Source organism: Oryza brachyantha, chromosome 12, assembly GCF_000231095.2.
Source record: "Oryza brachyantha chromosome 12, ObraRS2, whole genome shotgun sequence".
Classification (NCBI taxonomy): domain Eukaryota; kingdom Viridiplantae; phylum Streptophyta; class Magnoliopsida; order Poales; family Poaceae; genus Oryza; species Oryza brachyantha.
Window position 1 is genome coordinate 9,341,818 of NC_023174.2, and position 72,089 is coordinate 9,413,906.

Consider the following 72,089-nt stretch of genomic DNA (forward strand, 5'->3'; position numbering starts at 1 on the left):
TCCTTCCTGTTCGCCCAAGTTTCCCACAAATGGCCTCCTCAACCGATTCTGGGAAGGCACTGCCACTGCACGCCTCGCAAGCCTCCATCATCTCTGACGACAACCTTTCGACGCTGTCGAGAGTGGGGCTGATCCAGAGAAAAGAGCTGGCGGGGTACCGCGGCGCTAAAGGTGAGGCCTTTCCAACCCCTGACTCGTGGGAGATAGTAGTTTTTGAGCCCTTTTTTGAATGTTGGTTTGGTCTGCCTGTTTCCTCCTTTTTCCGCGGCTTGTTGGATTACTATGAAATTGATCTCCATCACCTGAACCCTAATTCCATTATTCAAATCACGGTGTTTGTGTACATTTGCGAAACTTTCCATGGAATTCCCCGTCACTTCAACCTCTTCCGCCACCTCTTCGCCGTCAAGCCCCAGCCCAACCGGAATCATCCATCTGTGGTAGGCGGGGCAGGCGTGCAACTTCGTGAGGGAAGCAAGAAGGCTTAGTTCACCTTGTCGATGAGAACCTCTCTCAAAGGTTGGCACGCAGCCTGGTTTTACTATTCCAACCTGGCCGACTCCCTTCCTCCCTTTGTCGGCCACGCCCCCATAGCTCGGGAATCGTGGTCACTGTTGCCGATGACTGAAGAAATGTCTCGATTCAATTTGCTGCTCAACTTGATCGAGAATTTGAAGACTGCCGGCCTAACCAGCGTTTGGGCGACAAGGCATTTCATTCAACGCCGGATCCAGCCTCTAAAGGATCGGGTCCGATTCGCCCTTAACTACACCGGGAGAGACGACCCGACTCGAGAGGCTGCGGAGACACTACGGTCAGAAGACATCCGGTCACGAGCCTGCAAGCTATTTGCTCCAAACACTGTGATCCCAGCTAGTGCCTCCGGTTTTCTGTGGCTGTTTCACGCTGGAATTGCTCTCCTACCGCGGTGTGTCAAATCATGCCCTTGAAAACTTGTGTCCTGTTTTGGGAGATGTCTACCCCTGTTCTTGTCCTACCCTCCTAGTTGGGTTTCGCCTGTACTAAAGAGGGGGTCGTAAGCCTCGGCCAATGAGCCTGCTGCCAAGAGGGTGGCTTTTGACCCCGACGCCGAGCTAGCCGAAGCGCTAGAGGACAACGACACCCCAACCCCGACTCGCTCTCCAAGCCTGCCTGCCCTGAGGTGCTTGATGAAGTCGTTTTCAAGACTAGATCAAGGTAATGCGGCCTCGCCCGAAAATCTGCTTGGGGTTTTATCCTTGCTGAATCGCAATGCTTTCCAGGAAGTTGAGTAACATCGACCCCGCTGCTCCGATGCCAACTAGTCCTGGGGGGATTCTGCCCCCAGGCCCACTGATAGCCATTGCGTCGGTTGCCCCAAGCACGGCCCCCATGCCACTGACTAACCCCGTTGTGGGGCCAGTCAGCAAGCGACCCTTGCGATCGTCCTGGCCATCGCCTCAGCGCCGACCATGGGGCTGGGAACCGGCGTAGCGCTCCTGACCACAAGTAACGCAGGGCCGGATGCTGAGGCATCCACTCCATCGACCGTAGCGACGACCCTGAGGGCAGCCCCACTCAGGGCCCAAGAAAGCCGTGCCAAGCAAGTCAAGGTCCACCTGTCTGACGACTCTAATGACATTGCCAAGATCGAGTGATACATCGAGAAGTGAGTCAGGCTTATGAAGGTACGTTTTCTAGCTGTTACCCTATGCGCGTGACTTCCTTAGCTCACGTCATAGTGCTCAGGGAATCGAGGCGCGATCTAAGGCAAAGTCGGAAGCCCTTCGCTCGCTGGACCCGCAACTCGAGAACATGGGTGTTTTGCGTCGGGATCGCGACGAGATCTTGGAGCGTGCCAAAGCTATGGAGAGCCGCCTGCAAGGTGAGATTGATGACCTTCACGTGTAGCAAGTGTCAAGTACCGCCCGGATCAAAGGTGCGACGATTTGATTTTGGTTGTCACTTTCACTTCGTAACAAACCGTTGTCTTCTTTTGCTAGATCAAGACATAGCCTTGGGGGAGCTGAAGAAAGCAAACATTGGGCTGCAAGTCAAGCGTGCCAAGCTGTTGGTAGTGAAGGCCGAGCTTGAAGCCGAGCGCTCCCAGCTATCGGCCTCGAAGGCTGTGCTAGAAGCCGAATGCACTCGGCTCAAGAAGGCTAAGGATACCGCCGTCGCCGAGCTCGTGGGTATGTTCTTTTTTACCCATCCTTCGTTCCTCCTCGCCAGATGTTTGTTGACTCGTTTGCTACTAGCAGAGGCATAGTCCTGGGCTAAATCTGTGGTGGAGGCTACTGAGGCCAGAGCCCAGGAAGCTGAGGTGGCTCTAGACCAGCTCGTTACGGTTTCCCTCAACATGCTCGGGGTGACACCGCTGTTTGCACAGGGCTCCTCGTCGATCAGCATAGACGGCGTAGTCCAGCAGCTCGAGAAGATGCTAGTGGCTCGTAGCACCGAGTTGCGGGAGAAGGCGAAGTCGGTGTCTGGGCCTGCCCTCGCCAGTGTGAAATCGCTTTATTCTCAGGTGGATTTGGATGCCATCTGTGACGGGTTTGCCACCGACTGCGACGAGAAGACGGCGATGAAGTATGTCGACAAAGCGTAGAAGGCCGCCGAGTCGGTTGCAGATAACCTTGGCCTGTAAAGAAGTACGAGAACTTTGCAGTAGTTAACCGTGTTCGAGCCGAACAACTGTAATACGTTTTAGTTAATCTATTTGTTTTAGAGTCTTTTGCTGTGGTGTGTCTCATATCATGTGAAGAGTTATCCTCTCGGCATGTGCCTGTCCCAGCAGCCCCCGGGCAGACCTAGCAAGCACGGGGCTTAGCGTAGTATTACCCAGTTTAGTGGAGAGCTAGGTGTAGCCGAGCGAATGTACAACCGCATCCAGACTTCGATTTAACCAACAATTAAAGAGCTCGTTGGCAGCAAATTTTATTAAAAAGAACTCGGTGGTAGAGTACATTGTAGCCCCCGACTGGTCTTCCGAGTGGGGACCACTCAGCGAGGGCAGTCGAACGTTTAAAAGGAGAAAATTACAAAAAATTGACTGTGTGGAAGGGACATAGCTGTTCGATGTTGCGTGAGTTCTCTAGCAGCCTCCCGTCTTCCATCCGTAGTCGGTATGAGCCGGGCCGAGTGACCTCGGTTATGATGTAGGGCCCTTCCAAGATTGGAGAGAGCTTGTGTCGATCCTTTGTGGTCTGTACTTTGCGTAAGACCAGGTCACCGACTAGGAACACCCGACCCCGAACGTTCCTGTTGTGGTATCATCGCAGTCCTTGTAGGTAGTGTGCTGACTAGATAGTCGCGATATCCCTAGCTTCTTCCAACCTGTTGAGGTCGTCTTCCGTGGACTCGTTGTAGTTGAGTATGCGAAGAATTAGTGGTCGATTTCGGTGGGTAGGACTGCTTCTGCTCCATACACGAGGAAGAAGGGCGATTGTCCCGTAGTGCGATTGACGGATGTACGGAGTGCCTAGAGTACTGGTGGTAGCTCTTGTACCCATCGTCCGGCATAGGGATGTAATCGATCGAAGAATTTGGTTTTGATTCCATGCAGGATCATGCCGTTAGCTGTCTCGACTTACCCATTGCTCTTTGGGTGTGCTATGGACGCGTAGCTAATCTTGATCCCACGCTCCTCGCAAAAATCCTAAGAAAGTCAAGAGATGAACTGCCTACCATTGTCCGAAATGATACGGTTCAGAATGCCAAAGCGGTAGATAATGTTCTGTATGAAGTCTCTCGCAAGCACCGAGTCGATTGTGGCGACTGGTTTTGCGTCCATCCACTTGGTGAATTTGTCGATGGCGACAAACAGGTGGGTAAAGCCCCCTGGTGCCCGCTTGAAGTTCCTGTGCCAGCACATGTGTTTGCCTTGCGAAGAATGGACACTCTTCGCACTTTCTAACCAATTCCTGTGCGTCCGTGATGGCGGTTGGCCAGAAAAACCCTTGCATGCATGCCTTTTCGACTAGCATCTTGGCTAAGGCGTGGTTGCCGCAGACACCCGAGTCGATCGACTGGAGGATTTGTTTGCCCTCGTCAGGGAGCACGCAGCGGATAAGGACACCGGATGCACTCCGTCGAAGTAGCTCTCTGTCTGACATGATGTAGCAGTAGCTTCGTCGGCTGACGCACTTGGCTTCTGCTTTATCGGTCGGGAGGACTTCCTCCGTGAGGAACATGATGAACGGGGTTCTCCAGTCGTCATTGATGACTGCGATCGTACGGTCGTCAGGGTTGGTGATTCGCCATTGGTCCCTTCATCTGCTTTGTCGCTCGAGGTTGGCTTGAGGTTGGCCTTAATTTCGACTGTTGGCTTTGTGCGGTGTTCGACGAATATGTCGGTTGGCACCTGCAGTCACTTTGAACCGAGGTTGGCTAATTCATCGGCGGCTTCATTGTTGTGCCGCAGAACATGGACTAGCTCAAGTCCTTCGAACTTGTTTTCGAAGCATACGCCGTTGGATTCAGGATTCAGTTTTATCATGTATCGTTGGGGTCAGAGTGTCGTTGTCCTCTGGCGCCCCGGCAAGCTCGGCATCTGGATCGAACATATTCTCTTGGCGGCCGGCTCGTCGGCCGAAGCTTCAGCCCCCCTTTTGAGCACAGGCAAAGCCTGACTTAGGGGGTAGGACAAGAATTGATGGCGGTCCTGCAAATATTACATAAGTCAAATTATGACGAATCAGGGTAAACACCCGAGAAGCAGGAAGTAAACCTTCCGGAAGAAGCATTCCCAGCATGGGATGGTGATGGGAAGCCGGAAGGGATAGCCGGAATAGTGGTGTTTGGGGTGAACTGCCGCCGGGCTCTAGCCTAGATGGCCTCCCACTGCAGCACCTCCGCCGACTCCCGAGTCGGGTCGTTGCTCCCGGTATAATCAAAGGCGAATCGGACCCAGTCCTTGAGAGGTTGGATTCAGTGCCGAATGAAGTTCTCAATCTGATTGAGCAACGAGTTCACCCGCGGCATCTCTTCGGTCGTCGGGAGTGACGACCAAGCCTCCCGAGCTACAGGAGCATGGCCAACGAAGGGAGGAAGGGAGTTGGCTAGGTTGGAGCAATAAAACCACGCCGCATGCCTGCCCTTAAGGGTGGTCTTCATAGGCAGGGAAAGTAAGCTGTTTTACTCCCCTCACGAAGCTGAATGCCGGCGCCGCCCACCACCGAGGTGATTTTGGTTGGGTTGGGGCTTAACGGCGAAGAGATGGCAGAAGAGGTTGAAGTGAGGGGCGATTCCAAGGAAGGTCTCGCAAGTGTATACAAACACTATGATCTGAAGAATGGAGTTGGGATTCAAGTGATGGAGTTCAGTTCCATAAAAATCGAATAAACCCTGAAAAAAAGAAGACACCGAGAGCCCGAAACCCCGCTCAAAGAATGGCTCAAATACTACTACTTCCCGCGAGTCGGGGGTAGGGAATTCCTCACTGTGAGTGCCGCGGTACCTGACTACTTCCTTACTCTAGATCAAGCCGGCTCTGGACAGGTCGGAGAGGTTTTGGTCGAAGATGATGGAGGACTGCCATGCGTGCAGTGGCAGCGTTTTCCCAGAATCCACCGGGGAAGCTATTGGGGGCTTTCTTCGGTAGGCTGGAGGGGAAGCGTGGGTGCGGTGTGCAGAGGAGAGGCTAGAGCTCTGGGCGCGGAGGCTAGGGTTCGGTGAGCGCGGCATCGCCGGAGCAAATTGGGGCTACAGTTACCAGTGTGGCGATGAAGAAGATGAATGGGTGGAGTAACGGGAGGCTTAAATGGCCTGCTAATGGGCCTAACGGCTATAAAAATTCCGTTACCGGGCTAAGTATCCTTATGTTCCCATACGGGCAGAGCGGGCCGAAACTTTCAACGCTGGCATAACGGATACCATGTTGTTTTTAAGGAACGTTGCAAGTTTTATGGACGTGCGAGACGATGATATGAATTCGTAATTTCCTTCAAATCGGGAATCGACGGTATGCCTATGTTATGGGCCCATAGCCGCACTCGGGCAGGCGTCGGTCATTATCGCCCATGGCACTTAATTGTACTTTTTAGCTTGTGCCTAATCTTTGAGTAAACCCAAATATACTCGGTACTAACTAGTCGGCTCTAACGGTTGAGCCAGTCGGTGCAACCTATCCCATGGGCAGAACATAGCCGAACGCTATATGTTTGGGAAACGCGGTACAAAATCATTTCTAAACCACTCAGGTCCAGAAGCACTAGGAACAGTGCAGCTCGAGTCCGAAAACCTTTTTGGGTAACAGTCCATAAATGACTCAATGTTTAATTGTTACGCATTTAAGCATAGAGTCGAGGGCTAGACCTATTAGGTGGTTCTTCGATGCACCTAAACTTTTCTTCCAATGGGAGCTCTCCATAGCCTCTACAATCATCACAGAGTACTCGGGATCACTTGGGAAGCACTCGGGGAGCGCCTCAAAAGCACTCGGATAGTGTCAAGCATATAGCGCAAGGATACGCCTGATGATCAACAATCTACATGGATGACTTGTGGTGCTATGGACAACTCCGGGGGCTGCTATGGGATACCTATACCGGGGGTATCGAATAGGAAGGAGAATATATCTGTATGGTGGCGGACAGGAATCTGGTACATACCGGATTGCATGCCATGTACTTTGGACCCGAGCCATAACCGAATTGGGATAGATCTTAGTCTCTATCATATCCGAAACCCTTCCCCACTATATAAGAGGTACGAGGTGCCCCCATGAGGGCAACAGAGATTCATCTATGCAATATCATTGCAAAGCAGGAGTAAGGTATTATCTCGTCACGCCGAGAGCCTAAACCTAGGTAAATCATCTCCCTCTTCATCTTAACCATCGAATTCCAAGCTTGATAGCCACCCTATAAGTTTATTGCCGACATCAGTCGTCGACAGTCATCTTTCTTGTTGGCGGGCTTCGTCTTGCTTGGCCCAACGGCCCCGACTGGCCTTTGGCTAGTTGCTCCGCATAGTGACGCATAATGAAGCAGTCTTTGGCCAAGTGGGAGGACTTCAGGTGGTAGGGGCACTTGCTGTTCATGACTTTGTCATAATTAGACATCTTGGGGCGCTAGATCAGCTATCGATTTGCGACAGCGACCAGCTCCTCGGGCTTGCATTTCCGTGAGTCCGAGTCCTTCTTGTGCTCCTTTTCCTTTCCTTTGCCAGACGGCTGTCCTTTCTCATCGTGCTTGTCTCCCCGTGAGGCGGACACCGCATCGGCGGCCGCTGCGTAGGAGTTAGCCATGTTGAAGAGATCTTTGACAGTAGTCGGCTCTTTCCTAGTGAATTTAGCGATGAATGGCTCATCGTGTACTCCTTTCCAGAATGCGGCAATGACCGCGTCATCTTTTATGTCCGGGATGGAGTTGCGGACCTCTGAGAACCGTTTGATATAGGCCTGCAGAGATTTGCTTTTCCTTTGCTAGACTTGGTACAGATCGTACTTCGTCCTTGGCCTTTTGTATGTGCCCGGGAAATTGGCGATGAACCGATCGCGGAGCTTGACCCATGAGTCAATAGAATGTTTGGGGAGCCCCGACAACCAATATCCGGCCGAGTCATCCAAGTCAACTGGCAGATAGTTGGCCATGGCTTTGGTGTCGCCTCCTGCGACCCGAATGGACATGGAGTATACCGTGAGCCATGCTTTCGGGTCGGTGGAGCCGTCGTATTTCTTAATACCAGTGGGCTTGAAATCAGTCGGCCAAGTCAATGGACTTAAGTTCTTGGTGAAGGCTAGGACACCGTTTGTCATGTCAGTATTGAAGCTGTCGGGTGACCGATGCCTAGACGCCTGGCTATGACTTCGGTGGTCCCGGTCGCGGTGACGGTCCAACCGGTGGGTGTGGCATTGGTGTTCGAGCTTGCGGCGGAGGTCGGCGGAGTCCTCTTGATTGAGGTGCCGCTTCTCAGCCCTGAGCTCTTGGTGTTGCCAATCTAGTTAGTGGATCTCATCGTTGATATGACACTATCTCTCGACGGAGTCCCTCCTCCGCGTCTAGTCAGGTGAGTGCCAGCATGATCTGCTTTTGCTATGCAGCCGGGCGGGTTCTAGTCGGTTGTTGGGAGACGTTTGCCTGGGATCTAGGAGATCTGGATGACTGAGCCTCCGAATGAGCGGCTGGGGTACCTATCGTGCGCTGGAGAGAGTGTTGGATCGCAGCAGTAGTTACCACAGCCTTGACCTTGTTTATGGTTTCAACCACAGGTAGATCTGGCTGCGGAAGCTGTTAGATTATATCGCCGAGTAGATTGGTGGCCGCATGGACGTTCTGCTGGGGTGTCTTGAAGACGTCATGCCCGTCGACTTGGGTTTGGAGTAGATCGTGCAACATCTTCCGAGATTGGAGTCGTAGCTCGACGTGAGATTGTGTCGCATGTCATTTCCTTTCCTCCTGCTCCTGGCGTTCTTTTTCCTCCTCAAGTCGGCGCTCTTCTGCTAGTCGGGCCGCCTCCTCCTCTTGTCGATTGGCTGCAGAAGAAGATGACACCAGCTTGCTGGCGGCGAAGACCTCTCGGGGCAGCACGAAGCTTCCGGTGCTGCTACGAGTCTCGAAAGCGTCGGCCAAAGGAGTCGGTGCTGCCTCGAGATTGGTTTCAACCTCCGTCGGAGTCGCGCCTTGGCTTGCCTACCGGTCTGACCCGAGGGAGAGCATCTCAGTGTCGTGTAACCCAGATTGGATCTGGCTTTGACCTGATGCCTTCTCGTCGAGCTCGAAACGACAAACCTCTTCGTCAGAGTCGGAGTAGCTCGAGTCGGTGTACGACAGCGCACCGAACTGGTCGGTTTGAAGCCTGATGCCGCCGAACTTGAAGGTCGAGCCTGACGGAAACTTTCACTTCACGATGTCCGAGTTGAAGTCCATCGAACTTCGCTGAAAAGAGCTTTAGATTGAAAGAAAAACATAGCGCACCCCCTACCTGGCGCGCCAACTGTCGACGATTGGTGTTGGCAATAAACTTACAGGGTGGCTGTCACGCCCTGAGTTTTACCCAAGCCAAGAAATAAGTAAATAATGCATTAAAAATATTTTATTAATTAAAGTTCAGGAGAAAACCCAGTGTAATAAATTAATTTAATTAATTGGAAGCTTTTTGGATATTCTAAAATGTCCCGAAAGCATTTTAAATTATTAACAGGATTTATATTTGAATTGCAGTCAGTAAAATTTGCTCTAATAAACTTAATAAAAATCGGCAAAATTGGAGGCAATTTCTTTTTTTTTCCTCCTTCCTTTTTCTTTTCTTTTTCCCTTCTCCCTTTTTCCCCTTTTTCCTTTTTTCTTTTCTCTTTTCCTTTTTTTTTCTCTCCTGGTCGCACCTCCTCCTCCTCCTCCTCCCTGTACGATCCTCTCCCCCTCCTCTCCAAGCCATGCAGCCTCATCTCTATCTCCACCAAAAAAATCAATTCCAGTTAATTAGAATTCTAAATCTTATCTCTTTGAAACATTATCTATTCCTTGTTAATAGGGGATGGATAACAAGATCTATCTCTAGCTTTCCCCTATAAATACCCCCTACACCCTTGCCTCTTTTCCCATCTCCCTCTCCCGTGCATCTCCAGTCGCCTCTTCCGCCTCCGCTACAGCTGTGTCGCCCCTATCCCAGTAGCTGCGCAGCAAGCCGCTAGCAGCCCTGCTGCATCCTTGTTCGCAGCACGTCGCCGGCTGGTCTCTCTCCACCAAATTTCAGGTTCGCATATATTTTATTCTTGCGAATCAATCTAAATTAATCTACCGGTTAATTGTTCAGGTTTTCTAGCCTAACAGCGAGGAACAACCGCAATCCGTCGCTGATCTCTCCACCAAACCTCAGGTTTGCATACGTTTTACTCGTGCAAATCAGTCTATCGTTAATCTACCGTGTAATTGCTTAGGTTTTCCAATCTATTAGCTAGCATGAGATTGATCTACGGTGCGGAATTCAATTTCGTAAACGTAGATTGGTTTAACGTTAAAGTCGTCTAATTCTAGTTTAGCGAGTCGTTAAATCTCAATTTAACGGGTCGTTAACTCCTGCCGTTGTTCCGCTAACAGTTCACGGGTCCACGTATCAGATCTAATTTGCCGTACGGATCTCTAATTCGTGCATGATTTGGTTCTGTCGTGTGAATGCGTGTACTGTCTGCAATTTCCTGAGTCGTGTCCCAACCGGCGCTCAAAGTCTGCATCGCCTCCCTCGACCCACTCCTCCTCCCTCTCCTCCCGGCCAGCAGGCCACCGGCCCAGCCAGCCGGCCCGCTCAGCTCGCCTCAGCCTCTCTCCCATCCGCCTCTCCTCTCTCCCGTGCATGGGCCGAGCCACAGCCCATAGCCACCACGCGCGCGCCAAGTCCAGGCCGCCTCCCCTCTCCTCCCGGGACGCTGACAGGTGGTCCCCACCAGTCAGCCCCATCTTCCACCTCCAGTCGGCGCCTGCGCCCGCGCGCGTCGCGCCCGCGACTGCATCGCCGCGCCGCCATCTTTGCCGGTCTCCACCTTTGCGCCTTCGCCCGCCGGTCAACGGCCATCGTCGGTCGTCCGCCGCCCCACCGTCGTCGTGGTCCACCCAGTGAACTCTCCCCTTCCTCCTCAATCTCTTCCTCGGCGCCCGCCGTCGCGTCGCTCCGCGCCGCCCGACGTCGTGTCGCCGCGCCTAGCCGCCACACCGTCCGCGTTGCGCCGCTCCACCTGCGCACGCTTCCGCTCTGCCTCGCCGCGACGCGTCCCCGCCGTGCCACGCGGTGCGTGCACCTCGCGCCCGTGCTTGGCCGCTGCTCCGCGTCGCCGTCACCGTTGCTCGGTCGCCGTGACCGCTAGCGTGCCGTTGCCGCTTGGCCGCTGCCGCGTCTCCCCGGCCACCGCCGGTCCCTCTTCGCCTTTGCTCGCCTCTGCACGCGCAGGTCGCCACCGCTGTCGGAGTGCGCCGCCTCTTCCCGAGCCCCTCCCCTTCCTCTCCTTGCCGCCGCCGCCCCGCTCTCGGGCCGGCGTCACCTCGCTGCGCCGTCCGCGTTGCGCCACTCCTCTGTCGCACGCCACCGCTCTCCGTCGTCTCGCCGTGGCTCCCGTCGCGTCCCACCTCGCCTTGTCGTTGCGCCGCCGTCGTGCGCGCACATGCCATCGGTTCTCGCCTCCGCGTCGGTCGTCGTTCGCCACCCTCTGCCGAATGTTGCCGCCGTCGGCCGGCATCACCACCTCCCCTCGCCAGCCGAGTCCGACTCCGCCGGGCCCTTGTTTCGACGCCGCTCTCGCTCACCGCCGGCCGTCACCGCGTGGCACAAGCCTCGCCGACTTGCCGCCGTTGTCACCGTGGTCTCGTCGTCGTCTCTTCTTTGCTCTGGTGTGCTGCCTTGTCGCCCAGTCGCTGCATCAGTCGCGCACCCCGCTCGTTCCTCGTCGTCACCAGCCACGCGCTCGCCCGCCGCGCCCTCACGCTCTGTGCCGCTGCCGCGCTGCGCGTCGGCCTCGCCGTCGTCCTGGCCACACCACCTCTCCCACGCCCGTGCCGCTGCCGCATGCAACCACCGGCCGCATTCCACGCCGCCGCTAACAACCTCCCCGCGCCGAGCTGTCTTGGCTGCTGCCTCGCCCGCGCTGGCTACGCTCACGCCCGAGCTGTGCAGCCGCGCCGCCCGCAATCCGCGCACCTCGCCGTCGCGCTAAGCTGCATTGCCCCTTAACTCGCCGGTTGTGCCTTGCCCGTGCCGCCGCGTCGTCGGTCGATGTCACGCCCAGAAATTTACACCAAATTTCTGAACAATAGCATGTATTAAATCTCGGTCCAGGCATCAGCCCGAGTACACACTGTGACAAATTAATACACAGTTCCACGACTTAAAAACAAATAAAAACAATTATCTATCGAAATGCAGCGGAAAAGGAAAACAAGCTAAACCATCTAATCTTCAGCTTTAGCTGGCGATGACGGCTCCACACCACAGGCACTCTCGACGGCGGACTGAACCTTACTTCAACCTTCGGAACAACCTTCTGACTCAGGTTCTGGCACTTGCTCTGGTGGGGGAAAAAGTAAGCAAGGCTGAGTACAAACCACCGTACTCAACAAGTAACACCCAAGAGAGGAAGAATAATGAATGCAATAGGGTAACAAGGATAGGCTAAGGTTAACTTGCACAAAAGCAGCAGTAATTTAGCAAAACAGTAGCTAAAATAGACTGAAATAAAAGTAAAGTAAACAATTAAAATAATACTCTACTGTCCAACGTTACACCACGTTGCAACAGGCCCAGACCGCTGTCGAACGTTACACCACGTAGCGACAGGGTCAACCCTCTGTCCAATGTTAAACCACGTTGCGACAGACCCAAACCACTGCCAACGTTACACCACATTGCGCAGGGTCAAACCAATTCCAAGATTAATAAAATTATTAAAGAGGTTCAACTAATCCCAGTGAATCTGTCAGTTCGCCCAATAACCGCGGGCACGGCTATTCGAATAGTTTTACTCTGCAGAGGTGTACAACTTTACCCACAAGACATGGCTGCCAAGCATGTTACCATGCCCCAACATATCACCACGATACCTCAGTACGGAAACCATGATAAGACCTTTCACCTAGCCCTCCCTAGACAATCGCACCACACTTCAGGTTTCACCCCCTCCTTTACACCAAGTCGGGCAATCCCCTCTTGTGCCTTGGTAGATCCGGAAGCAGGAGAAGCTTTCGTTACACCACGATTGCCCGTCCATACTCCATCACGCCTACCCTTGCCTGGGTACGTCGAATAGGGACAAGCTAGATTACGAGTCTCACCGTTGCCCATTCTGGCTTGTGGTTAGTACGTGTAAGACCTTCAGGGTTTCCTGAGAACCGGTCCTTATTTGCCATGGGCACGACTCTCAAAACCATGCACCCACAGCCCACCATAAGCAATATTTTAGTTGTCATTAATCCACAACGGGATATTAATAATGATTACACCCATTAAAGGTCTATGAAAGTGTAACAGTAATTAAATAATAATTGGTGAGCTAGTTGAACTAAGCATGGCTAAGCATTGACTACCCCTAATTCTAGTCAAATTAACCCTGGGATGACAATAATAAATGAGAATCAACGGATATATTGGTAAATACCCAATAGATAAATAAAGTAAATACATTTGAATACAATGCATGTTTGAATGTAAAAGCGGGGGATTTTATAAACATAGGTTCAATATGATCAAAGAAGGGTGCCACTTGCCTTGCTTAGACCCACGAGGAACTTCGGCGACGACTTCGAGAACGAACGGCGCTGCGACGGGGTCAAAACCTACGACAAACAAGGCAAAACAAGAAAAACATGCTAAAAAACTACTGAAACAGAGAAAGAAACTATTTTTAATGGATTCTTGACATTTTTCTGGATTTAATGAAACTTGACTGGACCTAAACGGAGACTAGATGAATTACTTATGAATTTTAGAAGTTTTCTGGGTTTTTTAGCTAAACAGAAAAGTCCTAAATCAATTATTGCGCAATTAATGGGGCTGCTGTCGTCAGCGAGGAGAGAGGAAACTGACGGCTGACAAGTGGGGACCACCTGTCGGTGAGAGAAGGGGAAGGGGAGAGACTGACACGCGGGCCCGGGGAGGAGAGAGAGGAAGGGGCTGGCGGGGAACGGCTGACGGGTGGGGCCCACTCGTCAGCGAGAGGGGAACAGAGAGGAGGGGATAGAGCCCGCGGCTCGTGGCTCGCGGCGCGACGGCGCGGCGGGCGGCGACCGGCGGACGGCGGCGCGGACCGGCGGGTATGCGGCGGGCGGCGGCGACCCAGTGGGTGGCCACGCGAGAGCTGGCGACGGTGCTAGGAGCGGCAACGCCGAAGGGAGAACAGCGGCGGCTCGGGGAGGACGACAACGACAGCGCGACCGGAGGGCGACGACGGCGTCGGCGAGCACGGGCGCGAGGCGACGGGGAAGGCGGCGATGGCGAAGGTGGTGACGAGGACGGCGACGACGAGTCAACGCGGAGGAGGCGGAGACAGTGATGGGGTGGCGCGGCTCGGAGCGGCGACGAGCGACGGGAGGGAAAGGGCGGCTGAGCGGCGGCGGAGCAGCAACGACGGCGTCGGCGACGACGTCGGGCGGCGACAAGCGGGCGGCGACGGCGACAACGGCGTGACGACGACGACGGCGCGACGACGACGACCGGCGTCCGACGACAGCGCGTGGCGCGCGACCGAGCGCAGCGCACGGCGACGACGGCAGAGCGGCACGGCGACGGCGGGCGGGCGCGGGAAGCGGCCATGCGGGAAGGCGCGGGTGGCGCGAGGACAGCGTGACGACGGCGGAGCTGGGCGACGGTCTGGCAGGGGCTGCCGGCGACCGGCGGAGTCCGACGACGACGGCGCGGGGGTGAGCTCAGGGGCGATGATGAGGGAAACGGGAGAGGGAGAGGGGAAACGCTCACCGGCGGCGACAAAGAAGGCGGCGCGTCGGCGAGGGCGAGGCGGCGGTGATGACGCAGACGCGCGGCGCCTGGCGACGCGCGGTGACGAGATCGGCCGACGGCGTCGAGACGACGAGCACGGCGGCGGGAGGGACGAAGGGGCGGCGACGACGCTCGGGTGCACACCGGCAGCGACGGAGGCCGGCGGGAGATCAGCGAAGACGAGGCGGCGGTGGTGACGCAGGTGGGCGGCGACGTCCGACGGCCGACAAGAAGATCGGCGACTGACGGCGACGGAGGGGAGCTTCGGGCGGAGAGGGGAAAGTGGCGGCGGGGCGGCGGCGCGAGGATTTTATAGGTGGTGGCGCCGGCTAGGGCGGAGCGGCCGGTGGAGACTGAGTCGACGACGCGGCGAACTCGGGGACGGCGGTTGCGGCGGCGGTTGCGGTGGCGGCGCGAGCGGAGGACTCGGGGCGGCGGCGGACTCGGCCGGTGCGGCGCGGCGCGGAGGCGGGGTGCCTGGTCGCTGACAGGTGGGCCCCACCTGTCAGTGGCACGAGGGGAGGAGGGAGGCGAGACGGACTTCGCCGCGAGCGCGGGCGAGCGAGCGGGCGAGCTGGGCCGGGCGGCGGCCCAGGCGGAGGCGCGCGCGGGCGGAGGAGCGGAAGGCCGGCTCGGCTGGGCCGGCCGGGCGGGGAAAGGTGGGCCGGCTCGGCTGGGCCGGCCCGGGAAGGAGGAGAGGAAAAAGAAAAAGGAAAAAGAAAAGGAAGGGAGGAAAATTGGACTTCGGCCCAATTTGAGAAGGGAAAAAGAAAGGAAAAAGGAGGGAAAAAGGAAAACCCCACTTTTGCCGAGTTTTAAATTAATTTGTTTGATCAAATTTTATTGTTCTGCAATTTGAATTTAAATCCAGTTAATCGATTTGCGAACCTCGATTTAATTGAATTAGGTTCTTTTAGAGGGATTTTTCCTGAGTTAATTAAGCCAATTGTTATTTACGAATTTCTTTTACGATTTTAGGCTTGGGATAAAACTCCGGGCGTGACAGTCGAGCCGCCGCTCCGCCCGCGCCGGCCCAACGGCTGCGCCGCAACTGCCGGGTGCCACCACCAGCCGCAATCCGCGCTGCCGCTAACCACCTCCCGCTTTCACCGCGCCGCGTCCACCCTGGCCGCGCCAACGACCTCCCCGCCCTATGCGCGGTAGCCGCCACCTATAAATCCCCATCTCCTCGAGCCGCCGCCGCCTTTATTCGCACGTCCCCGAGCCGTCGCTGCGCCCCTGCCTCGCCGCCGCCAGTCGAGCTCGCGCCTCATCTCCGGTCGCCGTCGCGGAGCCGCGTCATCACCCATTCCCGTTCGACGCCGACTCGCTGCCGCCCTTCGCGCCGCCGGTGAGCATCCCCTTCCCCTTTCCCCCCTTTTCTTCCCCTTCGGCCGCCGTCGTCGACGGGTGTGTCGCCGTCGCGCGCGCGTGCCATTTGCCGCCGCCGACGCACCCTCTCGGGGCCGTCTCCATCGCCTCGCCATCGCCGCCGCGGGACCGCCGTCCTTCGCCGCCCTCCGCGCCGGATGCCGCCGCCCTCCTCTGCCTGCACCACTCACCGCCACGGCACAAGCCGAGTACCCATGATGTGTCGCCCGTTGCCGCGTCGCCCTCGCGCTCGCGCCGCTGCGCTGCGTCCGTCCAACCTCCTCTGCTTGCCACAGCGCCGGCACCATCGTGCTGCGCCGCTGCCGCGCCTCGCCGTGCACCGCCGCCCCGCTCCATCACACCGGCGCAACCACCACTCTGCTTTCCCCGGTCGCCGCCAAATCCATTGCCCGGAGTAACCACCGCCCCGCTTCTCCCGGCCGCCAGCCGCCGCCTCGCGCCGCCGCGCTCTCCGGATTTCCCGCGCCGAAGCCGCCGCTGACTCCAACTCCCGCGCCCGCAACGGCCGCCGTCCGCCGCGACCGCGTGTGCAACGTGGTCTCTAACCGCCGCCTCCGCCCTAGCCGGCCGCCCCTATAAAATTCGCCTCCCTGCCCACTGCCGCCATTTCTTTCCCCTCTCCGCCCGAGCCGCCGTTGTGCCTAGCCACCTCGCCGCCGCCGCCACGCGTGTGCGTGCCCCAGACGTCACCGTCGCCCCTCCGCCCATCGTTACCCTCGCCTCGCCGTCACCGACACAACCTCGCTGACGCCGGAGCGCCGTCGCCCTCCCATCGCGCCGTCATCGCCGTCGGGCGTCGTTGCCGTCGTCGGCCATGCGCCTCCTCTCTACCTCGGCCGCCGCCTCACCTCGCCGATCCTTAGCGCCGTCGCTCGCCGCGCCGTCGGTCGTCGCCGCCGCCCGCTGCCGTTGCGCCGACGTCGCCGGTCGCCGCTCGCGCCGCCGCCCCACCGCTTGCCCCCTGCCACGCCTGCGCTCTCCCCTCCCTCCTCCGCTCTCTTCCTCTGTCCAGCGGGCCCGGCCAGTCGATCTCTCTCTCCTCGTGGGCCCCCTTGTCAGCCCCTCTTCTCCTCTTGTCTCACTGCCAGTGGGCCCCAGCCGTCAGCCTCCTCTCACTCCTGCGCTGACGTCATGCCTCCGATTAATTGCGCAATAAATCAATAAGGTTTTTCTGTTTAGCTAAAAACCCAGAAAACTTCTAAAATTCATAAGTAATTCATCTAGTCTCCGTTTAGGTCCAGTCAAGTTTCATTAAATTCATAAAATTGCCAAGAATCCATTAAAAATAGTTTCTTTCTCTGTTTCAGTAGTTTTTTAGCCTGTTTTTCTTGTTTTGCCTTGTTTGTCGTAGGTTTTGACCCCGTCGAAGCGCCGTTCGTTCTCGAAGTCGTCGCCGAAGTTCCTCGTGGGTCTAAGCAAGGCAAGTGGCACCCTTCTTTGATCATACTGAACCTATGATTATAAAATCCCCCGCTTTTACATTCAAACATGCATTGCTTTATGCAAATCTATTTATTGTATTTATCTACTGGGCATTTACCAATATATCCGTTGATCCCCATTTATTATTGTCATCCCAGGGTTAATTTGACTAGAATTAGGGTTAGTCAATGCTTAGCCATGCTTAGTTCAACTAGCTCACCAATTATTATTTAATTATTGTTGCACTTTGGTACACCTTCAATGGTTGCTATCATTATTCATTTCCCGAGGTGGATTAATACAACTAAAATATTGCTTATGGTGGGCTGTGGGTGCATGGTTTTGAGAGTCGTGCCCATGGCAATTAAGGACCGATTCTCAGGAAACCCTGAAGGTCTTACACGTACTAACCACAAGCCAGAATGGGCAACGGTGAGACTCGTAATCTAGCTTGTCCCTATTCGACGTACCCAGGCAAGGGTAGGCGTGATGGAGTATGGACGGGCAATCGTGGTGTAACGAAAGCTTCTCCTACTTCCGGATCTACCAAGGCATAAGAGGGGACTGCCCGACTTGGTGTAAAGGAGGGGGTGAAACCTGAAGTGTGGTGCGATTGTCTAGGGAGGGCTGGGTGAAAGGTCTTATCATGGTTTCCGTACTAAGGTATCGTGGTGATACGTTGGGGCATGGTAACATGCTTGGCAGCCATGTCTTGTGGGTAAAGTTGTACACCTCTGCAGAGTAAAACTATTCGAATAGCCGTGCCCGCGGTTATTGGGGGAACTGACAGATTCACTAGGATTAGTTGAACCTCTTTAATAATGTTATTAATCTTGGAACTGGTTTGACCCTGCGCAATGTGGTCTGGGTCTGTCGCAATGTGGTTTAACGTTGGACAGAGGGTTGACCCTGTCGCTACGTGGTGTAACGTTCGACAGCGGTCTGGGCCTGTTGCAACGTGGTGTAACGTTGGACAGTGGATGATTATTTTAAATGTTTACTTTACTTTTATTTCAGTCTATTCTATTTACTGTTTTGCTAAATTACTGCAGCTTTGTGCAATTTAACCTTAGCCTATCCTTGATACCCTATTGCATTCGTTATTCTTCCTCTCTTGGGTGTTACTTGTTGAGTACGGTGGTTTGTACTCAGCCTTGCTTACTTTTTCCCCACCAGAGCAAGTGCCAGAGCCTGTGTCAGAAGAAGGTTGTTCCGAAGGTTGAAGTAAGGTTCAGTCCGCCGTCGAGAGTGCCTGTGGTGTGGAGCCGTCATCGCCAGCTGAAGCTGAAGATTAGATGGTCTAGTCTTGTTTTCCTCTTTCCGCTGCATTTCGATAGATAATTGTTTTTATTTGTTTTTAAGTCGTGGAACTGTGGATTGATTTGTCATAGTGTGTACTCGGGCTGATTCCTGGACCGAGATTTAATACATGCTATTGTTCAGAAATTTGGTGTAAATTTCTGGGCGTGACAGTGGCTATCGGGCTCGGAATTCGATGGTTAAGATGAAGAGGGAGACGGTTTACCCGGGTTCAAGCTCTCGACGTGGCGAGATAATACCTTACTCCTGCTTGGCGATCATAATGAGTAGAGGAATCTGTGTTGCCCTCAAGGGGGCGCCCCATACCCCCTTATATAGGTGGGGAGAGGCTGCAGATATGATAGTGTCCTAATTTAAAAATACTAGTATCTATCCCAATTTGGTTACGGCGAGGGTGCGAAGTACACGAAATGTAATCCGGCACATACCAGACTCCTAGCCGACACCATACAGATATACTCTCCTTCCTATTCGGTACCCTATTGACCGTATGTATTCGTGTAGTCTCCGGATACTCTCGGTATAGGTATCCCACAATATACACTCATCAATTGATGAATCTAGGCAAGACTAAAAAGTCTTATAATATGAAACAGAAGTAGTACAATATAAGACTTTTTAGCCTTGCCTAAATCCATATCGTTGCCAATGAATCTAGACAAATATACAAACCATATACATTAGTCAACTGATGAATCTAGACAAATTAAGAAAATATTAATTATTATGGAGCGTAGGTGTTGACGCTAAAAATAACAATCAACAGTCACACACGTAGGCCTGGAAATCAATCTTAGACTATTCCAGTGCAAGACCTAATTCTTAGAAATATTGGGCGTGCCAGTCGGTTTGATTTTATAACTGACAAGATATGACATAGGAAATAGATAACCCTAAAACCGCTATCGGCTAGATAGCCGATACCGTCCCAGGACCCTAGCCGATGGACCAAACGATCGGCTATACATGAATTTTATAATATCGAATATTAGGACCTGTTACCAGCACCCATTCAAATAGCCCGATGAATTTTATACATTCATGTATCGAATCTTATTCGACTTTGCGTGAATGGTGAAGTTGATGATGGAATGAATCCAGGTGTACCATTCATGGTAGGGAGATTCACAACCGAAGTTATGTTCGAGCACGAAGTGTAAACCAAGTCGATACACAATTTATGTAGTTATCAAGAAGTTGATAGTCGAATCTTATTCGACTTTGTATGAATGGTGAAGTTGATGATGGAATGAGTGAAAGTGTACCCTTCATTCTCGCGAGTTTTACAACCGAAGTTGTGTTCGAGCACGAAGTGTAAACCAAGTGGATACACAATTCGTGTAGTTCTCACGACGTTAATAGTCGAATCTTATTCGACTTTGTATGAATGGTGAAGTTGATAATGGAATGAATCCAAGTGTACCCTTCATGCTCGGGACTTTTACAACCGAAGATGTGTTCGAGCACGAAGTGTAAGCCAAGTGGATACATAATTTGTGTAGTTATCTCGAAGTTAATAGTCTAAGCTTATTCGACTTTGCATGAATGGTGAAGTTGATGATGTAATGAATCCAAGTGCGCCCTTCATGGTCGGGAGTTTCACAACCGAAGTTCTTTTCGAGCACGAAATGTAAGCCAAGTCGATACACAATTTGTGTACTTATCAAGAAGTTAATAGTCGAATCTTATTCGACTTTGTATGAGTGGTGAAGTTGATGATGGAATGAATCAAAGTGTACCCATCATTCTCGCGAGTTTCACAACCGAAGTTGCGTTCGAGCACGAAGTTGTGTAGTTATCTCGAAGTTAATAGTCCAACCTTATTCGACTTTGCACGAATGGTGAAGTTGATGACGGAATGAATCCAAGTGTACGCTTCCAGCTCAGGAGTTTTCAACCGAAGTTGTGTTCGAGCACGAAGTGTAAACCAAGTGGATACACAATTTATGTAGTTATCAAGAAGTTAATAGTCGAATCTTATTCAACTTTGTATGAATGGTGATGGTGATGATGGAATGAATGCAAGTGTACCCTTCATTCTCGCGAGTTTTAGGGTCCATCGTGTTAATATTTTATACATGTATCGAATATTAGGGCTATACATGAATTTTATACATTCAAATCAGGACCTGTTACCAGCACTCAGCCAACAAAAAAAACGATTATTAGGTGAGGTAGCCGGGCTGCTTCTGTGTCTCTTCTACCTTCAGCCAAAGGTTTGGATTTTATGGCCTCTTGGGACGTGGTGCATACACTATTAAGAATTAAATACGGGCCTCTTGATCTCTCTTGGGCCTCTTTTGATTGGTTGTTTGGCTATCTTGACCTAGGTGATGTCTTGGAAGACAAGCTCATGAACACCTTTGTGTTTTATTGAGTTCCCTACAATAAAGTATGAACTGCTTCCACATCTTGTCCATGTAGGATTCGAAAATCACAAATTAATCGGCATCTCGGGTTGGGGCCTTTGAACTTTGAACCAAACACCCAGAGGCCCTAGTGTATGTAATCTCATAGTCTCTCCACAGAACAAGAGATAAAATTTGGATGTTGGATGTGCCATCATAAATGAATAACCGATGAATGATACCTTTAAATATTTCAATGTATTTAAACCAATGTCGGCCCAGCACCAAGGCTTACTGGACTCATTACATCAGCCCAACTGAGTGCAGCGTGCAATAGGCTGGGCTTGCATAAATATCTAATACATGACCCTTCTCTTCTTCCACACTGTGGTGCGGGTGGCAGCAGCAGCCATAGATCTTTCCTTCTTGAGTGCTGCGGCGTGGACTTCAGTAATGGGCACACCACCAAAGCATTGCGAAGTCACCAGGCAGATTGGTACGGATACCAGGCCAATCATGATTGCTGCTCCCGGGGAGGGGTTGGGAGGCGGTGGAGGAGCTTGCTGCCGTCGCTGGCCTTGATGTTGCTGTGAAGACAAAGAGCAGTGTAGAGATCGGGCTCGGTATGATTACAGCAGCGGCCAACACTGCAATTGAGATTCATGAGCTTGATGAGGCAACTGGAAGAATGATGAAGACCCGCGAGGGTTTCTGTTTGGTGCCCGATCTTCCGATGAGAGGATAACTCGATTGAAGTGGGGGTGACGTTGACAGCTCGACTACAACTGTCCAAGAACGTTGCGCCTTAGTAATCGATAGACCACCTCCAATGGTCGTCACGATCTTGCGGTGCGCGACGCCGGCCACGAGGGCACTTTTCCTGCGAGCAATCGAAGAACTAGCAAGAACAATTAATTAGGTAACTTAATTGCGAGATAAATATGAAGCACAAAGATGAATATTATTATGATAGGGTTCTTTGAACCTGCATCCGAGTGGCTGCGCCAACACATATATGTACAAGGAAGTAGCAAAAGCTAACTTGCAGAAGCAAAACCCGTCGTTCTTGACGGCGGCTAGGATATAAATACGGGGATAGAACAAGCACGGGGGCATGCTCTAACCCTAGGACGCGCCCCTAATGGGCCACAACTTGATACACAGCCCATTGGGCCAAAAAGAGGTGACGCAGCACCCATGGACAGAGAATAGTCCGAAGTAAAACAACAATAGCGGCTGCTCCAGAACAGAAAATGACGTGCAGTTAGATCCATTTGAACATAGACTTGATAAGCTTTCCACGAAGTACTTGTACGCCCAAAACCGAGTTCGCATGAAGTTGTGGCGGTTGTCAAAAGTTACCGTTATCCTACCGTCCGAATCCACCTCACGCGAATCCTTGCGGCCCTTTGGATCCTCTCCATCGTTCTTGATAAAAACAATAGGGCACACGTCTCCGGGGTGTAAACAAGAGAAATATGAACTCAAGAAAGAACTCACATGATAGTTGAGTTGACGTGCACGAGCGCGGGTAATAGAACCATGAAGTTGTACTTGTGGGGTTGTGGATGTATCTATGGCGTTGATGTCTTCATCAACTAGGTGTTGCGCCAAAGATGGCAAGGGTGGGCAGGAGAGCTGGACTAGGAGCGGTAACAGGAGTAGGCGCCAAAGGCACTTGGTTCAAGGCTCTCCTCCTCTTGTTGCAATCTGCAGCCTGGGTGGAGCCAACGGTCCTGGCCCTCTCCCACGGAACCCGTCAAAACGCACGGCTGCGGTGGCAGCTGCATCATTGCCTGGTGTAGCGGCAGCGAGTGGTGGCCTTCCGGTGACCACCATTGCAGTAGGCAAAAAACTGCTCAAGATTTAGCAATGGCGCTGCAAATGTCTGCTGTGGCGAAACCGTTACAGATGCAGGTATAAATCGTTATTGACTCTAGCTAAATCATTAATGGTGGCCAAGAATGTGTAATTTTCCATTCTAAATATTTTCTTTTAATATGCTGTCATTCATAGTCACCAAAATGGTTTGCGATATTGAAAAAAAATATTGCCCATGAAGGTGAATATATACTTGCTAAAATCAAATATCTTCGTGTTTTCGAATCATGAACAGGAACGCAAACTTCTGTCTTTATTTTGACATTGATATAGCAATTTTGACTCTAATCATTTCTATTTGACCTGTGTCTAAGTTGAAACTTTTTTATTGGAATATTGTATCCCTAGATACATTTTCTGTTGTTATTTCCACACTTTTAGCAATCCTTCCAAAAAAGTGTGTTCCAAAAAATGTCATACACATTATTTGTGTGCATCTATGTTTAATCTATATATTGGACAACAGAGTTGCATGATTCAAATAAAGCGTCACGGGCGTTGATTATTCAGAATGGCCCTAGGAGAGGGCGGGAGATAATAAAAATAGAAAATTATTGCAATAATTACCTCTCCCCAGCTATTTTAATGTTTGCCAGCATAGAAGCCTTGGGTTTCAACTTTGTTTCCTATTGATGTTCCTAGTACATATATTCCATAATATAAGACATATATACAAAACCATATAATTAGTTAATTGATGAATCTGGACGAATCAAAAAAAGCATTAATAATTTTGGAGCGTAGGGAGTACAAGTTAAGTAGTGATGTACATTTAGTGAACATTTGCTTTCTTAGGGAGCCATGCAGCTAGGCCCTATGAACATTATTATCTCCTATTTTGGGGATTACATGGGTTTATTGGTTCAGGATGGACATATTGTATAGTTTGAGGTGAAAGTGAAAATTGCAAGGTTGTTGTATTAATATTAGCATACGTTATACTTTTCTCTTGAAATCACAGTCATTTGATTCCAATAATACTTAATTAATCTCATATGCCTTGTCACTTTTTGATATAAACTTGGTAAATCCTTTGTTTTTTATGAGTCCAGGCTAAAGTGGAATATTTTCATCTCGTAGGACGCACCTAATTAAACATCTCAATTGGTGACCAAGTATATATATGTCCGTTTCACCATCTGATAAACAACGTTAATAACACACAACACAACGACCAAATATATATATGTCCTTCCGGAATTTTTCATGTTTGAAAGAAAAATAGCCTGTTATAGTATTTCTTGGAAAAAGAAAATAGTCCAAAACAAGCACGATGGGTGTGTTTTCCCACGTGTTTTCCGTGGTGAATATTTTTTTTAAACACTGGGACATATTTATACTCAAATATTGGTATTAACTGCACTTACTGCCATCTGGTTGGAAGTAGAAGGGGCAAACTTGTGTACTATATTGTATTTTATATTTTGATTACTCCTTCCGTCCCAAAATAAATTTATTTTTTATTTTTCGGATATAATGTTTGACTCTTCATCTTGTTAGAATTTTTTATGACTAATATTTTTATTGTTATTAGATGATTAACATGAATAGTACTTTATGGTTAACTAACTTTTTGAATTTTTTATATATTTTTTAAATAAGATACATTGTCAAACGCTAGACACAGAAAATAAAAAAATAAAATCTCTTTTTGGAAACGAGGTAGTAGTTTGTGTTGGGAGATTGACTTTGCTGTCAGACTAGGTGTGGCCGCCTAGGTTTGTGCGGCTACCAGACCAGGTGCCATTGTTGTGCAGTGTAGGGCTCATCGCCTCTTCTTGCATTCTAGGGGTCAGGTGGCATGCAATGTGGTGATAACCATCTTAGGCCATATTCGGCAGAGTAGTTTTGGGGTAATATATCCGGTCCGAAAAACGTAGTAATAAATTAGTACATGATTATTTAATTATTAATTATAAAAGATTGAAAATAGATTAATATGGTATTTTAAGGCAACCTTTCTATAGAAAATTTTTGCAAAAAAGCACCGTTTATCACTTCAGGAAATGTGCGCACGGAAATAAGAGGAGAATCTGGGTAAGGAAGCGTACTGCCGAACGCAGCCTTAGTAAGCTAAAAACTGCACTTGAAGCAATGGCACGATGGTAGCTACTACCTCCATTTTTATTTATATGACGTTGGTTAGTGCAATTTTGCACTAACCAACGTCAGACATTACAGAATGGAGGGAGTATGACGAAAGCAATATGGGTTCTAGCTATAAATGATCAAATGACAATGCCATAGAACCCAACATCTGTAACAAGTGCTAACCCATATATATGATGGGCGAACACCTCGACATATATCAGTGATCAATTATGAAAAACTCTCATCTGTGACCGGTACAAAGTCACCCATGACAGGTTTGAAATTAAGACCCATCACAAATAACCTCTTACCTATATTGGGTCATTCTCAGTACCGTCATCTCAAACATGCTACTTTTTCACCCATCAGAAATGAGTTATCACAAACTGGTTGAATTGATCCATCCCAGGTAACCTACCATGGATGCTCGGATTTGCGTAAGTGTGCCATTTAGTGGCACGACAAATGGTAGTGTGGAAGCACTGAGTGGCACAAAAAAAACTTATAGTTTGTATCAAATATGTATACACAGGTAGCTATAATAGAGGACTTAGAATTATAATAAGTGTTATGAAGATAGAAAATCAAACTCTAACATAGGTCCTCTCTTAAATAGTGAGGCACCCTAAACTGCTGCTAAAACCGCACGACAACTAAAACAATTTTAGCATAGTTAAGGGTATGTGTAGTCGGTAACGATATTAGTCGATGATCACAGATATCTTGATATACTGTAAATATGCTAGATTAGATAGGAGCACCTATAATCAGTACCCAGGATTGGGCTACAACTAAATTTCATTAACAAATATTGTGCCTCTGTGTCATGGTCAGTTTTGGTTCTTATAACATGTCATGTTTAGTTTTCAACGACAGTCCAGGCTTGTATTATAAGAAGCGGTATCACCGTATAAGAGTCATGCTTTGAAACCTTAGAACAATTTCTATTCATCGATCAATTTCTATTCAAGCCTGTTTGATACCGTTTGATACCTGTGTCATGATCAGTTTTGGTTCTTATCGGCAGACCGTTTGATACCAGCAGGCGGAAGCGGCAACACTAGGGCGCAGGTTGAGCTTATCGTTTGATGCGGCAGGTCCAGGAGATGGAGCATGTGAGACGGCCTATGCAAGTGCAGGCGCTGCGGTGGCGGAGCGGTGAAACAATCACTTGCGAAAAGAACCAGAGCGAGGTCGCAGCTCATGCAGCAGACCGTGTTGTAACCGACTGGAAAAGGAATGTTTTGTTACAGCATCTTTTAACAGAGAGGTAAAAATTATCAAGTCCTAAAATGATTACATTGGGAGCTGTCCTGAAAAAATTCTCCCCCTAATCCTCCTCAACTTTAACCGTTCTTCCATATTTAGATTTGCAAAATTAGTTTGTTTGTCATGTAGGCAAGGGTGGAACTAGTCGTTGGGTTGCTTCTCAGGTGAGGGAGCGTGTGTCTCTGCTGATGGAGAACGATGGCGACATCGATAGCGCGGGCGCTGCTGCTGTGGATGAGACCATTGTATGGGCCAAGGAGAGATTCTGGATCCAAGCCTAATACTGAACTGTCAAGAAATCCGTATCAGGACATTCCCAACACTACTACAATAATAATTTATCGCCATGAAAAAATTGTCGTATCAATGCTAAAATTATGGCAATAGGTATATATTCCCACAATAATAAAATCGTTACGAGCTGTGGTAATAAATAGCGTAGTAATAGGCTATTGCAAATATTTTTATTTCGTTGTAAAAATTTTGATATTGCCATAAACTGGGTGTGGCAAAAAAAAATATTGCAACACTTCACATCGTTGCAATAGATAACTATGAACCCAAGATCTCTCAATCACGTGCGCTCTTCTTTACCAACTCACCTACGCATCAATTTTGTTTAAAAATGCATTTCATTCGATTTGAGCATTCGTATCTGAGATTTGAATAATGAATTTGAGTATTTAAAAGATTTTTGTCGCAATGAAAAATTTAAGTTGTAGAGTCTAAATTTAATACAAATTTATCCTAATCCGTGTCCATATGTCAAATTATGAGATGATAAATTTTTTGTCGCAATGAATTTGTTGATCATTGCAAAAGAAAATATTGAAAAGTACCATGTACTATGCAAATTGCCACATAAATTAAAATGTGGTGATGGAACATGTTTTTTGCAATTGTAATGTTTTTGTGGTGATAGCTCATTTTCTTATCGCAACAAAAATACTGAATAAAATAACGATAGCAAATCATTGCTATTGTTTGATTTGTGTGATTTATTAATGAATGAAACTGAAGAAATCACTGCTATTGTTTGATTTGGTTAATCATGAAGATAAATAAGGATATTCCACCGCTATTCTGAAACCATAAAGCTAAAGCAAAGAAGATTGCAGTCTTCTCTTTGGATAATATATTTGATGAAGTTCGTGTAACACAAGGACAAGAAAAACCATCAGATTTGATAGTTGACGAGGCTCATGTTTATGGAGGTTAGTTTCTTAATGTTGTATCGTTTTTAGTTAAATTTGTGCTCTGTAATAGGCTATAAAAATCTATATAAACGTTGATGACCATTTTGTTTCCATGGTTTCACTTATCATTTTGTCTGTCGAAACCGTGCGCCGGTGATAGGGTGATTATTGTCGATAATCACAACAAATGTTGTGACATTCCCGAAATTTAAATTAAAAAAATGAATCGTACAATCACAGTTTTGGTGGTCAAACCGTGCGATATTGTATGATTATTGTGCCAAATATGTGATTAACGCATCTACTTTTTGTATTGCTTGGCCTCTTGAGTTGGGGTGTGCACACTACTGAGAGATAAATATTGGCCTCTTAGCCTCTCTTGGACCTCTTGGAGTCGACCGTTTGGCTCACCTGACCTAGGTGATGTTTTGGAAGACAACTCGTCAACTCCATTCTGCTTTATTGAGTTTCGTATTATAAAGTATGAACTTGTTCCACAGGTTGTTCATGCAGGATTGGAAAATCACAAATTAAGCAACATCTGAATCTTGAAATTTTTTTATTAAATAAACCATTTTAAGAAATAATTTTATTACTAAACCTGAACCTTTTGGCCACACCAGTGCTGGTGGCGTGGCAAGACAACGCGGCCACGTAGCACGGTGGCATGGAAGGCCTTTTTGCCTCGCCAATATTCGTGGCGTGGCCAAAAGGTTCATGGGGTGAAAATATTTTCCCCGGAGGTTTAGTAATAATGTTGTCTCTTAAAAAGGTTAAAAAATAAAAAAATTCCTGAATCTTCGAGCTGAGGCCTTTGAACTTTGAACCGTATAGCAGAGGCCTTAGTGTCCATATTCTCAAAGTCTCTCCACAAAACTAGTGATAAAATAAAGAGGTCAGATTATTCTCCGTGCCATGATAAACAAGTAACCAATAAATGATACCCTCAAATATTTCAATATACTTTTCTGAAAAGAGTACATCTTTGACAAAAAAAAGCACAAACTATAAATACATCCATTGGCTAGCATGCTCATATCTCAAAGTGCTTTCACACAATATTGGCTCCATAACCATTACAAAAAAAAACCCTGAGTCCCCACAAAAAACTAACACTTATATGACAAATTAAAAAATAAAGTTGGATATAAATATCTTAGAAAATAAAACATACCCTTAAAAAATTAAAAACTGTGATCTTTTACTCCATCCAATCTATCCCAAGATACTTAGGGATAACTCAAGAGTTACACCCTCAATGGGCATATCAGCGGTGCTGGGTTGGTCCATGTCAACCAGTGCGGGCCTGACTTGAAGGCTTGGAGCATTGCAGGGACTCATTACGTCAGCCCAACTGAGTGCGGCGTCCACAAAGCTCGGTGCACTTCTGGCAGCTGGGGTTGGTTTAGCAGCTTGATTGCGCACCACCAATCTCTGCTTCATGACCCTTCTGTTCTTGCGCTCAGCGATGCGTGTGGCAGCAGCAGCCCTGGATCTTTCCTTCTTGAGTGCCTTGGCATGGACAGTAGTCATGGGCGCACCACCCACACACGGCGAAGTCACCTGGGAGCTTGGTGTGGGGACCGGGCTGAGCACGATTGCTGTAAGCAGAGTGGATGAGATTGGTCCTGTCATGGGGCTTGAAGCTGCGGTGAACGCAAACAACCGTGTAGAAGTTGGGCTCGGTGTGATTGCAGCGCTGGCCATCGCTGCCGCCAAGATTGATGAGCTTAAAGAGGCAGCTGGATTAGGTGTTGCACCCAAGATGTCTAGGGTGGGAAGGACAGCTGGACTAGGAGCGGCAACAGGAGTAGGCGCCATAGGCACCTGGTGCAAGGCTCTCCTCTTGTTACGCTCTGCAGCCCGTGTAGCACAACCAGCCTTGCCTCTCTCCCTCCGAAACCCTGCAAAGCGGACTGCTGCAGTGGCAGCCGCATCGTCGCCAGGTGTAGTGGCAGCGAGGGATGGCTCTCCGGTGTTCACCATTGCGGTAAGCCAAAAGGTGCACCCAAAGTAGCAATTGCACCGCAAATGTCAACTGTGGCGTAAAGGGTATGGTTGCAGCTATAAATAATTATTGAGTAGCTATAAATAATTATTGAGTCCAGCTAAATCATTAATGGTGGCCATGAATGAGTGCAGTAATTTCCCTTTCTAAAAAATTTCTTTTAATGTGCTACCATTCAAAGTCAGCAACAGAGTTTTGGAATATTGCAAAGAAAATCTTGCCCGTGATGGTGAATATATACTTGCTAAAATTGAAAATCTACCGAATTAATTCATGTTTTCGAATCTTGTAGAGGAACACGAACTTCTTTCTTTATTTTGATATTGAGATAGCAATTCCTATTCTAATTATTTCTATTTGACCTACGTTTGAGTTGAAACTCATTAGTGTTTTAATAATGTTTCCCTATGTCGACGATTGATGTCGGCAACAAACTTATAGGGTGGCTAAAAAATTGGGCTCAGAACTCGATAGATAGGATGAAGAAGAAGGTGATTTACCTAGGTTCAGGCTCTCGGCTGGACGATATAATACCCTAATCATGCTTGGTGATGGTATTGAATATGCATGGAACTGTCCCCTGGTGGGGTGCCCTGTACCCCTTATATAGTGGGGGTAGGGCTTACAAATATGGTAGAGTCCTAATAAGACTAGCATCTATCCTAATTCGGTTATGACTCTGATCTGGATACGGCATGCAATCCGATAATTACCAAACTCCTAGTCGATACCATACAAATATAATCTGCTTCCTATTCATTATCCCTTTGACCGTACGTACTCATGTGGTCTACGGATACCCCTAGTATAGGTATCCCACAGAAGCCCCCAGAGTCGTCCATTGTAGCATAAATCACTGTGTAGATTGTTGATAATCAGACGTATCTTCACGCAGTATGCTTGACGTTATCTAAGTGCTTCTTGGGCGCTCCACGAGTGCTTCCCGAGTGATGCCGAGTACTCTGTGATGATTGTTGAGGCTAGGAGGGCTCTCAATGGAAGAAAGAAATAGGTGCATCGGAGATGCACCTATTAGTTGTAGCCTCCGACTCTATGCTTAAATGCGTAACAATTAAACATAGAGTCTTCTCGAGACTGTCTAAAAGCTTAGGCTTATCAAAACCCCTCATTTTCCGCACGCATGTTTTCTGAACTGTTAAACGGTGTATTTTTTATAAAAAATTTTTATAGGAAGGTTGTTTTAAAAAATTATATTAATCTATTTTATATTTTTTTAATAATTAATTAATCATGTACTAATCTATTTTTATGTTTTGCGCGCTAGATAACTAACCCACCCCACCAACCGTTGAACGCAGCCTCAGTCATTTGGCTTAGTTTGTTGATTTAAATTCCAATCGTATGATTAGTTGATTATTTTATTTGATTAATGCATTTGGCTGTCGTACAAACCACCAGCAAACTTTGGCGAGTAAAAAAGATTAACTATAGCAGAAACTCAACCATTAAAATATAGGAAAAATTTGTTACATGACACTGAAAGTTTGTATTGTTTGCTATAAAACATCGTAAGATTATGTTTTGGCCACAAGACATCACAAAAAATAGTAATTAGCTACTGGACATCGGCGACATTATTTTATAGTTTCCATTAGTTTTGGAGAGAGAAAACATAGCGAAAATACAAAAATGCCCTTATCTCTTTCATGTTAGAGACGGAGGAAGATGATAGGAATGGGCTCTCGGAGGAGAGGTTCAGGAGGCTAGGTGGGATCTATGCGGTGGAGGCAGGGGAAGGCGAGGAGGAGCTGCTCTTTTTGATCCGGCACCACCATCTCAAGGGCATTTTTTACTTTGGTCATGTTTTTTCTCTCCAAAACCATTAAAAATTATAAAATAATGTTGCCGATGTCCAGTGGCTGCCAATTACCTTTTTTTTGGTGTCCTTGAACCAAAACTCAACCTTGCGGTGTCCTATAGCAAAGAGCGCAAACTTTGAGTGACCTGTAGCAAATTTTTCCTAAAATATAAGTATGCAACTTTAGTAAATCTCTATTAGTTTATTGATTTTTTTTATTTCCGAGATTTCAATTGTAGTATAATTTGTGTATAGAAAATTGTGTTTCATTAATTAAAAGTTTAATATGTTTGTCTTATCACATCGATCCATCTTCGCTAAACTTTTGTGTTGAAATTTTGTTTTCTCATAAAAAGTTAGATGTCTGTGCATGGTTGAATTTTAATTGTTTTTATGCAGAATTGATGTGCTCTTGTTGTTAAGTAATCGTCCTTCCACCCCAAATTAATCATCACATAAGGTCCAAGGGCAAGATAAACGATCTATTCAATCCAGATTGAAAGCGTTGGATGGTCATAAAACCCAATCTGTGTGAACACATTCACAACGAAAATTTACAAATCACATATAATCCGATTCGATGGATGCATCATGGATGTAATTGTTAGAAATAATCTTGTCATTAGCATTACCATGTTTATTTTGGTTGCATGTAGAAAATAAATGTATAGGTAGCAGCATGTGGTGCCCAAATAAGCTTGTGGTTAAACGCGAGATGTGTACGCGAAGATGGCCGAGAAGCCGTGCGAGATGGCCGGGTACGTGCGAGATGCTGCAGGAGCACGTCATGCACCATGACTGAAGTGGCTGAGATGGCTGGCATGGGTGATCGGTTTTGTGGCATGGAACGTACTAGCAAGCAAGCAATACAATGGCTGGTTAGTTGAGTCATTAGCATAATGGCCGGGCCACTAGGATCTTAGCTAATTAGTAGGTGTGCATGGATTTAGTAGTCGATCGTGTAGTCGTGAACATGGCATGCGGCTGCTAGTGGCGCACGTCCCGGTCTCTAATGTCTATTTAAGCATGTACTTAGCATCTTTTTTAATTGAGCCAAAAAAGTGAAAAAGGCTGCGTTTGTGCAGCACCAAACTTCAGTGCTCCTCGTCCCCTGGTGTGTGTGTTCATCAGGAGTGTGTGCAATTGTTTCTAGCTAGGGAGTGATTCCCAACAGTAATGATGTTAGTGTGTGGGAACCAAAGAGTTGTTTGCATTCCAACTAAAGTATAATAGGCCATCTTCCTATAATGATCAATTTTGTGATTTTTTCCTTTTATGACGATGAATTTGGGATGGACAAAATATTTATTGTATAAAAGACTATTTTTTAAGCCAATAGTCTTATTCAAATTCTTTTGTGTAAATATAAAAAATATAAATAAACTCATGCTTAAAGTTTACTTAATGAAGGGTTTGAGAAGCTAACCTGTGGGGTCCACATTTGGCAAAGTGAGTTCGCACACCACGTCATCAAAACTGCTGGAAAAAATAAGCAAGTTCCTCTCTTCAATGGTAATTATAAAATATAAACATAAAAAAGGTATTTGAACAGTTGGCAAACGTAAATGTGGTAAATATTTAAATTTTCTTTATTGCAATTTTGTAAATTAGTAGCTTGTTTGGAATCGTTCCTTCTCATTTTTTGCGAGAGCAGGAGGTTGGGTGATTCGGGCGGGCAATGGGATTGGGAAGAGCAGAAGCACCAAATTTCCTTTTTAAGGCAGTAGAGAAATTGGTGTCTCCAAAATTAAAGTTGAGTTGTCTCCGAGAAGAAAACGTTTTCGCCGTACCTTCCCACAGATATACATGCATCACAAACCAAAATATAAGTAAGCACAAACAAATAGCTAATCGGAAACAAAAAAAAACTAAGCGGAAATATAAAAAAAATTGAAAAACTGGCATGCATCTGAAACGCAGAAAATAAACGGAAACCAACAAATTGAAAAACTGGCATGCATCTAAACCCCGAAATTTTTTTTTGAAACACTGGCTTGCATCTAAACGAAAACTAACCGGAAATCAAAAAAAATGAAAAACTGCCATGCAAGTTACATCTGAAACACAGAAAAAAAATGGAAACCGAAAAAATTTGAAAAACTGGCTTGCATAACGGATGCAAAAATTTTGAAATGGAGATGTGGGGTATCAATCCCCGTACCTCTCGCATGCTAAGCGAGCGCTTGGTGATGAGGCTTCAAGGCTTAACTTTATTATCACTAGCGAAAAGCAGCAGAGTTCAACACATCTAGTAGGCCACTAAGCCATAATTCGGAACATCAACAATTTCACGTAAACACATCATCAATGAAGAATTAATTAATACAACAAAAACAAACAAGAATTAACCACAATCTACTTAGAGCATGTATAATAAACCCATATTAACATGCCATAACGATCTCTATGTCAGCTTTGAACCGATGGGAAAAAAAAAAGAACATGAGCAGGGCAAGTTTGAGTGGGCCGAACATTATCACCAATTTTGGCCCATGACCCCTCCTCCTTGTGCCAGCCCAAAAGGCCCATCATGCAAGGATTGATTGGGCTAACTCAAATCATGAAGCTCGTAAGGGGTGAGGTGAGCGACGCGAGGCCATGAGGGTGTGAGAGGGAGGAGCATTGCTTCCTCCCCTCAACCCACCTCCTGTTCTTGGCTTGTGGCGGTTTTCTATTTAGATCCAATCATTTATAAAGTGAAAGTATCTCAAGAAAGAGAAGAACCACCAGCTTTGATACTGATGGGCTCATGTTTACGATGATTAGTTTTGTATGATACGCTATTCAATTAAATTTATAGTTAAATATGGGATTTGTGGTGTTGGAAATTTTTGCTATGTAACGTGGACCTGTGAAGCCACACTATCCAATGGAAAATTCATAACCAAGCCAATGAACATGAGTTGACATAAGCGTATATTACTCTGTAACAAGATAAAAATAACTCGATAAATATTGATAATTGTGTTGTCATCAAGGTTATATTATTTGGCTACCCAAACCATGTGCCAACGGGAGGGTGATTATCATCGATAATCATGATAATTGTGGAGATACTGCATAAATTTAAATTGAAAAAATATATCGTACCATCATGGTTTTTGGGTGGTCAAACCACATGATATTGTGCAATTATCACACGATATTATGCGACTATTGCAACTCCTTTGTCAATGGCGATAATTGTGTCTGTTTTTGCAATATTGATAGTCGTGATTTTGGCATGAAAACGACATGATATGTTGGGATTACCACGATATCTTACCACGAAATTTTTAAGACATTTTCCATTTTTCTTCGAAACTTTGGAATTCTCACCGGGTTTCTCGAACATAATCACAACAAACTGTATTCGCACCTTAGCGACTTGACTGATAATCATGATTTTTTTAGATAATTGATAACCTGGCCTTGACTTCAAAAGAAGCTACAGCCAATCAAATGGGCTTAAACATGAGATAAAAACAAGAGAAAACAGTAGACACTTGTTGACGCTGAAAATAACAATGAATGGTCACACACATAGGCCTGGGAATCAATCTTAGACCATTCCAGTGTAGGACCTAATTCTTAGAAATATCGGGTGTGCCAGTTAGTTTGATTCTGTAACTGACAAGATATAGCATTGAAAACAGTTAACCCCGAAATCATTATCGGCTGGATAGCCGATACGTTCCAGGACCCTAGCCGATAGACTCGACGATCGGCTTTACAGGAATTTCGTGATAACAGTTATAAATATGCCTAATCGGCTAAGCCATAAACAGGATAAATACTAGATAAGCCAACCAGCAAATTAATCTTAAAAGATCGGACTCAACCGAGACAGTCTTAAGATTAATCGGCCGATTGGACCGCTCCAACATTCATTGTCCGCTAAATTGTTAGCAGATGTAAGAGTAAACATGGAATTTGTACAGTAAACTGGAATGCTAAACTAATTATTCACATAAAAGAATAACACCCGGCGGCATGCGTGCCCAATCCAGACCTAGAAGATTGAACTCAATCGAGACAGTACAGATCTAAACATGACTACGCATAACATCAGATAAATATTATAGCATACGAGTAATGAGATAGCAAAGCAGCGTAAACCACCAACCGATCTACTAAACTCAGCTGATCGGATAGATTTCTATAGATAGATTGCATTGAACATACATAGATCGGACCTAACCGAGACAGTATGCAGTTTAACATAATACGACGATAGAAACATTAAGATCGACAAGTTTAACCAACCAATCGGCAGACTACATAAGATAATGCTGGCTAAAACTCCAGTCATAAGCCTCTACGAACCCCCGATTCAACTCGACAACACAGATCTAATAAACCAGATTGATCGGACCGAACCAAGATAGAATCAGGTTGACTAGAACAATGCTATCAGATCGAAAGGAGGAATCGTAGAGACTTGAACAGTGCTAATACTACTTTAAATCAATGTAGATCAAAAGTAATAATATAACTCAACTCGCCGATGAACCAAACAGAAGATCGGATTTAACCGAGACAGTACTGCCTTAGTTGATTGATGGGTTTTGACGAACTAGAACTTACAATGCGAAGCTGACAAACCCTGCGCCGAAAACTCAAGCAAATCGAAGGTTTGATGCGATGCGCCAGGTTAGATTGATCTGAGGATAATTTACAAGGACCCCGGGCACTCCTATTTATAGCCCCGGGAAATAACTAATCGGATAAGAATCCACTACCAATATTCGGACTCTAATTATGTAATATCATGGAGTGATCTACATGTTTTGTGATGAACAATTGGCTTATAAATTGGTGTGAGTGTGTGTGACTAATGTGGGTCAGGTTGCGATATCTGTGCCCGAAAGCGGTTGGTTTGTCTATATGTCTGCAGGTGACTTGAAGTCAATTGTGGTCAATGGCTGTTAAGGACCATAACTAGGTTTAGGGAGGAACCGAGGTCTGGATGGTCAGGATGAACCATGACTAGGTTCAAGGAGGAACCGAGGTCTGGATGGTCGGGATGTCATGTGACATGGTTAGACTAAAGTCGTGATTCCCGGAGGTCAATATCAGTCAATGGCGGTGAGATCGTGACTAGGCTCAGGGAGGAGCTGAGGTCCGGACGATCGAGGATGGCAGGTGACGATGTTCAATACAAGCTGACACATGGTAGATGGATGCCGTGTGGGGATCGATGTGTAACGGGCTTACATGTTATGTGTGCAAGCGCCGGAACAATCGTGGAATAAATTGGAGATAAACAGGTGAAGAAAAGAAAGAGAGACGTGGTAGTGCACATGTGCTACAGTACCGGTGACGTACTGTAGCATGTTAATTTGGAGTCGTATGGGCCGTAGGTGTCACACCCGGAGTTTTGTCCTTAGCCTTAAATCGTACGAAGAAATTCGTAAACAACAATTGGCTTAATTAACTCAGGAAAAATCCCTCTAAAAGAACCTAATCTAACTAAATCAAGGCTCGCAAATCGACTAACTGGATTTAAATTCAAATTGCGGAAGTGTAAAATTTGGCTAAACAAATTAATTTAAAACTCGGCAAAAGTGGGGTTTTCCTTTTTCCCTCTTTTTTCCCTTCTTTTTACCTTCCTTCTCAAATTGGGCCGAAGTCCAATTGTCCTCCCTTTCCTTTTCTTTTTCCTTTTTCTTTTTCCTCTCCTCCTTCCCGGGCCGGCCTAGGCGAGCCGGCCCACCACTCCCTCCAGGCCGGCCCAGCCGAGCCGGACTCTTCCCGCGCGCGCCTCCTCCCTCCGTCTGGGCCGCCGCTCGGCCCAGCTCGCGCGCCGCACTCGCCCGCGTAGTCCGCGCCGCCTCCCTCCTCCCTCCTGCCACTAACAGGTGGGGCCCACCTGTCAACGACCGCACTCTCGCCAGCTCGCCCGTGCCGTGCCGGCCAAGCCCGAGTCCGCCGCCGCGCCGCAACCACCGCTGCCGCAACGGCCGCTGTCGAGACCTCGCCGCGCCTCACTTGGTCTCCAACCTCCGCCCCGCCCTAGCCGGCGCCGCCACCCTATAAATCCCCACCGCTGCCGCGCCGTCGCCCACTTTTTCCTCTCCGCCCAAGCCGCCGTTGTGCCCCGCCGTTCGCCGCTGCCGATTCGATCTCGCTGCCGGCCGCCCGTCGTCGCCGTCCAGCCGCGTCATCGCCTCCACCTCGATGTCGCCAACCTTCCTCCGGCTCCCGTCGCCGCCGGTGGGCACCCCGCGCCCTTCGCCGCTCCTTCATCCTCTCCACCGCCGCGCCTCGTCGCCTCGCCGCCGTCTGCCGACCTCGTCACCGTGCGTCGCCAGCCGCCGCTCGTCTGCGTCACCACCTCCGCATCGCCGTCGCCGACCCTCTGTCACACCCGGAGTTTCGTCCTAAGCGTTAAATCGTAAAAAGAAATTCGTAAGTAACAATTGGCTTAATCAACTCAGGAAAAATCCCTCTACAAGGAATTAATTCAATTAAATCGAGGCTCGTAAATCGACTAACAGGATTTAAATTTAAATTGCAGAAGTATAAAATTTGGCCAAACAAATTAATTTAAAACTCGGCAAAAGTGGGGTTTTCCTTTTTCCCTCCTTTTTCCTTTCTTTTTCCCTTCCTTCTCAAATTGGGCCGAAGTCCAATTTTCCTCCCTCTCTCTTTTTCCTTTTCTTTTTCTTTTTCTTTTTCTTCCCGGGCCGGCCGAGCCGAGCCAGCCCACACCTCCTCGGCCGGCCCAGCCGAGCCGGCCGCTTCCCTCCGCCCGCCAGCGCGCGCCCCGCCTGGGCCGCCGCTTGCCCCAGCTCCCGCGCTCGCCGCTCGCCCGCGCCGCGAGTCCGCGCCGCCTCCCTCCTCTCTCTCGCGCCACTGACAGGTGGGGCCCACCTGTCAGCGACCGAGCTCCGCCAGCCCGCGCCGCGCCGCAACCGCCGCCAACGCAACGGTCGCCGCCGAGACCGCGTCGTCGCCGACTCGGTCTCCAACCTCCGCCCGCCCTAACCGGCGCCGCCACCCTATAAATCCCCACCGCCGCCGCGCCGTTGCCCGCTTTCCCCCTCAGCTCTAGTCGCCGCCGCTGTTTGCCGTCGCCGTTCAATCCCGCTGCCGGACGCCTTCGCCGCTGTCCAGCCGCGTCATCTCCTCCGCGCCACCGTCGCCGACCGTTTGCCACCCTCGTCGTCGCCGGTGAGCGTCCCCCGCGCCGCGCATTCCTCCGTCGCGCCGTCGCCGTCGCGCCGGTCGCCTCACCGCCGCCAATCGATCTCGGCCGCCACCGCCGATCTCCCGCTCCCACCCGCGTCGCCACCTCCGCCTCGACTTCGCCGACCCGCCCGCACCCTCGCCGCCACCGGTGAGCACCCGCACCCTCCTCCCCTCTTTCTCCCCCTTTCCGGTCGACCGGCGCCGAGTCGCGCGCCGTCGCCGGACGAGACCGTTGCTCGGCGCTCCCGCCGGTCGCCGTGGTCGTCGTCGCCTCCGCGTCGCCGACGTTTGGCCGCCGTCGCTTGCGCCGCGCGTGCCGCGCCGCCGGCCATCGCCGTGCCAGCCGTCGCCGTTGTTCTGCCGGTTGCGCCCGTGCATCGCCGCCTCCGCCGTCGTCGCCGTCGCGCCGTCGCCGGACGCCGGTCGTCGTCGTCGCGCCGTCGCCGTCGCGTCACCGCCGCCATCGCCGTGCGCCGCCGTCGCCGCGTCGCCCGCCGCTCCCGCCGGTCGCCGCCGTCCGCCCGAGCCCGTGCGCTCTGCTCCTCTCTGTTCCTCTCTCGCTGACGAGTGGGCCCCACCCGTCAGTCGTCCCCGTGCCCGCCTCCTCTCTCTCCTCCCCAGGCCCGCGTGTCAGTCTCTTCCTCCCCCTCTCTCTCACCGACAGGTGGTCCCCACCTGTCAGCCGTCAGCTTCCTCTCTCCTCGCTGACGTCAGCAGCCCCATTAATTGCGCAATAATTGATTTAGGACTTTTCTGTTTAGCTAAAAAACCTAGAAAACTTCTAAAATTCATAAGTAATTCATCTAGTCTCCGTTTAGGTCCATTCAAATTTCATTAAATTCATAAAATTGTCAAGAATCCATTAAAAATAGTTTCTCTTGCTGTTTCAGTAGAGTTTGTGCCTGTTTTATTTATTTTTGTGCTTTGTCGCTTAGATTCGGACCCCGCCGAAGAGCCGGTTTACTTCGAGATCGTCGCCGAAGTTCCCCAAGGGCCAGAGCAAGGCAAGTGACACTCATCCTTGAACATATTGAATCCGTTATTGCAAATTCCCCGCTTATTTATTTCAAATATGCATTGTTTTAACTAAAGTTCTTACTTTATATTATTTTCGGGTAAACCTTATTAATATGCGTTGTTTATCCAACTTTATTCATTGCTGGACCAGGGGTAACTTGATTAGAGTTAGGCCTAGGTTAAAGCTTAGCCATGCTTAGAACAAATAGCTCATAGGATCACATTTAATCATGCTTAGTTCTGTTTAGCTGAGACATTGATTCACTACCCGGTTCGGGTTAATGTCAACTAAAATATTGATAATGGTGGGTTGTGGGTGCATGGTTTTGAGAGTCGCACCCATGGCGATTAAGGACCGGTTCACGGGAAACCCTAGAAGTAAATAAGTGCTAACCACATGCCGAAATGGGTAAGGTGGGATTTGAAGCATGACTTCGAACTATTTGACGTACCCAGGCAAGGGTAGGCGTGATGGAGTATGGACGGGCAATCGTGGTGTAACGAAAGCTTCTCCTGCTTCTGGATCTACCAAGGCACAAGAGGGGACTGCCCGACTTGGTGTAAAGGAGGGGGTGAAACCTGAAGTGTGGTACGATTAAATAGGGAGGGTTGTGTAACGGGTCCTATCACGGTCTCCTTTCCGGTATACCATGGTGGTATGTCGGCGCACGTTCAAGTGTAGTGGAGTCGTGTCTTGTGGGTACAGTAGTACACCTCTGATCAGAGTATAAACTATTCGAATAGCCGTGCCCACGGTTACGGGCGAACTCCCAGCCTAACTGTGATTAGTGAACCTTAATAACTTGAGTAAATTGGTTATCACTCGGGACTACTGCAACGTGGTGTAACGTTGAGTAGTGGTTGGGCCTGTTGCAACGTGGTGTAACGTTGAACAGTGTTGTGGTATTTTACAACTGTTTTTTATTTATGCTTTACTGTACTTAATTACCTTTGTTCTTTTAATCTCTGTTATTTGTTTAAACTGCTGCTTTATCGCAACTAACCCTAGCCTGTCCTTGTTAATCCCTATGCACCATTTATCTTCCCCTTGTCCGTGTCACTTGTTGAGTACGGTGGTTTGTACTCAACCTTGCTTAACTTTCCACCCTAGAGCTAGAAGTCGAGTCCGATGGAGGTGCCTCTCAGGAGTGAGCTGTTCCGCCGTCGAAGCGTTGCCTGTGGACTGGAGCCGTACCTGCTGGAGCTAGTCTACCCCTTTGTTTTTCTTTTCGCTGCATTTCCGCTAGAATAAGTGTAATTTTCAGTTGTTTCTAAGAACGATGGTTATGTAATCAACATTGTCTTTTTGTGTACCCTGGCTGGTCCTGGACAGGGATTTAATACACAATTAAGTTCAGAAATTCGTGTGAGAAATTTCTGGGAGTGACAAGTTGGTATCAGAGCCACCTTTGACTGTAGGATCAGCCCAATGGAAACCCTAAGAGCCCTCTCCTTTTCATATTTGTGCATAGTTTACGAAAGTTAGAGTGTTTTGAAAATGGGTTAATGTTTTTCAAAAGCGTGAGTGATTTAAAAAGACAAAACCCCTTTTGTTGAAGAGCGTGTGTAAATCGATTTACGGGTAAAACTTTATTTACTTTGTTTCTTTTATGATTTATTTATCTTGAAACAAAATTTTGCATCTATTGATTCCAAATCCTTGTGCTCTTTAGATGGCTGACCACCCCTTGTACCATCGTGGAAACGGGATGGCTGGATTCGTGGCAGAGTTGGCAAGAGTCTCGTTCACAACAGGATACCCCTATGAGCCGGAGTATACCACGATCCATCCTCTGGAAGGCGAGTTTCCCCACCGAGTAAGATTGGAGCTACATGGAATCCCCGGTTTTCTCCCTAACTTGGAAGCAGAAGGAGCTGGAGGTTCGCATGAGCATGCCTGCCAGGAAGCTGCCTACAGTCTGATGACAACGCTCAGGGCCAGGCATGACCTGACGTTTCGGCATTCGGCTTACCGGTATCACCCTGGTCGTGGACCCAATTCCATGGTCAGTAGGTTTCGGTCTGCCCGAAGTGAGCAAGACCCTACCTTCGGTAGGATGTGCACGGTGCTGCAGGGCCTCGACCAGATGCATCACGATCTCCACGAAGCGTCCAAGGCCTTGAACGACGCCAAGCTCACCCAGATCGTTCGTCTGCAAGATGAGGTCGACCGCTTGAAGAAAGAGAACGCCAGGCTTAAAGGACTCCCAGAGCCCGGAGGTGCAAGGTGTCGCACTACGGCAAGGAAGCGAACCCGTGGGCCGCCAAGAGTTCAGTCTCACCCTGGTGCCCCGGATGAACCAGGACCCTTGATGCAGATGGTGCCAACCTCTCCGACCCCAGTGCCCGAGGAAGGTGTCTCCCCGTTCAACGCTGCAAGGAACCGCAATAGGGTCGTCTCGGTCTCAAGCAGCAGTGAGTCCGCTTCTGGTGAAGATGAAGATGGCCTCCCCAGCAACTCAAGAAGCCGCTCTGAAGACGAGGAAGAAGATCCGTCTCCCGTCGTCTATCGTCGCTCCCCTTCCGTGCCCTAGATGTCGCCTTTAGCTTCGTTTTAGTCGTTGTGTGCTAGTTTTGGTGTGTTAGGTTTGCTTCGCTTGGGGCTAGTGGTGAACCATAGCAGTAGTGGGGTTATGGTTGTACCGCCAGGAGTTGTGTGGTTTTTAAGTGTGTTTCTTAAGCAAGACAATTACAGTTCACTAATTAAATAAAGCCCCCGTTTGCTTAGCCGTTTCTTTTTCTTCTTTCTCTTTCTGTTCTCTCCCGCTCCCGCAGATGGTGAACACCCGCCACGGCAACCGCGACACTGACTAGTCCAGCACCGGAGGACCGCCCCCGCCGCCTCCACCAGAGAACCCGTCGCTTGCCCAGATTCTTGCTAACCAGACGCAGATGCTCTCTTGGATGATGCAGCAGATGCAACAGCAACAGCAGCAACATCAACAAGTGCTCCACCAGCTTCTAAATCAAAGTCAGAATAACCAGCAACAGCAGGGACCACCCCCTGTGCAGTCCAAGCTACCAGAGTTTCTCCGTGTCCGTCCCCCAACCTTCTCAAGCACCACCAACCCCATGGAGGCAAGTGATTGGCTCCATACCATTGAGAAGAAGCTCAACCTACTGCAGTGCACTGACCAAGAGAAGGTCTCCTTTGCCGCACATCAACTGATGGGTCCCGCCTCTGCTTGGTGGGATAATTTCCTGCCTACCCGCACCGCTACCACGGAAGTGACTTGGGCGGAATTCTGTCTTAACTTCCGCAAGGCCCATATCCCCGACGGGATAGTCACATAGAAGAAGCGTGAGTTCCGCGCTTTGCAGCAAGGTACCAAGATGGTGACAGAGTACCTTCATGAGTTCAATCGCCTAGCGCGATACGCTCCCGAGGACGTCCGCACTGATGCCGAAAGACAAGAAAAGTTCCTCGGAGGCTTGGATGATGAACTGAAGAAGTAGTTGCTTTCGGGCGACTATGCCGACTTTGAGAAACTAGTGGATAAGGCCATCCGTCAGGAGGACCAGCACCTCCAGATGGACAAGAAGAGGAAGGCTCCCCAGTTCAGGTCTAACCAGCCGCCTCCTCAGAAGCCCCGATTCCACACCGGCCCCTATCCCTCGAATCAGCAGCACGGGCAATCAACCTTCATTGTCCGCCAACATCGTCCTCACAATCCCAGCAATTTCTCTAGTGGTCCATCCCAGCGTGCTCCACCTCCACGCGCTCCCCCTGCACCAACTCTGCGGCAACAGAATGCTCCTCCGCCGACAGCTCAACCTCTTCCAGCCAGGAAGGATGCAGGTGCAAAGCCTGGAGTGTGCTACAACTGTGGCGACCCAGGTCACTTTGCCGACAAATGCCCGAAGCCGAAGCGCAGTGGGCAAAGGTTCGTGCAAGCTCGCGTGAATCACGTCACCGCCGAAGAAGCACAGGCTGCGCCAGAAGTAATACTGGGTACGTTTCCCGTCAACTCCGTACCTGCTACAGTACTTTTTGATTCTGGTGCTACACACTCTTTTATTTCAAGAAAGTTTGTGGGATTGCTTGGGTTAGAAAGGGAAAAGTTAAGAAACCCGATGCGGGTAAATACTCCAGGGCATAGTATGCTATCGGACCTTTATAGCCCTGATGTGCCCATAGAAATCCAAGGGATACCCTTTCTAGCCAATCTCATCCTTCTCGAATCTAAAGACCTAGATGTCATTTTGGGAATGGACTGGCTTACAAAGCATCAAGGAGTGATTGATTGTGCCAAGCGTACAGTCACCTTGACCAGTGAAGGTGGTAAAGTGGTGACTTAACAGTCGCCGGAGTCAGTGCCAACCAGGACTTGTTTGAATCAGATGGAAGCCGAAGAGCAACCCTTGGAAAAAGTTAAAGACCCAAAGAAGTTGGAAGACATACCAGGGGTTTGTGAGTATCCGGAGGTGTTTCCAGATGATCTCACAACGATGCCGCTAGAAAGAGAGATCGAGTTCCGTATCGACTTGGTACCAGGAACCGCACCGATCTATAATGACCCTACAGGATGGCAGCCAACGAGATGGCGGAAGTGAAGAAGCAAGTGGATGAACAGCTTCAGAAAGGTTATATCTGACCAAGTACCTCGCCTTGGGGTGCCCCGGTCATTTTTGTTGAGAAGAAGGACAAAACTAAGAGAATGTGTGTGGACTATCGTGCTTTGAACGATGTTACCATCAAGAATAAGTATCCTCTGCCAAGGATTGATGATCTGTTCGATCAGTTGAAGGGAGCCAAAGTTTTCTCCAAGATCGATTTGAGATCAGGGTATCATCAGTTAAGAATTCGGGAAGAAGATATTACCAAGACGGCATTCACTACTCGTTACGGCTTGTATGAATGTACGGTGATGTCGTTTGGACTTACCAATGCCCCGGCATTTTTCATAAATCTCATGAATAAGGTGTTCATGGAATACCTGGATAAGTTTGTGGTTGTCTTCATTGATGACATTCTTATCTACTCCAAGTCAGAAAAAAAGCAGGAGCAACATTTGCGGATTGTGCTAGAGAAGCTAAGAGAACACTAGTTGTATGCCAAGTTTAGCAAGTGTGATTTTTGACTGTACGAAGTGAAGTTCCTCGGCCATGTGATCAATGCCCAAGGTGTAGCAGTGGACCCCAGTAATGTGGAGTCAGTAATCAAGTGGACCCCGCCTAATACGGTTTCCCAAATCAGGAGTTTCTTAGGACTTGCGGGCTATTACCGCCGGTTCATTGAGAATTTCTCGAAGATAGCCAAGCCAATGACACAGTTGTTGAAAAAGGAAGAGAAGTTCAAGTGGTCAAGTGAGTGCGATAGGAGTTTTGAAGAGCTCAAGCAAAGGTTGGTTTCGGCACCCGTGTTGGTTTTGCCGGATCAAACGAAGGACTTCCAGGTTTACTGTGACGCATCCAGATCAGGACTGGGATGTGTGCTAATGCAAGAAGGAAAGGTGGTTGCTTACGCCTCTCGTCAGTTGAGACCACATGAGGGTAACTACCCGACTCATGATTTGGAACTAACAGCTGTGGTGCATGCCCTAAAGATTTGACGACACTACTTAATCGGTAACAAGTGTGAGGTATATACGGATCATAAGAGTTTAAAGTATATCTTTACACAACCAGATTTGAACCTCCGTCAGCGAAGATGGTTGGAATTGATCAAGGATTATGATTTAAGTATCCATTACCATCCAGGCAAAGCAAATGTAGTTGCCGATGCTTTGAGCCGGAAGAATTACTGCAACGTTGCGATGTCAACAGAAGTTTGTGAGCAGTTGCAACAGGAGTTTGAACGACTAAATTTGGGTTCAGTCGAAGAAGGTTTTGTGGCAGCCCTAGAAGCGCAGCCCACTTTGGTGGATCAGGTTCGCCAATCCCAAGCAAATGATCCGGAGATAGCCGAGCTAAAGAAAAATATGCGAGTTGGTAAAGCTCGAGATTTTTCAGAAGATGAACATGGAACAATCTGGATGGGAAACAGGTTGTGCGTGCCAGATAACAGGGAATTGAAGGAGTTGATACTTCAAGAAGCTCATCAAACCCAGTACTCTATTCACCCCGGGAGTACCAAGATGTATCAGGACCTAAAAGAAAAGTTTTGGTGGGTTAGTATGAAGAGAGAAATTGCAGAATATGTCGCCTTGTGCGATGTTTGTCAACGAGTCAAAGCAGAACACCAAAGGCCAGCAGGACTTTTGCAACCTCTCCAGATTCCAGAATGGAAATGGGAAGAAATCGAGAGGGATTTCATCACTGGTTTACCTAGGACTGCTGCCGGTCATGACTCGATTTGGGTAATTGTTGATCGATTGACAAAGGTCGCTCATTTCATACCAGTTCACACTACATACTTAGGGAAAAGATTGGTCGAGATATACTTGGCCAGGATCATGTGTCTACATGGAGTACCGAAGAAGATCGTTTCTGACCGAGGAAGTCAGTTTACCTTGAAGTTTTGGCAAAAGCTGCAGGAAGAATTGGGAACCCGACTGAATTTCAGTACGGCTTATCATCCCCAGACAGATGGTCAGACAGAGAGGGTAAATCAGATTCTTGAAGATATGCTCAGAGCTTGCGCTCTCGACTTTGGTGGAACGTGGGATAAGAACCTACCGTATGCAGAGTTCTCATAAAACAACAGCTATCAAGCCAGTCTGCAGATGGCACCTTTTGAAGCATTGTATGGGCGAAAGTGTCGTACACCCCTCTTCTGGGATCAAACAGGAGAACGTCAAGTTTTTGGGACTGAAGTTCTAAGCCAGGCCGAAGAGAAGGTCAGAATAATCCGTGAAAGGTTGAAAACAGCTCAAACCAGACAGAAGAGTTATGCAGATAATCGTCGAAGGGACTTAGCCTTCGAAGCAGGAGACTATGTGTACCTCCGCGTCACACCTTTGCGAGGAGTACACCGGTTTCAGACCAAAGAAAAATTGGCACCACGTTTTGTGGGACCATACCGGATAGTGGAACGCAAGGGAGAAGTTGCGTATCAGTTGGAACTCCCTGCTAACATGGCCGGAATCCATGACGTGTTCCATGTGTCGCAGCTCAAGAAGTGCCTACGTGTGCCTGAAGAACAGACCAACTCCGAGCACATCGATCTACAGCAAGATCTGACTTATGTGGAGAAGCCAGCACAGATTCTAGAAACCAGTGAAAGGAAGACTCGGAACCGTGTGATCAGATTCTGCAGAGTTCAGTGGAGTCACCACTCAGAAGAAGAAGCGACATGGGAAAGAGAAGATGAGCTCAAGGCCACCCATCCGCACCACTTCGCCAGTGCCTCCGAATCTCGGGGTCGAGATTCCGTTTAAGGGGGGTAGGTTTGTCACACCCGGAGTTTCGTCCTAAGCCTTAAATCGTAAAAAGAAATTCGTAAGTAACAATTGGCTTAATCAACTCAGGAAAAATCCCTCTACAAGGAATTAATTCAATTAAATCGAGGCTCGTAAATCGACTAACAGGATTTAAATTTAAATTGCAGAAGTATAAAATTTGGCCAAACAAATTAATTTAAAACTCGGCAAAAGTGGGGTTTTCCTTTTTCCCTCCTTTTTCCTTTCTTTTTCCCTTCCTTCTCAAATTGGGCCGAAGTCCAATTTTCCTCCCTCTCTCTTTTTCCTTTTCTTTTTCTTTTTCTTTTTCTTCCTGGGCCGGCCCAGCCGAGCCGGCCCACTCCTCCTCGGCCGGCCCAGCCGAGCCGGCCGCTTCCATCCGCCCGCCAGCGCGCGCCCCGCCTGGGCCACCGCTCAGCCTAGCTCCCGCGCTCGCCACTCGCCCGCGCCGCGAGTCCGCGCCGCCTCCCTCCTCTCTCTCGCGCCGCTGACAGGTGGGGCCCACCTGTCAGCGACCGAGCTCCGCCAGCACGCGCCGTGCCCGTGCCGGCCGAGTCCGAGTCCGCCGCCGCGCCGCAACCGCCGCCGCCGCAACGGTCGCCACCGAGACCGCGTCGTCGCCGACTCGGTCTCCAACCTCCGCCCGCCCTAACCGGCGCCGCCACCCTATAAATCCCCACCGCCGCCGCGCCGTCGCCCGCTTTCCCCCTCAGCTCTAGTCGCCGCCGCTGTTCGCCGTCGCCGTTCAATCCTGCTGTCGGACGCCTTCGCCGCTGTCCAGCCGCGTCATCGCCTCCGCGCCGCCGTCGCCGACCGTTTGCCACCCTCGTCGTCGCCGGTGAGCGTCCCCCGCGCCGCGCATTCCTCCGTCACGCCGTCGCCGTCGCGCCGGTCGCCTCACCGCCGCCAATCGATCTCCGCCGCCACCGCCGATCTCCCACTCCCACCCGCGTCGCCACCTCCGCCTCGACCTCGCCGACCCGCCCGCGCCCTCGCCGCTGCCGGTGAGCACTCGCACCCTCCTCCCCTCTTTCTCCCCCTTTCCGGCCGACCGCCGCCGAGTCGCGCGCCGTCGCCGGACGAGACCGTAGCTCGCCGCTCCCGCTGGTCGTCGTCGCCTCCGCGTCGCCGACGTTTGGCCGCCGTCGCTTGCGCCGCGCGTGCCGCGCACCCGGCCGTCGCCGTGCCAGCCGTCGCCGCTGTTCTGCCGGTTGCGCCCGTGCATCGCCGCCTCCACCGTCGTCGCCGTCGCGCCGTCGCCGGACACCGGTCGTCGTCGTCGCGCCGTCGCCGTCGCGTCGCCGCCGTCGTCGCCGTGCGCCGCCGTCGCCGCCGTCGCCGTGCGCCGCCGTCGCCGCGTCGCCCGCCGCTCCCGCCGGTCGCCGCCGTCCGCCCGAGCCCGCGCGCTCTGCTCCTCTCTGTTCCTCTCTCGCTGACGAGTGGGCCCCACCCGTCAGTCGTCCCCGCGCCCGCCTCCTCTCTCTCCTCCCCGGGCTCGCGTGTCAGTCTCTTCCTCCCCCTCTCTCTCAGCGACAGGTGGTCCCCACCTGTCAGCCGTCAGCTTCCTCTCTCCTCGCTGACGTGAGCAGCCCCATTAATTGCGCAATAATTGATTTAGGACTTTTCTGTTTAGCTAAAAAACCCAGAAAACTTCTAAAATTCATAAGTAATTCATCTAGTCTCCGTTTAGGTCCATTCAAATTTCATTAAATTTATAAAATTGTCAAGAATCCATTAAAAATAGTTTCTCTTGCTGTTTCAGTAGAGTTTGTGCCTGTTTTATTTATTTTTGTGCTTTGTCGCTTAGATTCGGACCCCGCCGAAGAGCCGGTTTACTTCGAGATCGTCGCCGAAGTTCCCCAAGGGCCAGAGCAAGGCAAGTGACACTCATCCTTGAACATATTGAACCCGTTATTGCAAATTCCCCGCTTATTTATTTCAAATATGCATTGTTTTAACTAAAGTTCTTACTTTATGTTATTTTTGGGTAAACCTTATTAATATGCCGTTGTTTATCCAACTTTATTCATTGCTGGACCAGGGGTAACTTGATTAGAGTTAGGCCTAGGTTAAAGCTTAGCCATGCTTAGAACAAATAGCTCATGGGATCACATTTAATCATGCTTAGTTCTGTTTAGCTGAGACATTGATTCACTACCCGGTTCGGGTTAATGTCAACTAAAATATTGATAATGGTGGGCTGTGGGTGCATGGTTTTGAGAGTCGCACCCATGGCGATTAAGGACCGGTTCACGGGAAACCCTGGAAGTAAATAAGTGCTAACCACATGCCGAAATGGGTAAGGTGGGATTTGAAGCATGACTTCGAACTATTTGACGTACCCAGGCAAGGGTAGGCGTGATGGAGTATGGACGGGCAATCGTGGTGTAACGAAAGCTTCTCCTGCTTCCGGATCTACCAAGGCACAAGTGGGGACTGCCCGACTTGGTGTAAAGGAGGGGGTGAAACCTGAAGTGTGGTACGATTAAACAGGGAGGGTTGTGTAACGGGTCCTATCACGGTCTCCTTTCCGGTATACCATGGTGGTATGTCGGCGCACGTTCAAGTGTAGTGGAGTCGTGTCTTGTGGGTACAGTAGTACACCTCTGATCAGAGTATAAACTATTCGAATAGCCATGCCCACGGTTACGGGCGAACTCCCAGCCTCACTGTGATTAGTGAACCTTAATAACTTGAGTAAATTGGTTATCACTCGGGACTACTGCAACGTGGTGTAACGTTGAGTAGTGGTTGGGCCTGTTGCAACGTGGTGTAACGTTGAACAGTGTTGTGGTATTTTACAACTGTTTTTTATTTATGCTTTACTGTACTTAATTACCTTTGTTCTTTTAATCTCTGTTATTTGTTTAAACTGCTGCTTTATCGCAACTAACCCTAGCCTGTCCTTGTTAATCCCTATGCATCATTCATCTTCCCCTTGTCCGTGTCACTTGTTGAGTATGGTGGTTTGTACTCAGCCTTGCTTAACTTTCCCACCCCAGAGCTAGAAGTCGAGTCCGATGGAGGTGGCTCTCGGGAGTGAGCTGTTCCACCGTCGAAGCGTTGCCTGTAGACTGGAGCCGTACCCGCTGGAGCTAGTCTACCCCTTTGTTTTTCTTTCCGCTGCATTTCAGCTAGAATAAGTGTAATTTTCAGTTGTTTCTAAGAACGATGGTTATGTAATCAACATTGTCTTTTTGTGTACCCTGGCTAGTCCTGGACAGGGATTTAATAGACAATTAAGTTCAGAAATTCGTGTGAGGAATTTCTAGGCGTGACACCCTCTGCCGCGTTCGCCTCCGCCGGTGAGCGTCCCCACCTCCCTCTCCTCCTCTCCTTTGTCCTTGCCGTCACCGCCGGACCACCCGCACCGTCGCCGGGCGTCGTGCGCCACCTCTCCGCCGTCGCTGTGTTTCCCTCATCGTCGCCTTCACCACGCGGTCACCGTGCCGCCGCTGCCGGTACCCATTGCCACCTCTCGCCGCCGTGCGCGCGTCGCGCGCTCGTCACCGTCGTGTTCGCTGGCCACCGCTCCCCCTCTCGGCCGTGCCCTTGCGTCGCCGATTCGTGCGCGGTCGTCGCCGCGTCGCCGTCGTCGTGGCACCGCCGCCGTCCGCTAGCGCTGCCGTCGCGTCGCCGTCCCTCGGTCGCTGCCGCGCCGCCCGAAGCTCCCGCTGCCGGCCGCGCTCTCCTCCCCCTCTCTGTTTCCCCCTCGCTGACGAGCAGGACCCACCCGTCAGTTGCCCCGCGCCCCTCCTCCCTCTCTCCTCCTGTGGGACCCGCATGTCAGTCTCTCCTCTCCCCTCTCTCCCACCGACAGATGGTCTCCACCTGTCAGCCGTCAGCACTTCCTCTCTCCTCGCTGACGTCAGCAGCCCCATTAATTGCGCAATAATTGATTTAGGACTTTTCTGTTTAGCTAAAAACCTAGAAAACTTCTAAAATTCATAAGTAATTCATCTAGTCTCCGTTTAGGTCCATTCAAATTTCATTAAATTCATAAAATTGTCAAGAATACATTAAAAATACTTTCTTTTGCTGTTTCAGTAGAGTTTGTGCCTGTTTTAATTATTTTTGTGCTTTGTCGCTTAGATTCGGACCCCGCCGAAGAGCCGGTTTACTTCGAGATCGTCGCCGAAGTTCCCCAGGGGCCAGAGCAAGGCAAGTGACACTCATCTTTGATCATATTGAACCAATTATTGCAAATTCCTCGCTTTATTTATTCAAATATGCATTGTTTTAATTAAAGTATTTACTGTATTTATTTTCTTCGGGTAAACCTTATTGTTATGCCGTTGTTTATCCGACTTTATTCTTTGCTAGACCAGGGGTAACTTGATTAGAGTTAGGCCTAGGTTAATGCTTAGCCGTGCTTAGAACAAGTAGCTCATGGGATCACGTTAAATCATGCTTAGTTCTAAATAGCGGAGATAATGATTCATTACCCGGTTCGGGCTAATGTCAACTAAAATATTAATAATGGTGGGCTGTGGGTGCATGGTTTTGAGAGTCGCACCCATGACAATTAAGGACCGGTTCACGGGAAACCCTGGAAGTAATTAAGTGCTAACCACATGCCGAAATGGGTAAGGTGGGATTTGAAGCATGACTTCGAACTATTTGACGTACCCAGGCAAGGGTAGGCGTGATGGAGTATGGACAGGCAATCGTAGTGTAACGAAGGCCTCTGCTGCTTCCGGATCTACCAAGGCACAAGAGGGGACTGCCCGACTTGGTGTAAAGGAGGGGGTCAAACCTGAAGTGTGGTGCGATTAAATAGGGAGGGTTGTGTGACGGGTCCTATCACGGTCTCCTTTCCGGTATGCCGTGGTGGTATGTCGGCGCACGTTCAAGTGTAGTGGAGTCGTGTCTTGTGGGTACAGTAGTGCACCTCTGATCAGAGTATAATCTATTCGAATAGCCGTGCCCACGGTTACAGGCGAGCTCCCAGCTTCACTGTGATTAGTGAACCCTTAATAACTTGAGTAAACTGGTTTTCACTCGGGACTACTGCAACGTGGTGTAACGTTGAGTAGTGGTTGGGCCTGTTGCAACGTGGGGTAACGTTGGACAGTGTTGTGGTATTTTACAACTGTTATTTACCTATCCTTTACTGTATTCAATTATCCTTATTCGTTTTAATCTCTGTTATTTATTTAACTGCTGCTTTATTGCAACTAACCCTAGACCCTTGATGATCCCTATGCATCATTTATTACCCTCTTTTCCGTGTTACTTGTTGAGTACGGTGGTTTGTACTCAGCCTTGCCCAACTTTTTCCCCCTTCAGAGCTACGAGTTGAGTCCGATGGAGGTGTCTCTTAGGAGTGAGTTGATCTGCCGTCGAAGCTTTGCCTGTGGACTGGAGCCGTAACCCCTGGAGCTAGTCTACCTTTTTTTCTTTCCGCTGCATTTCCGCTAGAATAAGTGTTATTTTCAGTTGTTTCTAAGAACGATGGTTATGTAATCAACATTGTCTTTTTGTGTACCCTGGCTGGTCCTGGACAGGGATTTAATACACAATTAAGTTCAGAAATTTGTGTGAGGAATTTCTGGGCATGACAGTAGGCCCGGTTTGGCTTTGCGGCAAGGAACGTACATGGATAGACTCTTGTACGTACGTGGTGAGGAAATCAGCTGCGGCAAGGAAGCATGTGCTGGACTATATCTCGTGCGTACATACCTGATTCGTGCATGCATGGCTTGACGTGGCCCTATGGACGTACAACAGTCCGAGCTTCATACGTGCACGTGCAAACCGCTGCGTCCGGATGTGGTGTTCGATTCTATTTCTGCATGCGGCCACGAGCGTCGGAGATAGAGTCGAATAGATTGATTATTTTGCATTTAAATAGGTACCGAGTGGTCTGCCCCTGGTATGTTTTTTTTTGAGATTTAGAATTAGAAAATTTGCGTTGAATAGTTGTTGATTCTAGATCAACAATTTTGAGAGGAGCATTGTTGGTGCGCTTTGTAAATTCTAGTTGATGCAATAAAGTCAAGTTCATTCGATCTACGTGTTTAGCTTTCATCTACTAGTGATTTTCTGGATTCTGACGATCTGATCGGCGGCACAGGAGCGGTGCGATCAAGGTAACGGTGGCATAGGAGCGAGGCGATCAAGATATTCTTCGACAGAGGTAATCTTTTATTCCGTGAAAGATTTTTAGGTTTTGGTTTTCTCTACCATTCACCCCCCTTTGGTAGGTCTGTTTAACTCTGTTTCGATCCTACAAGTGGTATCAGAGCCTTGTTTTTTTCTTTGAATTTTAACCGATCTAGAGATTTGCTTTGGATTTTAACCGATCTAGAGTTTTTTTTTTTTGCCATGGCTAACAAGTTTACAACGAAGCCTCATGTTTTTGATGGATTGGATTTTCCTTGTTGGTGTGATAAGATGCAATCTTACATTATGGCTGAAGATTATGATGTTTGCCAAAAAGTTGCACAACCATATAAGATTCCCGAACAGATTAACACTCCTGCTTTGAAAACTGAGTTTAGCAACAATTGCAAAGCTCGAAATATTTTATTGAGTGGGATTTCTCATTTGGATTTTGATTACGTTTCGCATCTTAAAACTGCTAATGAGATCTAGAATGCTTTGAAAAACTTTCATCAAGGAACAACTAATATAAAAGAACTTCGTCGAGATCTTTTCAAAAAGGATTATATCAAATTTGAGATGGAACCTAGAGAACCTTCGGATGATTATCTGGGTAGGTATAATAAAATTTTGAGTAATCTTGGATCTGTTGATTCTGCTTATGATGTTAATTATTCTCAATCTAAGATCTCTCACCACTTTTTGAATGGTCTTGACATGTTTGTTTGGAAGATGAAAGTTGCAACTATTCAAGAATCTGCTGATATGTCTACTTTGACTTTGGATTCTCTTTACACAAAACTCAAAACACACGAGATGAATATCCTCTCTCGTAAAATTGATTCTAAATCTAGTGCCTTGGTTTCTCCCTCGACCTCTTTTGATGTTGGTGCTTCACCATCCGATGAGCAACTCAAACAATTCGAGGAGGAGGATTTGGCTTTGGCTGCTAACAAAATTTCTCGAGCTATGAATAATGTTAGATACAGGAAAAGAGTAGGTCCAACTCGTTGCTACGAGTGTGGAGCACTTGATCATATTCGTTGGCGCTGTCCTATGCTTGGGAGAGGCAAGAAAGAAGACAATGGTGGAGACAAGACCAAGGACGACTAGCCTAAGTACAAGAACACATTCAAGGGAAGGAAAACCAAGGACGACCTTAAGAAGATGTTGGATCAAGTCTACGCCACCTTTGAGCCACTAAGCGATGTAGATGGAGAGAGTGACGAAGATGAAAATATAGGAAGGAACATCTCCGATGTTTGCCTCATGTTACGTGGTGAATCAGATTCAGAGTGTGAGGACAATGAGGTAAGTTCTCTTGAGCAAGCCATCCATGTCCTAAGTGCAAAAAATAAGAAATGTGAGAAGATGTATAAAAAAGAAGAGTTTATAATTGAATCTCTTAATGCTGAAATTGCTAGATTAAAATCTCTTATTCCTAATGATGATGATTGCAAAAATTGTGAGGTTTTGATGCATGAAATTTCAAAAATTAGAGATGTCAATATTTCACATGATCTGAAAACTAAATCTTCTCTGGCTCTTGGTTAACCCTGCTTACACGCACTACTGATGAGTTGTTTTTAAATAAAAAGATGTTGAAGAAATATCAAACTGCTTTTTATGCTAGTTCGATGTTTAACATTGTCACGCCCGGAGTTTTATCCCAAGCCTAAACTCGTAAAAAGAAATTCGTAAATAACAATTGGCTTAATTAACTCAGGAAGAATCCCTCTAAAAGAACCTAATTTAATTAAATCGAGGTTTGCAAATCGACTAACTGGATTCAAATTCAAATTGCAGAAGTATAAAATTTGGCCAAACAAATTAATTTAAAACTCGGCAAAAGTGGGGCTTTTCTTTTTCCCTCCTTTTTCCTTTCTTTTTCCCTTCCTTCCCAAATTGGGCCGAAGTCCAATTTTCCTCCTCTCTCTTTTCTTTTTCCTTTTTCTTTTTCCTCTCTTCCTTCCCGGGACGGCCCAGCCGAGCCGGCCCATCTTCCTGCTCGGTCGGCCCAGCCGAGCCGGCCTTTCCCGCGCGCGCCGCCTCCCTCCCGGGCTGCCGCTCGGCCCAGCTGCCCCGAGCCGCCTGCCCAGCTTCGCCAATCCGCGCCCCGCCGCGGTGAAGTCCGCCTCGCCTCCTTCCTCCCTTGCGCCACTAACAGGCGGGCCCCGCCTGTCAGCGACCGAACCAGGGTGCCGGCCGAGTCCGCCTCTGCCCCGACTCCTCTGGACGCCGCGCCGCCGCCGCAACGACCACCGCCGAGTCCGCCGCGTTGCCGACTCGGTCTCCAACTACCTCGCCGCCCTAGCCAGCCATCCTCCCCTATAAAATCCTCGCCGCCTCGCGCCGCCGCTCACCTTTTTCCTCCACCTGCCCCGTCGTCGCCACCGTTCGATTTCGCTGCCGGACGCCGATTCTCGCCGTCCAGCCGGGTCTCCGCCTCCGTCTCGACCTCGCCGACCCTTCGCCGACCTTCAATGCCGCTGGAGGGCGTCCCAGTGCTCTCGCCGTCCCTTCATCCTCTCCTCCGCTGCGCCCCGTCGCTCCGCCGCCGTCGGCCGATCTCGCCACCGAACGTCGCAAGCCGTCGCTCGTCCGCGTCTCCACCTCTGCCTCATCCTCGCCGACTTGCTGCCGCTCTCCGTCACCGCTGGTGAGCTCCCCTCTCCTCTCTCCCTCCTTCTTTCCTCTTCGCCGCGCTGCCGACCTCCCCGTGCCGTCGGCAAGCGCCAGGAGCCACGCACCGCCGCTGCCGGGTCGCCGCCGGACGTCGTCGCCGTCACGCCGTCGTCTTGCCGCCCTCGCTTTCCCGCACCGCAGCCCCGCAGCATCCCCCTCCTCTTCCTCCGCGCGCGCGCCGCCCGGCCGTCGCCGCCGTCGCCGCGATGCGCCGTCACCGCCTCCCCGCCCTACACACGGTAGCCGCCACCTATAAATCCCCCTCTCCCTCGCGTCGCCGACGCCGCTCCGCAGCGCCGCCGCGCCACCGTCGCCTGGCACCGATCGATCTCGTCGCATCGGCCGTCGTCACCGCGCCACCCCGGTGAGCCCGCTCTCCTCCCTTCCTCTATTTCTTCGTGCCACCGCGAGTGCGCCCCGCCGCTCGTCGTCGGCCGACGTCCTCCGCTGCCACCCGATCCTGCCACTCGTCGCCGCTCCGAGCCGCGCCACCCCGTCGCCGTCTCCGCCTCCTCCACACCGACTCGTCGTCACCGTTCTCGTCGCCGTCCCTTCGCCTGTCACCACCTTCTCCGTCGCCGCCGCCGATCTCCTTCGCCGCCGGCCGTCACCACTTCTCCTCGGCCCTCGCCGGACCCCGCCGCCGTCGCTGGTTGTCGACCGCCGCCGCTCAGCCGCCCTCTCCCTTCTCCGCTCCAGCCGAAGCTGAGTACGCCGTCTCCACCGCACCGTCTCCACCGCGCCGTCGCGCCGCTCGCCGGCAGCCGCGCTCTCCTCCCCCTCTCTGTTTCCCTCTCACTGGCCAGCGGGTCCCACCCGCCAGCCCCTCCCTCTCGGTCGGGCCCGCGTGTCCGCCGCCCACTTCCCCTCTCTCCCACCGACAGGTGGCCCCCACCTGTCAGCCGTCAGCTCCTCTCTCCTCGCTGACGTCAGCAGCCCCATTAATTGCGCAATAATTCAATTAAGGTTTTCTGTTTAGTTCAAAAACACAGATAATCTTCTAAAATTCATAAGTAATTCATCTAGTCTCCGTTTAGGTCCATTCAAGTTTCATTAAATCCAGAAAAATGCCAAGAATCCATTAAAAATAGTTTCTTTCTCTGTTTCAGTAGTCTTATAGCCTGTTTTGTTTGTTTTGCCTTGTTTGTCGTAGGTTTTGACCCCGTCGCAGCGCCGTTCGTTCTCGAAGTCGTCGCCAAAGTGCCTCGTGGGTCTAAGCAAGGCAAGTGGCACCCTTCTTTGATCATATTGAACCTATGATTATAAAATTCCTCGCTTTACATTCAAACATGCATTGTTTTAAGCAAATCTATTTATTGTATTTATCTATTGGGCATTTACCTTTATATACCCGTTGATCCCCATTTATTATTATTGTCATCCCAGGGATAATTTGACTAGAAATAGGGTTAGGATATGCTTAGCCATGCTTAGTTCAACTAGCTCTCCAATTATTATTTAATTATTGTTACACTTTGATACACCTTTAATGGTTGTTATCATTATTCATTTCCCGATGTGAATTAATATAACTAAAATATTGCTTATGGTGGGCTGTGGGTGCATGGTTTTGAGAGTCGTGCCCATGGCAATTAAGGACCGGTTCTTAGGAAACCTTGAAAGTCTTACACGTACTAACCACAAGCCAGAATGGGCAACGGTGAGACTCGTAATCTAGCTTGTCCCTATTCGACGTACCGAGGCAAGGGTAGGCATGATGGAGTATGGACGGGCAATCGTGGTGTAACGAAAGCCTCTGCTGTTTCCGGATCTACCAATGCACAAGAGGGGACTGCCCGACTTGGTGTAAAGGAGGGGATGAAACCTGAAGTATGGTGCGATTGTCTAGGGAGGGTTAGGTGAAAGGTCTTATCATGGTTTCCGTGCTGAGGTATCGTGGTGATACGTTGGGGCATGGTAACATGCTTGGAGGCCATGCCTTGTGGGTAAAATTGTACACCTCTGCAGAGTAAAACTATTCGAATAGCCGTGCCCGCGGTTATTGGGCGAACTGACAGACTCACTGGGATTAGTTGAACCCATTTAATAATTTTATTAATCTTGGAACTGGTTTGACCCTGCGCAACGTGGTGTAACGTTGGCAGTGGTTTGGGTCTGCCGCAACGTGATTTAACATTGGGCAGAGGGTTGACCCTGTCGCTGCGTGGTGTAACGTTCGACAGTGGTTTGGGCCTGTTGCAACGTGGTGTAACGTTGGATAGTGGATGTTTATTTTAAATGCTTACTTTACTTTTATTCCAGTCTATTTTATCTTCTGTTTTGCTAAATTACTGAGCTTTGTGCAATTTAACCTTAGCCTATCCTTGATACCCCATTGCATTCATTATTCTCCTCTCTTGGGTGTTACTTGTTGAGTACGGTTTGTACTCAGCCTTGCTTAATTTTCCCCCACCAGAGCAAGTGCCAGAGCCTGTGTCAGAAGAAGGTTGTTCCGAAGGTTGAAGTAAGGTTCAGTCTGCCGTCAAGAATGCCTATGGTGTGGAGCCGTCTTAGCCAGCTGAAGCTGAAGATTAGATGGTTTAGTTTGTTTTCCTTTTCCGTTGCATTTCGATAGCTAATTGTTTTTATTTGTTTTTAATTCGTGGAACTGTGTATTGATTTGTCATAGTGCGTACTCGGGCTGATGCCTGGACCGAGATTTAATACATGCTATTGTTCAGAAATTTGGCGTAAATTTCTGGGCGTGACAAACGTGCTTTGTGCTAAAAGTTGAAACAACGTTGTGATGTTTTAGATTGCTCAACATGCACATCAAATAAGATGAAGCTAAAATTTGCCTTAGCTCGTGTTGAGTACATGAAAGAAATTGTGAAAACTAATGAAGTGCTATCTTGCCCCAAGTGTCGCAATAGCAAAAGTGTCAAGATTGATTGCAAAAACTGTGCTAATCTTGAAAGAGAGGTTTCTTATTTGAAAAGTTCTTTGAAAAGATTTTCTGATGGTAAGAAACAACTTAACATGATTTTGGATCAGTCTAAAGTAACAAGCTGCAACAGGGGTGTTGGCTTCAAAACTTTGGCAAAACCAAGCAATGAAAAAACAGTTTTTAAGTCTGCTAGTTTTATGTGCTCTCCTTCTTCAACACTAAAAGAAACAAAAACAAATATTTCAAAACCATCTAAAAGAAAAGCATAATTGTTCTTTTTGTGGTAAAGATGGACATCTTCTTAGTTTTTGTTTCAGATTAGCTCGAAAACCAAAAAAGGGGAGAGAGATTGCTTTTGCAAAATCTAAATTGCAAAAATCTGCTTTTCCCTCGAGGAAACCGGTCAGACCGCAGTGGGTTGCACGATCAGACCGAGGACCGGTCAGACTGGCTACTAAGCCTCGGTCAGACGGGAGGTACAGAAGCGGTCAGACCGACCCTCGGTCAGACTGGCTACTGCACCTCGGTCAGACCAGCCTCGCAGAGATTTTTCTAAAAATTCTCAAAATGTTTTTGCACGTAAATATATGCCTATTGGATCTACTGGTCGTGTGTCTTAGTACTGGATTACTAAATTTCTTTTATCTAACCCCAGTACTAAGGCTTCGACATCCTCTCTTGTGTAGGCTTCGGTGACGAGGAAGGAGAACGTGTGGATCGTGGATTCCGGTTGTTCACGGCACATGACCGGTGATAAAAATTGGTTCTCCTCCCTGGAACAGGCATCCAAGACTGAATCGATTATCTTTGGTGATGCTTCTAGTGCCGTTCTCGCTACAGGTATGGTCAAAGTAAATGACAAGTTTGAATTGAAGAATGTAGCTTTGGTTGAGGATTTAAAGTATAATTTGCTTTCAATTTCAAAAATTGTTGATGAAAGTTTTGAGGTTCACTTTAAGAAAACTGGAAGTAAAGTATTTGAATCTTGTGGTGATTCTATGCTGAATATCTCTTGCTATGGAAAAGTTTTTAAATCTGACTTTGATAATCCTGTTTCACCTGTGATTTGACATGTTGGATTTGATCATCTCACGAGGATAAGTGGTTTGGATCTTGTTCATGGTTTGCCTAGACTCAAGAAAGATCTTGATTTGGTTTGTGCACCGTGTCGTCATGCTAAGATGGTTGCTTCTTCACATGCCCCAATTGTTTATGCGATGACTAATGCACTAGGACAGCATTTACACATGGACACTGTTGGTCCAGCTAGAGTGCAATCAGATGGAGGAAAGTAGTATGTGTTAGTTATAGTTGACGATTTTTCTCGATATTCATGGGTTTACTTTATGGCAACTAAGGATGAGGCTTTTCAACACTTTCGTAGTTTGTATCTTCGATTGAATCTTGAACTTCCAGGTTCTCTGAATAGAATTCGAAGTGATAATGGTTGTGAATTTAAAAATACCTTTTTGAACAATTTTGCAATGAAAAAGGTCTTGAACATGAATTTTCCTCTCCTCATGTCCCTCAACAAAATGGTGTTGTTGAAAGAAAAAAAATCGCTGTTTGGTTGAGATGGCTAGAACAATGCTTGATGAGTATCACACTCCAAGAAAATTCTGGGCTGAAGCAGTGAATACTGCATGTTATATTTCAAATCGAGTTTTCTTGAGATCTAAACTTGGAAAAACTCCTTATGAACTCCGATTTGGTCGTCAACCTAGAGATTCACATTTACGTGTTTTTGGTTGCAAATGCTTCGTCTTGAAATCTAGAAATTTGGATAAATTTGAAGCACGTTCTACCAATGGATTGTTTCTTGGTTAGCCCACTCATTCATGAGGCTATCGTGTACTTGTTTTGGAAACTAACAAAATAATTGAGACTTGTGAAGTTACTTTTGATGAGGCTAGTCCAGGTACTAGACTATAAATAGCAGGTACATTATCACAGGCTCAAGGGGAGGATAGTCCTATTTTTGAAGACGAGAGCGACGACGACGAGGAGATCGGCTCGGCTAGTCAGACCGGGCGCCAAGCCGGTCAGACCGCCGACCCATCTCCGGTCAGACCGACACAGGAGGTGCGGTCAGAACGGCCAGGGTCGTCGGCTTCTGGTTCTGTTGATGCTAAATCACAATGGTCCTCCAGAGGCTTCTACCTCGACCAGTGAGAATACAGAACGTGAAACAACTTTAGAAGTCGCTGCTCCTTTGCACATTCAACGGCGACATCCGCTAGAACAAATCATTAGTAACTTAGGTGAGCGGACTACAAGGTTTAAGGTAACAACTCATGATGTTTGTGCAAATTCTGCGTTTGTTGCTTCTTTTGAACCCAAAGACGTTACTCATGCATTAACTGATGAATCGTGGATTAACGCCATACATGAAGAACTTGAAAATTTTGGAAGGCACAAAGTTTGGACTTTGGTTGAACCACCTTCTGGACATAATATTATTGGAAGCAAATGGGTTTTCAAAAATAAACAAAATGAGGATGGTTTGATTGTGAGAAATAAAGCTAGACTTGTTGCTCAAGGTTTTACCCAGGTGGAGGGTTTGGATTCTGATGAAACTTTTGCTCCTGTTGCTAGAATTGAGGCAATTAGACTTTTGTTAGCTTTTGTTGCTTCAAAAGGTTTTAAACTTTATCAAATGGATGTAAAAAGTGCCTTTCTAAGTGGTTTTATACAGGAGGAGGTTTATGTCAAACAACCACCAGGTTTTGAAAATCCTGATTTTCCCAACCATGTTTTTAAATTGTCTAAAGCTTTGTATGGCTTGAAGCAAGCACCTAGAGCATGGTATGATAGGCTTAAGAACTTTTTGCTTGCGAAAGGTTTTCGAATGGGAAAGGTTGACAAAACGCCTTTTGTTCTTAAGCATGGTGATAATCAACTTTTCGTTTAGATTTATGTTGATGATATCATCTTTAGTTGTTCATCTCATGCTTTGGTTGTGGAGTTTGCTGAGACTATGCGCAGGGAATTTGAGATGAGCATGATGGGTAAGTTATCGTACTTTTTGGGGTTGCAAATTAAACAAACACCTCAAGGTACGTTTGTGCATCAAACGAAGTATACAAAGATCTCTTGAGACGATTCAAGATGGAGAATTGCAAACCAATTTCAACACCAATTGGTACTACAACTGTGCTGGATCCCGATGAAGATGGTGAAGCAGTTGATCAAAAGGAGTATAGAAGTATGATTGGATCTTTGCTGTATCCAACTGCTTCTAGGCCAGACATACAATTTGCTATGTGTTTATGTGCTCGCTTTCAAGTGTCTCCTCGTGCTTGACATCGTCAAGCAGTCAAGCGAATAATGAGGTATTTGCAACATACACTTGAATTTGGCATTTGGTATTCTACCTCATCTTCTATTTGCTTGAGTGGATATTCCGATGCTGATTTTGCTGGGTGTAGAATTGATAGAAAAAGTACTACTGGAACATGTCATTTTCTTGTTACTTCATTAATTGCATGGTCTTATAGGAAACAATCTAGTGTTGCCCAATCTACTGCTGAATCAGAATATGTTGCTGCTGCTAGTTGTTGTCCACAGATTCTTTGGCTAATATCAACTTTAAAAGATTATGGTCTTACTTTTGAGAAAATACCTCTCTTTTGTGATAATACTAGTGCTATCAACATTGCTAAGAATCCTGTTCAACACACGCACCAAACACATTGATATTCACTTTCACTTTTTGAGGGATCATGTTGAGAAGGGAGATCTTGAATTAACATTTTTTGATACAAAATTGCAACTTGTTGATATTTTCACTAAACAACTTGATTCTTCTCGCTTTGCCTTTCTTCGTGGAGAATTAGGAATAATTCATCCTTTTGGCATGGTTTGAGGGGGATTTTTGTACCTTGTGGTTTTATCAAGCAAAATATGACAATAATTGACAAAGAGAGCTTTGTTTTATACATATGGTATGTCATGAGCATGCTAGCAATACTATGAAGGTTTATTTGTCTGTAGCATAGCTTGTATGTATTCTAGTATTTTTATGAAGCTTAGATATTGCTTTTAAGGGATATGATGCATGAAACTTAAATTCTATACTTGAATTAAGAAATTATGCAATATTGATGCTAGCATATGGGTTGATCAATAAATGCTTGTATATATGCTTTATTGTTTTGTTGTTTCTCAAATAGCTTTTAAATTGCTCATTGTGCAAGAGAATAAAAAATATATGAGACAAAAAAATGAATACTGAATCCTTGGACAGTCTTGACGACAAGGACGTATTCGATGTGAAGAAAAATGGGTGCCGAATCCTTGGAAACAGTCTTGACGACAAGGACGTACCCGAAATAATTGAGAGAAAAACTATGAGCAAAAAGGCTTAAACAAATTGGTAATTTTGTGATAAGGCTAATTTGAGAAAGAGTGATAAATGCAATAGGTATATATGTCTAGTATTTATTCTTCCATCTATGTGCATGTGGCAGTGTTGCATTATAACTCGTTTGAAATCATGAATTTTGATTGCTGATTTGAACTTAATTGTAAAATCTTTGGTTCATGATTATACTTTAATACATGGTAGCTATATTTTAGATGAGTTTATCTTCTTTTTATTTCAACACATGACTTGATATGCTATGTGTATGCTAAGCTCTTGGACGTTAAAGAACATAAATTTTATGCTTGATGACATCATTGTCAAAAGGGGGAGAAGAATTTTGGAAAGTTTTTTGGAAATTTGGAAATTTCTTTCTTTTCAAGTAAGAGATGTTTCTTTTAAATGTTTTTTAGAGTTGCTTCCCAAAAACAACAAACAATTAAGTGTTTGCCAATGTGTTCATCAAGGGGGAGATTGTAATATCATGGAGTGATCTACATGTTTTGTGATGAACAACTGGCTTATAAATTTGTGTGAGTGTGTGTGACTAATGTGGGTCAGGTTGCGATATCTATGCCCCAAAGCGGTTGGTTTGTCTCGATGTGTGCAGGTGACTTGAAATCAATTGTGGTCAATGGCTGTTAAGGGAGGAACCGAGGTCTGGATGGTCAGGATGGACCATGACTAGGTTCAGGGAGGAACCGAGGTCTGGATGGTCGGGATGTCATGTGACATGGTTAGACTAAAGTCGTGATTCCCTGAGGTCAATATCGGTCAATGGCGGTGAGATCGTGACTGGGCTCAGGGAGGAGCTGAGGTCCAGATGATCGAGGATGCCGGGTGACGATGTTGAATACGAGGTGACACATGGTAGATGGATGCCATGTGGGGATGGATGTGTAACGGGCTTACATGTTATGTGTGCAAGCACCGGAACAATCGTAAAATAAATTGGAGATAAACTGGTGAAGAAAAGGAAGAGAGACGTGGTAGTGCCCATCTGCTACAGTACCCGGCGAGGTACTGTAGCATGTTAATTTGGAGTTGTATGGGCCGTAGGCCCGGTTTGGCTTTGCGGCAAGGAACGTACATGGATGGACTCTTGTACGTACGTGGTGACGAAATCAGCTGCGGCAAGGAAGGATGTGCTGGACTCTATCTCGTGCGTACATACCTGATTCGTGCATGCATGGCTTGACGTGGCCGTATGGAAGTACAGCAGTCCGAGCTTCATACGTGCACGTGCAAACCGCTGCGTCTGGATGCGACGTTCGATTCTGTTTCTGCATGAGGCCACGACCGTCGGAGATAGAGTCGAATGGATTGATTATTTTGCATATAAATAGGTACCGAGTGGTCTGCCTCTAATATGCTTTTTGTGAGATTTAGAATTAGAAAATTTGAGTTGAATAGTTGTTGATTCTAGATCCATAATTTTGAGAGGAGCGTTGTTGGTGCGCTTTGTAAATTCTAGTTGATGTAATAAAGTCAAGTTCATTCGATCTACGTCTTCGGCTTTCATCTACTAGTGATTTTCTGAATTCTGACGATCTGATCGACGGCACAGGAGCGACGCGATCAAGGTAACGGCGGCATAGGAGTGAGGCGATCAAGATATTCTTCGACAGAGGTAATCTTTTATTCCATGAAAGATTTTTGGGTTTTGGTTTTCTCTACCATTCACCCCCCCTCTGGTAGGTCTGTTTAACTCTGTTTTGATCCTACATATTAAACAACGGAATCCTAAACAAACTCCAAAATAAATCCTAATTAACCTACACGGACTCACGGTTAAATACCAAACATATTTCCATGTTTTGGAGCAATCGGTCTCCTATCCTCGTCCGATTTGGACTCTACCGGCTGGAATCCTTTTGCGTTCAGCTTCCTATCCCCAGTCGATTCGAGCCTTCTTATCTGATTTGGTCTTGAACCGCTTTTCAATCAATATCGTCCATTTGCCAAAATCTGGCGTTAACACATGCCCCCCAATTTCGGAATAATTCAGTGTTCCTAAATTTCCTCTTTTGTAACCGATTTCCACTATCGGCTCACTGTTCTAACGGTACAGTTCAACGAACCCCCTGCTTTGGCGCACTGTGCTAACGGCTCTTTTCCGCCCGCCTGCTCTATAAGATCCCATTTTCTCCGGAGTGAGGCACTTCCGCCACTGCATTCCCTCGCTTCTCAATCCTTCGCACCCCACACTCCTGCATCCGGCACGCCTGCCGCCCCTCGGGTTCGCGCTCCTTTGTGAGGCCGCCAGGCTCAACATCGCCGCGTCGCGAAGAACTTCGACCCCCGTCGCGTCAAGCTTCCACTAGCATCAATGGCATCCACAAGCTCATCTCTAGACACCTCGTACGAGATCCCAGAGGTAAGTTCTCCCCTTTGCCCTATTTTCGCTCTTCGCCACTGAATGCCCTGTTTTCCAATTCTTGGGTTTACTGTTGGCGAATTCTTTTTGCACTATATCATTGATTAGCTTGCAAGCTGATTCCTTTTCTGCATTGTTCTCTTTTTAGCACCTTAAAAACCAAATTATGATCCCCAGCCCAAACCCTAGGTTTTATGTTCTCGGGCCCACGGGGAACTCTGATCCCACTGAAATCATATGCTCTGAAGCCAATAGAATTCCTTTCAAGGATGCCAGGCTCAATGATTCCGATTGGACGCAATCATTTAGATCCTTCCCGACTCCCTTAACTGGTTGGAGAGATTGGTACAATTGGCTTTATAAGACTTATGGTACCTAGTGGGATGAGCTAGACATTGGCCCTTGCTAGCTGCTGCCTCTTACTTTTGGTCCGATGCTTTGAATGCATTTATATTCGACCATGGCACACTTACTCCCACTCTCATGGATGTACTGATGTTAACTGGCCTGAACATCATAGCTCCTGCAAACCCTTTGAACCTGCAAGGAAACTTCTAGCATCGGTTGCAAACCAAAGGCGTTGGAGGTTGGTCAGGATACATCGGAGCTCATCGCAAAGAATCTAGATCAACCGATCACCGAGAGCACAGCGCCTTCCTTAACCTTTGGCTGGAGCGATTTGTATTTTGTGGGCAGACCCTAGGCCCTACGACCAACTTTGAACATATAGTAGAACACTTGGCCGATGGAGACCACATGCCCCTTGGTCAGTACCTACTGGGTGCAGTTTACCATATGCTTCACCAAGTATCTTTGAAGCTCTCCATCGGCTAGCCAGTTGGTCATATTGCTGGACCATGGTGGTTGCTTCAGTTATGGCTTCGATTACTTTTCCAAGACTCTGGAACTCTCAGCGTTCAATAATCGCACCTTCTCTTCCCTGTCATATCTGGAATCAGTGCCTGCCGAGACCCGGAGGTGCATGTCTTATGGAGAAGTTCTCTCTTCCTTCCCGGGTCATCGGATGTCCGCAGTCTGATTAGCCCAAATCTTTAAGTTATGCTACTTGGGACTAGGCCTAAATGCTTGTACATGGTTCGCATACCCAGACTCAAGGGATTATGAGGTACCAAGTATACTAAGACTAAATGAGATTCTGGCTGACAAGTGTTCATTGGAGAACTTGGCGTTTGCCCTTACTCCTTGTCTTTTACCAGTCAGCTTCCACACCGGACAATTAGCCCAACCGTCATATGAATTCTACTTCCCAGCATTAGCAGCAAGACAATTCGAGCGTGGCCAACTACTGGCCGAACTCTTCTTCATGGGCAAGATTGAGATGAGAGGAAAGGTATCCTCGGCCTTGGAATTCAATCGGATCAGCAAGATAGCCGAGGTAATACCCTTCGGATCAGTGACTTCTTTCAGCTTCAGGGTGACTACTTTAGACGCGTACACCGGCTGGTGGGAGGAATTGCATCAACACTTATTCTCAACACCAGTAGGCTTCTTTTGTAATCGGATCGATTCCGATTATGAGTACTCCGATTCCGAGGTGATCTTCTATGTAGATCTTATTACTTCTTTCTAATGCATCTCCTTGTCACTACCAACCTCTTCCTTATTTGCAGCCTACTCATGCAGTACTTGCCATCAGCCAGAGTGGTAGGCCGATTGAATATTCAACTTCGATGCTGCTAGCTCTGGGTCATGGATGTCACGCCCAGAAATTTACACCAAATTTCTGAACAATAGCATGTATTAAATCTCGGTCCAGGCATCAGCCCGAGTACACACTATGACAAATCAATACACAGTTCCACGACTTAAAAACAAGTAAAAACAATTATCTATCGAAATGCAGCGGAAAAGGAAAACAAACTAAACCATCTAATCTTCAGCTTCAGCTGGCGAAGACGGCTCCACACCATAGGCATTCTCGACGGCGGACTGAACCTCACTTCAACCTTCGGAACAGCCTTCTGACTCAGGCTCTGGCACCTGCTCTGGTGGGGGAAAAATTAAGCAAGGCTGAGTACAAACCACCGTATTCAACAAGTAACACCCAAGAGAGGAAGAATAATGAATGCAACAGGGTATCAAGGATAGGCTAAGGTTAACTTGCACAAAAGCTGCAGTAATTTAGCAAAACAGTAGATAAAATAGACTGAAATAAAAGCAAAGTAACATTTAAAATAATCATCCACTGTCCAACGTTACCCCACGTTGCAACAGGCCCAGACCGCTGTCGAACGTTACACCACGTAGCGACAGGGTCAACCCTCTGTCCAACGTTAAACCACGTTGTGACAGACCCAAACCACTGCCAACGTTACACCACATTGCGTAGGGTCAAACCAGTTCCAAGATTAATAAAATTATTAAAGAGGTTCAACTAATCCCAGTGAGTCTGTCGGTTCGCCCAATAACCGCGGGCACGGTTATTCGAATAGTTTTACTCTGCAGAGGTGTACAACTTTACCCACAAGACATGGCTGCCAAGCATGTTACGATGCCCCAACGTATCACCACGATACCTCAGCACGGAACAATAATTAAATAATAATTGGTGAGCTAGTTGAACTAAGCATGGCTAAGCATTGACTAACCCTAATTCTAGTCAAATTAACCCCGGGATGACAATAATAAATGGGAATCAACGGATATAAGGGTAAATTCCCAATAGATAAATACAATAAATAGATTTGCATAAAACAATGCATGTTTGAATGTAAAAGCGGGGAATTTTATAAACATAGGTTCAATATGATCAAAGAAGGGTGCCACTTGCCTTGCTTAGACCCACGAGGAACTTCGGCGACGACTTCGGGAACGAACGGCGCTGCGACGGGGTCAAAACCTACGACAAACAAGGCAAAACCAACAAAACAGGCTATAAAACTACTGAAACAGAGAAAGAAACTATTTTTAATGGATTCTTGACAATTTTATGAATTTAATGAAACTTGAATGGACCTAAACGGAGACTAGATGAATTACTTATGAATTTTAGAAGTTTTCTAGGTTTTTTAACTAAACAGAAAAGTCCTAAATCAATTATTGCGCAATTAATTGGAGGGATGACGTCAGCACAGGAGTGAGAGGAGGCTGACGTCTGGGGCCCATTTGTCAGTGGGAGAGAGGAGAGATTGAGGGGATGACACGTGGGCCCGAGGAGGAGAGGAGAGAGAGAAGGGAGGGGGTGGCTGACGGGTGGACCCCGTTGGGAAGGGAGAGAGAGAGGGCAGGGTGTCCGGCTGGCATGTGGGCCCCACTAGCCGGCCACATAGAACAGAGAGGAGGGGAGGACGACTTCGGCCGGGCAGAGGAGGGCAGCGGCGTCCGACGCGGAGGGCGGCGGAGGACGGCGGAGGGCGGCGGTTCCACGGTGGTGACGGCGAGGCGAGGGTGGCGGCTGGCGGACGGGCGACGGAGACGGCCGAAGCGCGCAAGAATGCGGCGGCGGCGTCGGCTCTGGCGGCCACGGGTGGAGAGGAAAAAAGAGGGATAGAGTGGACAGCAACGGCTTACCGGCGACGAGGACGGCGACGGCAAGTCAGCGAGGGCCGAGGACCGGTGGTGACGGCCGGCACGAGGTAGATCGGCGGCGACGATGGAGATCGCTCGGCGGTGCTAGCACGGTGGCACGATGGACAACGGCCTGCGACGGCAACGGCCGAGAAGAGAAAAGGAATCCGACGGGGAGAGGAGGAAGGAGCGGTGCGCGACGACGGCTTGGCGTCGTGGCGTGTGCGCGGGGAGGCAGAGGACGATGGAGGGAGGGGAAACCGTGGCGATGGCGGCCGGGGACTGCGGCGGTGTCGGCGCGACAACGGCTTGGCGTCGCGCGGCGCGGTGGCAACGACCGAGGGGGCCCGCTGTGGTGACGGCACAGGAGACGACGCCAGGGTGGCGCATCGGCAGCGAACAGCAGCGCACGCGCATGGCAGCGGCACATGCGCCGGGGGCGGCTACCGAAGGGGAAGAGAAAGGAGGGAGAGGGGAAGAGGATGCTCACCGGCGGCGCGAAGGGCGGCAGCGAGTCGGCGTCGAGTGGGAATGGGTGATGATGCAGCTCCGTGACGGCGACCGGAGGTGAGGCGCGAGCTCGACTGGCGGCAGCGAGGCAATGGGCGCAGCGACGGCTCGGGGACGTGCGAATAAAGGCGGCAGCGGCTCGAGGAGAGGGGGATTTATAGGTGGCGGCTACCGCGCGTAGGGCGGGGAGGTCGTTGGCGCGGCCAGGGTGGACGCGGCGCGGCGAAAGCGGGAGGTGGTTAGCGGCGGCACGGATTGCGGCTGGTGGTGGCGCCCGGCAGTTGCGGTGCAGCCGTTGGGCCGGCGCGGGCGGAGCGGCGGCTCGACCGACGACGCGGCGGCACGGGCGAGGCACAACCGGTGAGGCGAGGGGCAATGCAGCTCAGCGCGACGGCGAGGTGCGCGGATTGCGGGCGGCGCGGCTGCACAGCTCGGGCGTGAGCGTAGCCAGCGCGGGCGAGGCACCAGCCAAGACAAGCTCGGCGCGGGGAGGTGGTGATGCCGACCGACGGCGGCGACATTCGGCAGAGGGTGGCAAACGACGACCGACGCGGAGGCGAGAACCGATGGCGTGCGCACGCACGACGGCGGCGCAACGACGCGAGGGAGGTGTCGCTAGGCCGGCTGCGTGAGCAACGGCCGGCGATGGCCGGGGAGAGTTGAGGGAGGAGGAAGGAGAGAATGGGCTCATCGGGTTGAGGAAGGAGGGGAAGCGGCGACGCGACGACACGGCGAGGTGGGACGCGACGAGAGCCACGGCGAGACGGCGGAGAGTGGTGGCGTGCGACAGGGGAGTGGCGCAACGCGGACGGCGCAGCGAGGTGACGCCGGCCCGAGAGCGGGGCGGCGGCGGCAAGGAGAGGAAGGGGAGGGGCTCGGGAAGAGGCGGCGCACTCCGACAGCGGTGGCGACCTGCGCGTGCAGAGGCGAGCAAAGGCGAAGAGGGACCGGCGGTGGCCGGGGAGACGCGGCAGCGGCTAAGCGGCCAAGCGGCGACGGCGCACTAGCGGTCACGGCGACCGAGCGACGGTGACGGCGACGCGGAGCAGCCGCCAAGCACGGGCGCAAGGCGCACGCACCGCGTGGCATGGCGGGGACGTGGGCAGAGAGGTGGACGACGTGCCCGACAGGTGGGCCTCACCTGTCGGTGTCTCGGGAAGGGAGGAGGCGTGGAGGACTTGGGCGCAAGCGGCTTGGGCCGGGAGAAGGACTGGGCTGGCCCAGCGGGAGGGAAGGGAGGAGAGGAGGGAGAGCAGGCCGGAAGGGAGAAGTGGGCCGGCGCTGTTGGGCCGAGAGAAGAGGGAAAATGAGGAGTGGGCCGAGGGAGGTGATGCAGACTTTGAGCGCCGGTTGGGACACGACTCGGGAAATTGCAGACAGTACACGCATTCACACGACAGAACCAAATCATGCACGAATTAGAGATCCGTATGACAAATTAGATCCGATATGTGAAACCGTGAACTGTTAGCGGCACAACGGCAGGAGTTAACGACCCGTTAAATTGAGATAACGACTCGCTAAACTAGAATTAGACGACTTTAACGTTAAACCAATCTACGTGTACGAAATAGAATTTCATACTGTAGATCAATCTCACGCTAGCTAATAGATTGGAAAACCTAAGCAATTAAACGGTAGATTAACGATAGATTGATTTGCATGAATAAAACGTATGCAAACCTGAGGTTTGGTGGAGAGATCAGCGACGGATTGCGATTGTTCGTCGCTGTTAGGCTAGAAAACCTGAACAATTAAACGGTAGATTAATTTAGATTGATTCGCAAGAATAAAATATATGCGAACCTGAAATTTGGTGGAGAGAGACCAGCCGGCGACGTGCTGCGAACAAGGATGCAGCAGGGCTGCTAGCGGCTTGCTGCGCAGCTGCTGGGATAGGGGCAGCACAGCTATAGCGGAGGCGGAAGAGGCGACTAGAGATGCACGGGAGAGGGAGACGGGGAAAAGAGGCAAGGGTGTAGGGGGTATTTATAGGGGGAAGCTAGAGATAGATCTTGTTATCCATCTCCTATTAACAAGGAATAGATAATGTTTCAAGGGGATAAGATTTAGAGTCCTAATTAATTGGAATTGATTTTTTTGGTGGAGATAGAGATGAGGCTGCATGGCTTGGAGAGGAGGAGGAGAGGATCGTACAGGGAGGAGAGGAAGAGGAGGTGCGACCAGGAGAGAAAAAAAAGAAAAGAGAAAAGAAAAAAGGAAAAGGGGAAAAAGGGAGAAGGGAAAAAGAAAAGAAAAAGGAAGGAGGGAAAAAAACGAAATTGCCTCCAATTTTGCCGATTTTTATTAAGTTTATTAGACCAAATTTTATTGACTGCAATTCAAATATAAATCCTGTTAATCATTTAAAATGCTTTCGGGACATTTTAGAATATCCGAAAAGCTTCCAATTAATTAAATTAATTTATTACACTGAGTTTTCTCCTGAACTTTAATTAACAAATTATTTTTAACGCATTATTTAATTATTTCTTGGCTAGGGTAAAACTCAGGGCGTGACAATGGAGCTCCTTCCCTAAGTGAGTTCATCAAGAAATTTTTGGACCACCAAGTCCGCTGAGAAGGCCCAAACGAAGCAAGAAGTGTAAGCTCCGAAGAAGAAATTAAAAATCACCATGGAAGCCATCCCCATGGAGACTACATCGGCTGATATGGATGCCGCCATTGACGCCACAGCTGGTGATGATTCGAATTCCGACATCAGGCAAAAGGTAATCGCTTATCTCTTCCCTCTTCGGCAGGTAATCACTTCTTGGACTATAACTGCCGCTTTCTTCAGCCGATTACCTCTCTGACTCTTTTCTACAGTCTCCTGCCAAATCATCAGCCGATGCCACCGCGGAGCCGACCGATGCCACCGATCCGCCTCCTACTGCCGAAGTAGTCCATAAACCACCAAGCCCAACTCCTGCACTTTCTCCAGCCAGCCCGGCCGTAAAG